Below are 72089 nucleotides of genomic sequence, written 5' to 3'. Positions count from 1 at the left end.
TTACTTCCTGCCTCACAGCGCCCGGTTCAGCCTGGCTCTGCCTCTGAGTCTGCCAAGAGTATGTTATGATCCTAGTTATCAGTCCAGCCCTCCTTCTCTGCATTCCTAAGCTACTGAATCGCATCAATAGTTTCCGTCATTGTCTAGCCTTTACGTCTCCATGTAAGAGAAATACTGCATTTAATGGTCATTTAATATTCTTCATCACGCACTACATGTAGAATAATGCATGCACTACTCTTAGAGTCCGTTAGCCTCTCCCCTCCTGACTCTTAGTTTATATCAACATGTTCTCTAAACATCAGATACTAGATACTGTTTAGGTACATGTCGCCCTGACTCTCCAGACTTCAGTCTCTACTCCTAGCACAGAGTTCGTAGCCCCCAGCTTCTCCTAGTAACACGTCATTGCCAGTTTACGCGCACCACTAGGTTAGAGGTCCCGGCTCCTTAGGTAGCCCCCTCCATGTTTCCGCCCCATTCATGACATATTCTGCTACGTTTGCATCACCTGTCTAGGTATACGCCCTGTTACACCCACTTTCACCCTTATCTTTCGCGCCTGCTACGCGTCACACCCTTTGCTCCACCCACTGCTCCGCCTATCATATGTACTGTAATGCAACTGTTTTACTATATATGCTTGTGTATTGTTATTAAATGCTAGCGCGCTCATCCCAGATCCAGCCCCGGCAGCTGCCGGGCCCTGCCATCCTATTCCTGTGCAGGTTGTCCTGTTCCGGTCCTTATGCTGTATTAAACCTGCAAAACTCCTACTACCTCGAATCTTGACTCTTATTTATTGAGCTATCTGTTATTGCTATGCCTAGTCAAACCTAGATCTGGTATTATTTATTTATATACCACACCATAAGCACAGAGCCATGGTACACATTTTCGTTTCCAATCCACCCATCAACCAGGTATTGAAATACATCCAGGTATGGTGCACTTCCCCACCTGGGGACAACAGTGCTGTTCAAAGAAAGACGAGAAAACAAAAGTATCGCTACACTGCAAAGTCTGTAAAGTGAGGCTAATGTGTTTGGATGTGAATAAAACCAATCTGGCCATTTTGCAACGACTCTGTCTTGCTCTGTTTAGTTATACATTTATTTTTCATATTTAAAACCTTGTATTTCTCTCCATCCTGAGGCTGCTCTTTGGAGTAGAAAAATGTTTGATAAAGGGCATTTTCCGCAAGGGTTTTTCTTTTTTGGATCAATTTCACAGGGAAGCAACTAAATGAAAGAAGGAAAGAGAGGTTGTGAACTGTTTCTTCAAGTCACAGTTTTCAGTAAGTGAGGAGCAAGACAGAAAGAGGGGGAATAATAGGAAGGGGGGAGGGGCAGCTGCCAGCACAGAAAGCAGAACCGGCCCCCTGTCCCAAAACCGGCCCCGACTCCATCCAGCCTACCGGGGGATAGCCTGGTGCCCGGACTTTCCAGTCAGGCTCTGTTACTAATTGCAATGAAAGCATTGAGGCATCATGACTTTCAGAGGAAGTGGAGTGGCTGAAGAGGATTTTAAGGAATTAAGAAATGTTCTGTGACTGTTTTTGCAGTTTTAAAACATGGCAGCCCCAGTGTAAGCTTTGAAAACTTGTTCATTTAGGGAGTGCTGAAAAGTGGTTCCCCAGACCACTTTATCCAAAACTAATTTTGCATTCACAATTGTTAGAAATTGTGTTTCTGGTTGACAGAGGTATGGACTCTTCCAAGTAGGAACCACCATCCAAGTCATGGTAAGTGAAGTACACACTAAAAGTCTACCTGTGCTCACCCTCTGGTAGATTGGCACAGAACCGTCAGGTTAAAGTGAAGAGGCAGTGTATAAAGTATTTGTGCTCACACACACAGTTGCACAATGAAAGTACCTAAAAAGTACTGCATGTTAGTTTAGAAAGATTAGTGAAACAAGACCAAAATGATAAAAATCCAAAGTACACAATTCAAGTTATGAATTTTGCAAGATAATATTAGAATGCAGTGCTTAGAAGTAAATAACTCCAGCTGTGGCTATCTGGTCGTACTTGGATGAGGCAAATCCAAATGTTTAGTTCAACTGCAATAGAGCACAGGTTGAAAGGAGTCATGCATACCCACTGACAGTACCTTTGATGTGTCAAAGCTTAGGGGTGATACATTGAATGAAGGAGGGGATGTGTAATTTCTGAAGTTGGGCAATGCAGTTGATGGCTCGATGTCAAAAGCGATGTGTGTCGGTCCGAGGTGTCGACGTTGAACCACTGAGCTGTGGGCGATTGGCACAAAGGCGCAAAGGGCCAGCAATGTGTCAGAATTGGGGACATGATGTAGCAGATTTCGCAATGTGGTGTCCAAGACTCATACAGCAGTGGTGATTTGGAGGCGCTGCATTGGCAAAGTTAGGGTTGCATTGTAAGTCAAGGTTGTTGCATTGTTAGTCAGTGTGCGGTGTCCACGGCTTTGATGCAGGCAGTGATGATGCGTCAATATCGCATAGAAAGATGCCAGATCCTGAATGACTTTTCAGTTTCAATGCGTTGGTTTCTTGGGTTGCAGCGCCAAACACTCACTTCCAAGGGCTCAGGAAAGGATTTGGCCCCACTACATAGAGCAGGACTTACAGCAAAGGAGCTCAGATGCTGCTAGCAATATGCAAGTGAAGTCTTTAATATGAGATTCAGAAACAGGAGGCAAGCCCAAAAAGCCGTTGGATTACCTTTAGAGATGCAGAATGTAGAGAGTCAAGTCCAGCCCTCTCACTCCAAGACAAGAAGCAGCAGGCAGCAGACCATCACAGCAAAGCAAACAGCAAAGTGGCAGCCCTCCTGGCAGGACAATAGCTCTTCTTCCTGGTTCTAAAAGTGTTCTGAGTATATGGTGTCTAAGGTCCAGTACTTATACCCATTTTAGCCTTTGAAGTTGTGACACTTCAAAGACCCAGCTTTTCCTGCCTGGCTCCAGGCGCACTACAGGGGGAGTGTGCAACTCTTTGTGTGGGGACAGGCACAACCTTACTCAGGTGAAATTGTCAGCATAGAAATATGCCAGTTTCCCGAACAACGCTTTAGTGTTGATGCACTCGCTCACTCCAGCTCAGGAAGACCCATCAGTCTGGTGATGGTCCATCAGGATATACAGGGTACACTTCAGCTCCCTTTATGTATGACTGTCTAGAGGGAATGCACAAAACTAAGCTGTTGTCCAACCCACACATGTATTCCAGAGACAGGCAGATGCACAGAATGATTAATGTAAGAAAATGCCAACTTTTTGAAAGTGCCATTTTAAGACCTGCAATTTAAAAAGCAACTTCACAAAAATATGTGTCTTTAAATTGTGAGTCCAGAGACACCAAATATACCTTTTCCATCATTCCCCAATTGGAAGCTACCATTGTGAAGTGTCACAAGGCAGCTCCAAAGGGCGATAGGTCTTGCTGCAGTAAAAAACAAATTCCTCAGTTGTTCACTACCAGGACATGTAAAACTCCAAAGTACATATCCTATGTTTTAAATGCACTGCACCCTGCCCATGGGGCTACCTGTGACCTTCAGTAGGGGTGACTTATAAGTACTAAAAGGGAAGGTTTGGCCCTGGCAAGTAGGTGAACTTGCCACGTCGAAATAGGAGTTTAAAACTGCACACACAGGCTCTGCAGTGGGTGGTCTGAGACACGTTTGAAGGACTACTCATGTGGGTGGGGCAATCAGTGCCGCAGGCCTACTAGTAGCATTAGATGTACAGAACCTGGGCACATATAGTGCACTGTACTAGGGACTTATCAGTAAGTCAAATATGTTGATGAAAGAAAAATCAAATCCCATTACATGTTAGACACATGACACATACACTTTAGCACTGGTTGGCAGTGAAAAAGTGCTCAGAGTCCTAAAGCCAGCAAAAACAAAGTTCAACACATAGTCAAAACAGGAGGTCAGAAAGCAAAAGTCAAGGGACACTGCCCAAAGATGTCAGGTCTAACAACAAAGTACCTTTATTTGCAAATGTATGACTATGTCTCTTTAAAGCTCAGAGATCACGATAAATGCATATTGTGAATGTGGGACTGTAGTTCTGTTCTCCCATGCAAACATTAATGCCAGCATTTGTACATTTTTTAAAGGACTTACAATGCTATTACTGTATCATTAAGATTCAGGAGCCAGGCAGTTTGTGACTTTTTGTGAAAAATACTTTTTGAAGGGCGTGGTCTATGAGGATTCCTTGCACAATAATGAGGAAGTTTGGTCACTGCACAATACAAAAACTGCACTGCAACAAGCATATTAACTCTTAGTAACTCTTAGCTTTTTTTCTTCTAACTATAATCCATTCTTGATCTCTGTCTATATGAACGCTGAACCGTAACCATTTAAGTTTATAAAATTCTGTTGATAAAGGTTTACTGGATTCTATTTGTCACCGACACCACAGTTCTCATGCAGACTTTGGAGGAAACTGAAAGTTCTCCGTTTCCCAGTGGAAACTCTAAATATTGAGTAGAGTCCACCAACGGAATTACATCAAAAATATTTTGCCTACGGCAGAGAAAAATCAGCCAGAAGTTTATACTCCAGAAAGGGATCCTGTTTATTTTCCCCCAAGCCTAAACGAGGCCCAATATCTTTTATTAACCAGTTCTAACCCTTGCAGAGAGACATTGCACACAGATTTCATCCTGCTTCTTTGGCTGGTAGTGCACATATTAGCAGATAGCATCACTGGCAAAGAAGTGAGATGCCACTTGTGTGCATGTTTTAGCATCTAATCAAGTATGTTAACCTTGGTCCTAGGCACGCACTTGAACACGGTCAGGAGCTGATGGTCTTTTTTAACGCCCATACAATCAAATGATGTAGCCATGATCACTGAACTTTGGTATGAGAGCATCATCAGGACACAGTTATCTGACAGATGTTGAAATATCTAAATATTTCAGATCCTACCATATTTTATTAAAGAGATGCTAGCACTGGCATCTATCCATATGCCACAGTGGTCCATGATTTCTACAGTAAATAGTCTTACAATCCCTTTGTAAATAATCTAGATTCCACCCATGCGAAGATAGTTGCTAATAAAAATAAAATGAGGCAGACCAAACACACAGGGTAAGTCTCTAATTTAAGCTGTAAATATTTATATATTCACACTTTTTAAAAGAGAGATTGTATTCTGTCTCTGCTCACTTAAAAGGAATATAATGTCTAAATATACCAAATATAAATAGGAATGTACCAACTCATGAATACATTTGATGACAGAACAAAAGAAACGGCGGATTTGCATAAGACAATCAGCACATCGTAAAATATCCCCTTGTTTTTATCAATCTCGTCCGTATTAATTGAATTACTCTCTTGGAGTGCAGAACTGATATTGTGCTCATCCACCTAAAGAACTAATCTATGATCATCTACCCACACCAGGTATGGCAGAAAATCAAATACATTTAGCAAAAAATACCAGTGCACATCCTCTTCTTAATAACTGTTATCCAATGGGCATCTAGCCACAAACATCTAATATATCCAATTTACGTCAGTCCGTAATTAAGGCACTCAAATTTCATCAATATTCAATATTCTTTTATTTTCTTGTCACAGCCAGCCGACGCGCGTTTCGCCCTTCCCGGGCTTTTTCAAGGGAAATGGTCGTTCAGTTGGACCCTCTGTATTTTCTGCATTGGTTTGTCACTATATGCTTGGCAATATTGTTCCTCCCGGCTTCTTATTTTCAAAACGTGAGGTTGCTGTAAGTCATTTTGTTATCGATCCCCATATGGCTATTGTAAGTTCAAAGGTTTGGTCTTGGAGCCTTGATAAGTTCCATCGCCATTACGCGTGTAAGGTTTCGGGAATGGTGCCTTCTTTCCGTGTCTCTCTTACCAAAAGAGAGACGCGGAAAGAAGGCACCATTCCAACTGAACGACATATATTAGATGTTTGTGGCTAGATGCCCATTGGATAACAGTTATTAAGAAGAGGATGTGCACTGGTATTTTTTGCTAAATGAATACATTTGATGGTAGGGGCCATATGCAATGGGTGTGGTTGTAGGCCATCTCTAATCCTTGTGGATACTTGAAGAATGCATCTTACTGTTGAGGACATTCTCATGAATAAAGATGCTCAGCCTAGACTTCAAAGTGAATGAATTAAGCACTTAAGCAATTCTACTGAGCACTCTGACTTATTTCTCCTTTACTAAAGTAGCATTAAGATCTATCTATCTATCTATCTATCTATCTATCTATCTATCTATCTATCTATCTATCTATCTATCTATCTATCTATCTATCTATCTATCTATCTATCTATCTATCTATCTATCTATCTATCTATCTATCTATCTATCTATCTATCTATCTATCTATCTATCTATCTATCTATCTGACACATCATCTACCTATCCATCCATCCATCTATCAATCCAGCTAAACCTTTGATAAAAAACATGTGTGGGCTTCTGTGCTGGTTTTGAAAACAGCCTGGTACCCAGGGGCATTTTGTTTTTTAAATGAAGGGCTCCTGAGGTTATGTGAGCCCTGGGGACCACCAATTTAATTTGACTTTATTGATTAAAAAGGAGGGGGACACATTGGGCTTCCTTCCATGGGCTCTCTAAGCCCAGGAAACCACCACCTCCTAAGGAAACATTGACTGGGGACCACTCAAACTCCCTCGAGACCCAGGGACCACCACCTCCCAGGGGACACAAAACACCTAATGGGGGACCTCTGAAACACCAACTCCCCAGGGCTAAATAGTTATTAGAAAATGGAAGAGGGGCTGCACTACCCACCTCCCGGGTCACACAGGGCTCCGGAGACCACCACCTCCCTGGGGCTGGCCCTGAAAAGTAAAGGAAGGGGGCCATACATGGCCATACAAGGCCCTGGGGACCACCACCCCACATGACCGGCTCCTGCTATGGCCTGGTGTACCCACCCGGGGACATAGCTGTTTGCTTTCGCTTATCGGGAGCAAGAGCAACCACTCCGGTTCCAGTGGGCCCTGTGCTCCTGTCCGCTGGAATCAGAAGTTTCATCTCTTTCCCTGCCCACAGGTATGCAGGCAGGGAAAAAGATAAAACAGATTGCTCCTGCATTGAGGGAGCTGCCTTACCAGCTGCTCCCTCCGTGCAGCAGCAATGCCGGCTACCGCAAGAGGTGGGAAACCGGCTGGGTCCATGGGGGCATTGAGGCTCCCTCCCGCGGTTAAAGGGAAAAAGAGAAGAAAGAGACAAAATAAAGGTCAGAAACTAGCAGAAAGAGGCAGAATAAAGGTCAGAAATTAGCAGAAAGTGGCAGAATAAAAGTCAGCAAAGAGCAGAAAGAGGCAGTTTGAATAAACAGCAACAAGCAGAAAGAGCAAAATAAAGGTGAGAAACAAACAAAAAGAGGCAGAATAAGGGTCAGCAACAAGCAGAAAGAGGAAAATATAGGTAAGAAACAAAAAAAAGAGGCAAAATAATGATCAGCTACAAGCAGAGAGGGACACAATATAGGTGAGAAACAAGCAGAAAGAGGCATACTAAAGGTCAGAAGGGAGCAGAAAGAGGCAGAATAAAGGTGAGAAATGAGCAGAAGAGGCAGGATAAAGGTCAGAAATGAGCAGAAAGATGGAAAAAAAAGGTGAGAAATGAGCAGAAAGAGTCAAAATAAAGATGAGAAATAAGCAGAGAGAGGCAAAATAAAAGTCAGAAACCAGCAGCAAGAGCCAAATAAAGGTGAGAAATGAGCAGGAAAAGGCTAAATAAAGGTCAGCAACGAGCAGAAAACTGCAGAATAAATGTCTGAAGGGAGCAGAAAGAGGCAAAATAAAGGTAAGAAATAAGCAGAAAAAAAGCAAAATAAAAGTCAGAAAACAGCAGCAAGAGGCAAAATAAAGATGAGAAATGAGCAGAAAAAGGCAAAATAAAGGTCAGCAATGAGCAGAAAGAGGCAGAATAAAGGTCAGAAGGGAGCAGAAAGAGGAAGAATAAACGTAAAAAACAAGCCGAAAGAGGCAAAAATAGAGGTCAGAAACGAGCAGTAGGAGGCAAAATAAAGGTGAGAAACAAGCAGAAAAAGGCAAACCAAAGGTCAGGAATGAGCAGAAAGATGAAAAATAAAGGTGAGAAATGAGCAGAAAGAGGCAGAATAAGGGTCAGAAATGAGCAGCAAGAGCCAAAATAAAGGTGAGAAACAAGCAGAAAGAGGCAAATCAAGGGTGAAAAACAAGCAAAAAGAGGCAAAATAAACATCAGCAAAAATAGGAAAGAGGCAAAATAAAGGTCAAAAGGGAGCAGATAGAGGCAGAATAAAGGTAAAAAATCAGCAACGAGAAGAAAGAGGCAAAATAAAGGTCAGCAACGAGCAGGAAAGGCGAAACAGAGGGCAGAAAAAAAAGCAGAAAAGGCAGAAAAGAAACAGAGCAATGGGGGGCAAAACAGAGAGCACTCACAAACCCACCCAGACCCACTCTCACACTCTCACACTGACTTACAGACCCACTCAGAGACTCACACCGTGGAATAAAAAGCCTTTTTAGGGGCTCACTAATGCAACGGTCCTTAAACCAACAAAGAAGAAATTGGCACAGAAGCTATAATATCAAGGAAATAGATTTATTATCCTCTCATGAGTGAGACTACGTCAATACGGTACCCTCAGGCCACCCACCATATGAGGTAGTCCGTGGAGTACAGAAACCATGGGCCTTTTATACTGTGATAGTTGCAGTGTAAGCATGGAGGTTCAAAAAGAGGCGGTACAAATGTACACATGAATAGATATTTCACTTATAAGGGCACATGAGAATCACTTGGTCAATAGAGTGGGAGGAGTAACAAAAACCCTTACATCAGTTGGAATAGCCTGACAGTTATACACTAAGACAGATGCATTCTAGCAGCTACAGGCCTTTCTGAGCATACATTGCTCTGGCTCAGTGCTGACGGAGTTAACTGTAACTGATGACTTAAGCAGAATAGAGAAGCAGGCAACAGTAAAGAGTGGAGAAGCACATGGCGAGTACATGGCTAACTAAAATGGTTGCCACAACTAAAATGGCTTCAGTTTATGCTAACGGTAATTTCTGCTAGTTTCCACAGATGGCCGTTTTAGCATTAGCTGAAGACATCTGCCATACAATAGAGGACATATGAAAATTGTCTTCCATATTAATTAACATCTACTGGCTAATGTCTTGATCAGTTACTGATTGGACATTTACTTTCAGCCCATTTTGTTTAACTGGTGTTCAAGAAGTGCAGGTGGAAATACATAGGGAACAGAGCATTGGGCCACATTGAATACATAGGCAGCAGAAACAAAACATTTAAATAAGTATACATAAAGCGGATAATATTTTCCAGCCCCAAGCTGAGAAAAGAGTCCATAAGCAGCCGGTCCAAGTCCATGTCCCTGAGTTCTAGTGGATTTCAGTGGCTATTTTATTTAGTTTGGAAATAGCCAACAGCATATGCCTGATGCTATGTCTAAATAAAAACATTTTATTGCACAAAAACAATCTTTGTGTTGGGGGACCAGGAGGACCAAATAGGCCATGGGAATTAGGACGAGGAGCCACAAAGGGCTGCTCCTCCTCAAAAATAGGACGGCCAAAGGGGTACATTGCTAAAAAGTACTTGAAGAATAGAAGCAGCTGTACAACCAGCCAAAGGGAAGCCTGTGTCCGTCTGAGCCTCACAGGCAGGCTCTTATTGTTTTCTCCCACGGTGAAGCTGCACAACTTGCAACTCAAAAAAACAATTACGGCCCAGTTTGAAGAAGAAAACCACGATCCTGCACAGTATCTCAGGCAGTGTACCAGTATTCTTCACTTTAATCTAACAGGCACCAAAGGCACAGCACCTCTACTCTGAACTTAAGTCCTTCCCTAACTCCTGTGTTGCTCCGCTGGTGCACTGCTCTTTAGTCAGAGCCAAATATTTTACCCAGTATGCCCAGGCACCTCTTGATCAACAAACAGAGGTGCAGACTTGCATTCACTTGGGTACCAGGACTCAGAGGCCTGATGTAGGAATATCTAAAGCAACCCTTGTTTCAAAGGAGGACACCTCAAGCAAAAGCCTCCTTGCTGTCCTTTTCGGTCTGTGACTCTCTCAGCTGGTCATCAAAAACTGGAGCCATGCAAAGAATTCTCAGTCCTGAGTTGTGACCCCGACTTTCAGCCAAAACAGTGGCAGGGGTACACACTTCACGTTGTGTTACTAGACCATGTGCTTCCAGCCTTCTACCTTCACTGTGGTCCTTGTTGCCAGCAACGCCTGTGCTGGTTCCCTTTACCTCGGCTCCAAACTGGATCAGCGCTGACTCCACAGTCTGGATCTGATGTTCGGGCCCTCTGGCAATGGGTGTAGGGCAGCAGATATCTATTGGTGGTCAGAAGAAAAGATCTTTAGAAAAAGCATACAAATAATCTATCAACAGAGAGTATACTCTATTTCAGAAAACTTCTTTAATCTTGGGGCGCCCCATACATTAGCAAGGCACCCAAGAACCACGTCATCTATCTGACAGTAAAAAAAATTAAAAAACACCCTGGACCTATTAGCGAGTATAAAAGGAACTTTTTGGTGAACTGACAAGAGTAAAATGTTACACGATTTGATTTGTTTCTCCCAATCCCAGGCAGCCAAGGAAGTCTACTTATGAACCTTCCACTACTTGTACAGGACTGCATACACTTCTAATATTATATTTCTCACGTAAAAACACCTACATTTTATGCTCAGGACCATGCTCTCATGTTATAGGCGGGGCGGGAAAATCTAAATACTGCTGATTTAACAGGGAGCCTTATTACATAAATAACTAACAAAACCTCAACATAGTGGGTACATGAATTTCTCCAGCAAAACCTACTGTGGCAAACAGAGTCCTATTAAGCAATATTTTCCTTCAAAATGTTTGCTGAGGATCACACAGGCGTCTTTCCTAACATTGTGAACCCTTGTGCATTCTACTTTTCATAATCTGGAAAATGTAATATCATTTTTAGAGAAAAAATTATATTCACCAGCTCTAATAAGGGCTGTCAGCTCAATTACACATGTGGCACAGCAAAAGGGGTTTACCCAATATAGTCACTGGGACCTGGGTGCTTAAATGGTACATATAGAAAGGGGTCCCAGTACATAGAAACTTTAGATCAGAAATATTGGAAAATAAACACAAAAATAAATGTATAGCATAGACACACTGGTTATTTAATCACAGTGTGTATTCAAGGTACAAAACATATGGCAAACAATCATTATGTCATCATCATAATAAAACAGTGCCCCAAATAGTGAGAGGGTAAGGAGGGGTGGGTAGTGCAGTGTGAGAAAAGTAGTGTGAAATTTCAGCACAATCTAAAAATGCAATATCAATTTTGAAGCTACGCAAAAATTCATAACTCAACCCAGGCTTCACCTTAGAGCCAGCTACAAGAGAGACATACAATGTTCGTATCTTATTCGGTTGAACAACATGCTGGAAACGCTTGTATGAATATCATGAATACTTAGTTGAACAAGCTGTTTAGAAGGTGGAAAATCAGTCAACGTTTCGACCCCAAAATAAATGGTAGGTAACCGTTGGGCCTTAGAATGGGGTCTTCATCAGGACATGGGCGGTGAGGCAGGGCAGGCAGCTCTAAGAAAGATAACTGGTAATAGGTAAACTAAGAAAATACAGCCTTAATCTGGAAATATCTGGAAAAGTCTGAGGGCATTTACCATGGTGAAGACATCAAAAGGTTGGGCCAGAGGGCTCCAATCCAGGCGGGGCGCAAAATAATCTAAAATTACAAAAGAATAAACTGGTATCTCGAAATCTGACTAAGGTACAAATCAGACAGAGTACCGGGGTCTCAATCAATAAATACTCACAGGAATCAAAACAAAACTGTCACCAGAGAACGTTAATTAATATGCTGGTTATAGATTGCCAAGCAGGTCAAATTGAATGCTATAAGAGACGGAGAAACAAAAACCAAAAGGCACCATCAATGGTTGTGATGCAGGGGGCGGAACAAGTTGTAGCTTGCTTGAGGTCCAAGGGACCTTGGAATACTCACAATGGGTGATAATCACTTCTAAGGAATTAGAAAAGCCGCTGCAACTGTCGGCATCAACTGAAAATAGAGAGGGCAAGGAAATTGGAAACGATCGCTACAGCCACAAATTCACCTTAGGACTTAACGGAATGCTGAAAAACGGGGCAAGCCCCTAGGTACAAAATACGCTATGTTGGTCGAAATATCTTTGGGGTGGACCGCTGTACGATGTATCCGTGACTGCGTACGCCGTGGAATGAGCAGTTACCGGCATTGCGGGCTACAGCGGTTTAAGAAGCCGCTGCCTGGGCGCATGCACGTTCTCTAACGCGTAATGCGTACGCGAAAAACATGGAAAAAAGACTTTGGCTAGAATGAATGTCTGCAACATGCCAGTGTAAGCGGTTGTAATTATGAAAAAAATTCAAAAATCGGTCATTGATTAAATCATCACAAGGAAGGTATGTATAACGTGCACCTCTTACAACATAAGGGTGAAGACGTTATTGAACAGTAATAGCCCATTAGTATTGGCAACACACGGGTAAACATTGTAAAGAAATCAATCATCTCTTCAATTACTTGAATGAAACCATTGAGGATGCGAAGAAAAGTTCGAGAGATATATATTGTCTCCAGTGGATGTTCAAAAACATATTGTGAGGGCACAACATGCATGATCAACAATTATAAATATATATGTTAATTCCACACTATTAGACGGTGTGTTTAAATGCAAATGCGTACCTCTCCGGCATGAGGGTAAAGGCGTTGTCACTTGGGTGAGCTAGGTGTATCATCACTTCTATGTGATACATTGTAAACGCGTACCTTTCTAGCATGAGGGTAAAGGCGTTATGGTGTAGGCGTACTTGTCATGGTAGGTCTATTCTGAGATGTAATCTACCGGTGATTTGAGAAAGATTGGAATACAGTCTCAGGCCTAGTAGTGGATATTCAGAGTCCAATTGCAAAAAGAAGAGGACCCCTGAAAAACTAGTATGAAGTACACCTAGACAGGGAAATACACTAATGTAAGCTTTCTAGGGCTACTTCAACTCAAACAACTCCTTTGCAATTGATTAAAGGAAAACATTAAAGTGACACTCTACAAAGATGCTGATGTTTAGAAAAATACATTTACTTTATTCATATGATATTCTGATTATAAATTTATAAAACATAATAAATTTACATACAGAGACAATAGCAATAATCGCACTATAATGGTAGAGACTTTCACATGCGCACAACGTACATACCACATTCATACTATCCTACATAGAACTCAATTCATACACAAATAATAACAAAATTATGACAAAATGTGCAAATTAGGATGATGTACAATCTATATAGATGAATTGATAAATCTTTTTTTTTTGGATTTTTTTGGGGGGGGGAAAGGGTACAGGTCTAACTCGATGCGCGTTTCGACTGAAACACAGTCTTCATCAGGAGTTTAAGATTATAAATGTTGTGCTGTATGGAAAGAAATTATATACATATAATCTTAGACATACAATAAACAGTGTCACTTTTTAGTTACTAAAAACAATTGATGCATAGACAAAGTGAAAATTAAAAAACTAGGTGAAGATTAAGAAACAACTGCGGCCTATCAGGAATTAAAACCTGTATGGTAATGTATCACAATTCCTTTAAAGGAGCTTGTGCCTTTAAACAATAAAAAAACATATATTTTATATATAGTAGGGAGAGTGATTAAATACATATTTTTCTAACGATGACCCTATATAACAGAGAAACAGAGACAAGACGGGGGGACACTGGGAGGGACAAGGGGAGGGAGGGGGGGAGAAAGGGTTGGGTATGGGACGGGGGTGGGTGGGTGGAAAAGAGGGGGGAGGGGGAGAAAAAAGAGAGGAGGGACAGAAAAAAGGGGGGAGAGAGAAAAGGGGCAAAAGGCGGAAAAAAGGGAAAGAGAAAAGGGCGGCAAAGGAGGCTGAAGGAGATGGAAAAAGAGGGGGATGGGGAAAGAACAAGGAAAGAAAAAAGACAGCATAGCAAAGAAGGAGAAAGAAAGAAGGGGAAAAAAACAAGGAAGGCAAAAAAGAAGAGGGGGAAGAAAAAGAGAAGAAGATGATAGTGGAAAGGAAAGTTGTTACAATTAGATTAAAATGTCCTCACCAAAAATTCTCAAGGAATTGTCTCCAATACTTGGAAGAAGGCAGCAGCTGAGTAATTTTCCATAAAGAACGTTTGTTCTGAATAATTAAATAAAAAGTAAATGGAAAGGAGATGATAAACTGAATAACAGGAGAAAGGGCCTAAACTGCTTAGTTTAAATGTGATGTCTATAAATAATTACGTAGAGAAAAGGAAGAATTCTTTGGAATTAGCTGGTCTCAGAAACCGCAGTGGCGAACACGTAGATGAAGATGATCGATGTTAAATAAATTCTGAAATATCAAATGTCCATGCAAAAATGATCCTATACATCCCAGCCTAGAGGAAAATATAATACAAAGAAATGGGGAGGGAAAAAGGGGGGATCACATTACATATAAACTGCCACTGCGTTAACGCTACCTTACACTAGAAGCAACCAAAATATGAGGTTAAAAGGATATTCTGAATTACCTTAATTAAGGTGAACCTAACTCGGGCCCGAGGAGGGCGCACAGCGACACACTGAGGTGGGTAACTAGGAGATTTTAAACACGACTGGGCGGTTCAAATGAACATGATGTAAACGAGCCACCAGTTGGGGAAGAACACAGAGCGATAGGCTGTAGAAAAAGGGGGAAGGAACAGAAGGTAAAGATGTGATGTAACACAGATGGATTTAAAGCATACCACGCGGCTTGCTCAATAACCTAAAGGGCTCTCCGCAAATAAACGGGGTCAAGGAAAATAGAGCGTCACTACTTGCCGTTTGAAGAACAAACGCGAATGCAAACATATGAAAAACGGCAAGAAGACCGATAGCTGGAACTTTCAATGTGCTGAACTACTATGTGTGTGTTTAAAATAAACACAAATTACTAAATATTAGTAAAGGGATAAGTGACTTCTTTAAAGTGTCTGCACAGAAATGCTTAAAAAAAGGCGGACCTTCTAATCACAAACTTACCGATAAGGATGAAAGCGAAGATAGTGTCTGGGACCAGGATGCTAAATGGCACGAACGGAACAGCTGCCCCGTGGAGTATCAAACGTTCTAAGCCACACCAGGGGTTTAAATGTTAGGAACAGGTCATGTGACATATCACATGATAAGGGAGGGGCGGAGCCAAACCCATACCTATGAAAAATAGCTAAAAGAAAATAGAAGAAATACTCAAAGAGATGACTCAGATGTTAAAACGACTAAACAGGTCTAGTGAAGGGAAAACCCAGAGTTTGTACCAAGAATGTGGATAATCACATATGTTAAAGAACTATTGACAGACCATCTTATCAAATCCAAGAAGCTGAATTCGCAGGTTAATAAAGATGATGGATTATTTCTATAATATCATCAGCCGATGAAATAGTGGTAGCCGGTGGAAACTAGAGTAGAGATTTTAACCAGAATGAAAAAGAGTAACCAACATATATGGCCAAAAGAATGTATATAGAAGATGTCATAAACGGATTAATTTAAGGTCAACATTTTCACCCTATGTGCAGTCAACCTACTTAAGCTCTATATTCTGTCAGTAGTTGTACCTTATCGCTTGAGCCCAAGGTATGTCACAGTTAAATCCATTAATATGGGATTTTAAAAAAAAATCCAAAACACCTCACGTCGTTTTCTAATTGGTTCTGCTAATTGCGCATTTTTAATTTAAATTTTCTCCAAGATGATCCATCTAATATCTTTTTCCTGATGGTTCTGCTCAGCAAAATGTTTAACCATTGGTGCCGAGAGTTTTTTTGTTTTAATGGCAGAGCGATGTTCTGTGAGGCGTGTGGAGAACTGTCTGGAAGTTTAACCAACGTAGCCCTTGTTACATGGGCAGAGTAACAAGTATACAACGTTGTCTGTTTAGCAGTTGGTGAACGTTCTCAATTTGATTTTGTTGTTGTTATACGTGAAGTTTTCAGAAACTATGGCTCCATCACATGCCCAACAGTGAGAGCATTTGTGATTCCCTGTGATGGTATGGTTACCCCTTAGGGAGTTTTGTACAAACGGGACATCTGTTCGCATCCTAGAGTGAACTACTGAATCTTAAGTTTGTTATTAGGATCTGAATTTGTGTTCAGGATATGCCATTGAGAGTTTATTGTCTGCCGAATTTTTTCATTCAGTGTAGAATGTCTGGTTATGCATCGCTATTGGGGGGCATTTTTCCTGTTGTTGGTTCTAAGAAGATGGTCCCGGTCGTAGAACCTCGCCCTCTTACCAGACACCAATGATACCCACGGTCTATGAACTTTTGTTTCATTACAATGGCTCTGGTGTCAAAGTCCAATAAGCTGGTACAGTTACGCCGAATGCATCAAAATTGGCCCATGGGTATGCTCTCACGTTGTCATCTAGGATGGTAGCTAGAAAAGTGTAGCAATGTATTTCTAGCTGTTGGTTTTGTATATAGATCCTCTTGTAGGGTGGAGTCAACTGCTTTAATTTCTATATCTAGAAATTCTATTCGTCCATCATCTATGTTGGCAGTAAAGCGCAAATTAGTGTCACATAGGTTAATCCATTGTAAGAACTCTTGGAGTTTGGTTTGGTCATCCTTCGATATAAATAGTATATCGTCGATATACCTAGACCATTCATGAATGGACTCAAAGAAGGGGGCTATTTCATTGTGGATATACTGGTGTTCAAAAAAAGCCATGTAGATATTCACAATGGTGGGGGCACAAGATGCCCCCATACTTACACCCTTCACTTGTTTATTGAGATCCCCATTGAACTCGAAAGTATTTTCATCGATTACAATTGTCAAAAGGTCAACTATAAACGGAACATTACATTCGATACTATAGGTGAGGATGAACCATTCCACTGCTGTGAATGCCTCAATCTGAGAGATGTTACTATACAATGATTCAATGTCCAAGGATACTAGAGTGTCAACGTGTTTATTGAAGTTTAGACCTGCAGTTTTTGAGATCATATACTTGGTGTCTCTTACATACGATGGTATTTTGGAGACATATGGACATAGCACTTTGTCGATGTATTTCGATATGTGCTCTGTAGTTGAACCTATAGTAGTGACATACGGGGTGATTCCACATTCAAATAATCGCTTTCCTGCTGGCATATTATGCCCTGTGCAACAGCATTATTGATAAGAGTACTGATTTTACGAAGGACTCTAGAGGTGGGGTCTAATTTGATCTTACGATAGTGTTCAGGATTCATAAGGAGAGCATTCATTTTGGGTATATAATTGTATGTATCAATAAGGACAATACCGCCCCTTTATCACAGCTTTTCAATGTGAGGTTACGTTGGTTTTTTAAGGTGTTCAGGGCGAATAGTTCTTCCTTGTCCAGATTCGGTGTAGGTTTAGGAATATATTCAATATTCCTCTCTAGTTTTTCCATAACTACTGACTCAAAGATGCCCACCTGTGGACCAACTTGGTCCAAACTTGGAGTAAACATTGAGTTTGGGCGGAGGCCTGTAGAGTTATCCTCAAGGGTGTTTTGAGGAGGTCTATTTTCAAAGAACTTTTTTAAATGGATCTTTCTAAAAAAGGAATGTAGGTCCTGGAAAGTCTCGAAAATGTCTGCCTTTGCAGAGGGAACAAATGATAATCCTTTAGATAGATCGTACAGCGGTCCACCCCAAAGGTATTTCGACCAACATAGCGTATTTCGAACCTAGGGGCTTGCCCCGTTTTTAAGCATTCCGTTAAGTCCTAAGGTGAATTCGTGGCTGTAGCGATCAATTACAATTTCCTTGCCCTCTCTATTTTAAGTTGATGCCGACCGTTGCAGCGGCTATCCTAATTCGTTAGAAGTGATTATCACTCAATGTGAGTATTCCGAGGCCCCTTGCACCTCAAGCAAGCTACAACTTGTTCCGCCCCCTGCATCACAACCATTGATGGTGCCTTTTGTTTTTTGTTTCTCCGTCTCTGATAGCATTCAATTTGACCTGCTTGGCAATCGATAACCACCCTATTAATTAACATTATCTGGTGACAGTTTTGTTTTGATTCCAGTGAGTATTTATTGATTGAGACCCCGGTACTCTGTCTGATTTGTACCTTAGTGAGATTTCGAGATAACAGTTTATTCTTTGTAATTTAAGATTATTTTGCGCCACGTCTGGATTGGAGCCCTCCGGCCCAACCTTTTGGTGTCTTCCCCATGGTAAATGCCCTTGGGCTTTTCACGATATTTCCAGATTAAGGCAGTATTTTCTCATTTTCTTAGTTTACCTATTACCCTTTATCTTTCTTAGAGTTGCCTGCCCCGCCACACCCCCCACGTCCTGATGAAGACCCCGTTCTAAGGCCCAACGGTTACCTACCATTTATTTTGGGGTCGAAACGTCGACTGATTTTCCACCTTCTCAACAGCTTGCGCAACTAACTAATCATGATATTCATACAAGCGTTTCCAGCATGTTGTTCAACCAAATAAGATACAAACATTGTATGTCCTCTCTTGTAGCTGGTTCTAAGGTGAAGCCAGGGTTGAGTTATATATTTCTGCATAGCTTCAAAATTGATTTTGCATTTTTAGATTGTGCTGAAATTTCACACTACTTTTCTCACACTGCACTACCCACCCCTCTTACCCTCTCACTACTTGGGGCACTGTTTTATTATGATGATGACACAATGATTCTTTGCGCTATGTTTTGTACCTTGAACACACACTGTGATTATATAACAAGTGTGTCTATGCTATAAATGTATTTTTGTGTTTATTTTCCAATATTTCTGATCTAAAGTTTCTATGTCCTGGGACCCCTTTATATACGTACAGCTCAATTACACAGACTAACTAATAAGAGGCTAGTAATACCCTTGCAAAACAGTATATAGCATAAGAATAACATAAACAATAATGGTGTTATCACCTGAGAATTTTACAACAAAAACTACCCACATATAGTTCCCCTTAAAGGTCAAATAAGGGAACCTCAATTCAGACTACTCATCCTTTCATAATTTCATCAGACAGGATGGGCAGTAACATGGTGTCTTTTTTTAATTAAATTTATTAATCTTAACAATTTTTAAACAGTATTACTGAATAGCTAATTAGACATCTCATGGCGGTTCCTAGACAGCTCAGACAGGCTCAAGAGAGAGTGAGAAAAAGAGAGAGAGAGAGAGAGATAAATCAAGAAAGATGACAATGTGTTGCTTAATTTTAAATACACTTAATTTGCCCATGAGCTAGTCTCCTTCCCCATTCGACAGTAGGTAACCAAAACAGGTGACCCCCTGTCGTCATAGGAGCAAAATGTACATTACCTGTAGTGTTTTACCCTGCAATATTAGAATCAGGAAATTTAATTAATACAAAGAACTTCGTTTATTAAACTACTCTTCAACATTACAAGCTTTCATAGTGTAATGTAGAAATCACATACTGTCACAACGGCTCCCTGCGTTGACATTTTACGTTCAGTAGTGCTGGTCAGTTCTAAATACAGAACTTGGCCTTTGACCCTAAAACCTGTTGTCCCCTGTCTAAGCAAGGATATTCCATGTGGTCTTTTCAATTCAAAGTAACTCTGGAGAAGCACAGCTGAAAAGCAGTCCTGTTCCGTGCCTGTGTGCTGATAATTTTAAAGGTAGGATGCACTTTTGCCGTCTTATTTTTGTCTTTATTCCTGTGAAATGTGCATTCTAGCACCTAAAATCTTACTCAAAAAATTTCAGTTTTCTGAATACCATAGTGTGCCCAGAATTCTTGTGCATTAAGGTAAAAGACTGCAAAAAGGCTTGCAATGTAATTTACATGTTTGTACAGTTACTTGTTGCTTAAATTGTAAGTGCATTTCAAACTGTAGCCAGTAGGCCATACCAGGAATCATATTTTAAGATTGTCCCTAAGATTCAGTAATATTGTCATTGATAGAGAAACTAATATTCACCTTTTTAATTTGGTTCAACAACATATTTTAACTAGTTGGAGTGTAGCTTGGGAGCCATGTGTTATTTACTCAGCTGTGTTTCACAACCAGCAGGCGTCAACCTCTACGATTTTTCAGGAGAAAAACCCTTTGCTGTATTCTAATGTCCTCAAAAGTTTGTAAACCATTGATTACCTCTGTCTGTTCTGACGAACAGCTTCCTTTGGACAGACAGCTTTGAACAGCTGTTTAAAAGCTCTTTTTTCTAGTGCTGGGAATGAGCACGTTTCAGTCTATTTAAAACCCAGGCATTCCAAGCCAGTCTATCGTTCTGCAATGTGAAACAGAGGCGCTTTTATTTTAGCAGCAACTAATTACTCAGATAATGTGAATACCTTTTAATATTTATAATGTATCTAAGGATAATGCTGTAACATTTTGATTTGAGTCCTAGTTGTGTAAGCACACAAATTTGTTTTATTTTCTCTTTCTATGAGGCCTATTTTTTCCCTATTGAGTGTTAATTCTAATGTTTCTTTACCATTGTGGCAATATTCACACATCTATACTTTGTAACTGTTTTACTTTTAATGGTAGCGTACAGCTATTTAGCATATGTTATATAACTCATTCCTTAAATTTTAAAGTGTAATTCTTTCAAAGACATTTGCAGAACACAATGACGACAACAAACCAAATTGAGCTAATTCCAGACATTTTCAAGAAGGGGTCTACTCACTCTTGTTGAGGCAAGCCATTCTTACACAAAGAAATACGGTCACTACTCACTCAAGTCAAGTCAAGTCAAACAAGCTTTATTCGGATCATACAAAATGTCCACAAAAGCATACTATACAAAAATTCTAAAATCCATTTATAGTTAAAAAGGAAACACATCTAAATTAAAAAACATCAGGAGACGCCAATCCATCGCATAGATTAAATGAGCACAACGCTAAAAAGGTGCGCTAACATTACTCATAATTCAATCTTTCTAAGTGAACAAGTTAATTCCTTTGTTTCATTGCCATCATTATATAACAAATAACTGTGTTACATACTGACATTTTTTCCAAGTTCCGCAGATGATTAAAAGCAGTTTTATAGGAAAACAGGCTGTTAATTTAAAAAATGGGATGGAGATACATTTTTCTAATTTCTGTATAAAACTTACAAAACAATAAAAAGTGAAGGGTACTTTGTTTAGACCTGCCATCACACGGACAATTCGGCATGATGGTGCACCACTTACTCCTTTTTGGAAATGCAAATAAGAAATGTAAAGTGCGCAGTCTTAATCTGATTAGGTAGAATCTATGTTGTACATTGGTTACAAAAACGAGCTATTGTTGTAAACCCGTAACCATGGGACCCTCAAGGTAAGAAGTAACTGTTTTCTTAGAATGTAAGGCCTTGTGTCTACGGGCGGCCCTTACACTCAGGAGACTCCTTTTTAATTCAGCCTTACTAGGGTGTTGTGCATCTCCCGCTAAAAAATCATTTACAGTTAAACTACAATCCTCCAGAAGATTGGCAATATAGCTTCACCAGGGTATTGTTTTACAACCATCTTGAGACAAACAATCTAAGATAATATCCCTCGTAAAATGAGTTTCTTCCCTAACCCAGATACGATATCACAAATTTAATGCGGCCATACTAATTAAACCATATATGTACGGAGTTCCAGTTTCCCTGTGCACTATAATTGAGGGTGTAGCAACAGGGACAGCTAGCAAGCTTCTTAAGAAGTTGTTTTCAAGGATTTGTAATGACAAGGTATCGATCTGACCCCATAGGGCCCCCCGTAACAACTCCCTGTAATGCACTTCGCTCCGTACAATTTAAGAATCTTCCGGACAGGTTTATTACCAATTTTTTGGGAGAATCTAAAAATGGCCTCCACTATTTTCACGAATTTCAACTTACATAGGGTTAGGTGTTTATTGCAATTACCCTTACTATTAAAAAGGATTCCTAAGTAAGACAATGTAACGGTTCTCTCTATCAATGTCCCGTTGATAAAATGGGATTTTGTTTTAATATTCTTTTTACCACAGGACATTACCAACGTCTGACTCAGGTTAATTTTGAAATGTTTCTCCTTTATAAAAATAGTAAAATTATCCATCAGGGTCTGTAAGCGGTTTGCTGTTCTAGAAATCAGGACAGCATCATCGGCCTACAGTAATGGGGTGTGGCCTGCTTACTAATCATTGGGTCATCTACCCCACTGTTCTGTAATAAAATGTCAACACCATTTATATAAAGTGAAAGCAGTAGGGCGGCAAGAATACTGCCCTGTCTTACTCCACGGGTGGTTTTAAAGTGCTTCGTGTATTCCCCATGTATTCCGTAGCGTATCCTTGCGGACAGCTGAGCATAGATCTGAGATAGGAAACTAACAATATCATCTAGGGCGCCCATCCCACACAGTGTCTCCCATAGCTTTGAGTGGTTCACCAAGTCAAAAACGCTTGATAAATCCACAAAGCAAAGATGGAGGGAGCCCTCCCTCCCAAGGGTATATTTTCCTATTATTAGATCCAGATTCAGGCACTGCTCAATTGTACCAACACCACTTCTAAAGTCATACTGTGCATTTGATAAAATATTATTTTCATTTGACCATTGCTCTAACCTGGCCAGCAATATTCGGCCCATGACTTTAGACATTGAGTCAAGCAAAGATATTGGGCGATAGCAACTAGCGCTACTTCTATCACCCTTTTTAAAAATGGGGACTATCAGGCTCTCCGCCCATGTAACCGGTATCACCCCGTCAGTTGTTGCATTGAAGAATCAAAACAAAACAAGTACCCTAAGGTCCATATTGTGCTTAAATACATCAATTGGGACTCGGTCGGGGCCTGCGGCCTTACCACTGGAGCTATTCTTAAGGCTGCTCTAATTTCATTTTAAGTTATGCGCCCTACGTTAGTTTTATTTATGGGTATTACAATGTTGTCCTGGATGTTTACAAATACCCTGTTTGGACTCATTAAAAATTGCTTCGAAGTGGGTTAACCATTCCTCGGGGGTCACTACTGTATCAATCTTTACTGATTACACCCTTTTAAAGAAAGGTTGACCCAGAGTTTTCCAAAAAAGGACCGAATCTTTGGGCTCGGCTGCTTTAATTAGATTCTCCCACGCATTTTCCCTTATCTCCGTTTTTCTCTGTTTAAGGGCGTCTTTAGATAGTTTTCGTTGCGTGCTAATCACCTCCCTATTACGTGGGATCATTTTTAGTGCCGACTTTAATTCTCTAGTTAATCTAGAACAAAGGTTTTCAAACCATCTTGGGTAATTTGATATAGTTTTCTTACTTTTCCTTCGTAAGTTATCTGAAATTACAGTAGAAATAGATTGAAAGGCCTTAACAATATCAAAGCTACTTGTGGAATCATCCAAACAAGTACCAATATGATCTTTTATTTTTAATAAGATTATGTTTGTAAATACTTCTGGGTCCACGCCTGCCCATTTAATTGAGATCCCATTTTCCCCATGTGTTTTATGCCCACATCTTGTGTACCTGCTTGTAGTTTTTTCTAGGGGGAGTTCTTAAGCTTATTAATACTGGGTGGTGATCGCTCAGTAGGCTTGGGGAAACAAAGCATTCTAATATTAAGGTCCTTAAATTTATTGAAGTGATAAAATGATCGATACATGAGGATGACCTTACTCCTTCAAATGTATAGATATTGGGCCCAATTCACAGAACGAACTTAAGACAAAATCCTAAACTTACTACCATTTTGGTATTCACAGAAGGCACTTACTCATTTTTGTATTCACAGAAGGCACTTACTCATTTCGGTATTCACAGAAGTTAGGAGTCTTAACTTTAAGACTCCTAAATGCTTTCTGTGAATACCGAAAGTCTTAAAATTAGGATTTTTCTCAATTTAGTAGTAGTAAAGTTAGGACTCCTAACTTTAGGACTCCTAAATGCCTTCTGTGAATACCGAAAGTCCTAAAATTAGGATTTTTCTCAACTTTACTACTACTAAACTGCGAAAAATCCTAATTGTAAGACTTTCAGTATTCACAAAAGGCATTTAGGAGTCCTAAAGTTAGGACTCCTAACTTCTGTGAATACTGAAATGAGTAAGTGTCTTCTGTGAATACCAAAATGAGTAAGTGCCTTCTGTGAATACGAAAATGGTAGTAAGTTTAGGATTTTGTCTTAAGTTAGTTCTGTGAATCGGGCCCTTAATCTCTATCTCCCCCTCTACTTCCTTTTAAAATCTTCTCTGTAATTTCCAGATTATGCTTGGACATAACAAAATTAATATTTTCACCATAGTTGTTATGTGGGAAATGTGCAGAAGCACTACCTAGTTCTTCTTTGTAACCACATTGAATTCCCGCTATACGATTACATGGTTCTAAATTAAAATCCCCCGCCCAAATTAGGAAGCAGTCCCGACCTACATTCTTCATGAAGTCCCTCAACTCGTTATCCAAAGATATGATGACCTCATGTCTCGAAGCATTAAAACTGTTATTGTAAAAATGTATAACGATTATATCCTGTATTCCTTCTACGAAAAAAAATAGAAACTGAAAGTTCGGCGACTTGGTGTAATAATTTTTTAGAGTCAACCTAGAAGACAGTGAAATAAGTGCTGCTAAACCACCACTGGCCCTACCTGCCTTTGATGGAGTAGCATTAGTTGTAATAGTCTTAAAACCGTTTACAAAGAAAGCATCCGTAAGCCATGTCTCCTGTATTAAAACCACGTCACAATGCTCAAAAGTTTTATACCACTACTCACTCATACAAGTACTTCACAAGCATCACCACCGGTGCCAGTCCACAAACCACATAGACATTCCAAAAAAAACAATCAATCCACAAATCAACACTTAGGACAAAAGCAAGAGACAGCCCACAGACTGTACTCAGACTAAACCATTTGTAAATACCAATTGTAAGTCATATTTACAAACAAAAGGGCTCTAAAAAAATAGTACAGACATTACACCAAGACAAGTAGACTGCTGAAAAGACTGTGCCATGTTCAAAAAGACAGACTCAAGCCCCAGACCTTTTCCAAAATACACCAAATTACCAATTGAACTGATGGAACACTCAAAAGCGCTCCATATCACCATTTACGAATTTTACTAAAGTAAAGTAAAGTAAAGTCCACATTTGTAAAGCGCACAATCACCCGTAAGGGTCTCTAGGCGCTGGGGGCCGTCGTGAAGATTAATACGAGCTATTGCCCAGAGTCACATGGTGCTGGGCTAATCTGCCGCCAGAGACGGGGATCGAACCGTGATCCTCAGATTCCAGCGTCAGTCGCCCTGGCCGCGGCGCCACACCTCTCCCCTACTAAGTGCGTAGATCAGAACCCTCCTTAGGGCATTTGTTCCACAGTTTCATACATTATGGAAGAAATACCATATTTAATGTAGATGAACCTATTTAGGTATCCCCTCTAGGGAAGTCAGCTGAGTACTTTCTAAATCCATACTGGTACCATCAAAATGCAACACATTCTACGAAGTGTGCTAGGAGTAGGCATGCCAAAAATATTACAATGCGATGTAATATAATCAAAGCATATTTATCCTGAGAAATATCCAAAAGTAGGGAAAAATCTCCTCATTACCTGCCTTTATTTGCTGCAGCAACCAAACAAACAAACCAAAATCTTGGTCAAGTCATTCTAAAACAAGATTGTTCCATCGCGACCTTACCAAACAAAAGTCTCCAGCTTCAACTGCCTAGTTCTGAGTGACCTAACGGTTGTTTTGAAATACTCACGCCAAAGAAGATCTAAGTCGGGACCGGCCATCACCTAGAGGGTCAGATCGGGAAAACCAGAGACCACATCGGTCTGCAAAGACAAAGGGTCTTCTCATGCAGGGTACCTTCCTCAGTCGATTCCTACCTTCCGTCATGCCTGCACTCTCAGATGGTCGAATCTCCGATGAATCTCACGTTCAGGGGTCAATTTGTGGAATAAAAAGCCATTTTAGGGGCTCACTGATGCACCGGTCCTTAAACCAACAAAGAAAAAATTGGCACGGAAGCTGTAATATCAAGGACATAAATGTATTAACCTCTCATGAGGGAGACTACGTCAATACGGTACCCTCAGGCCACTGTATGAGGCAGTTCATGAAGTACAGAAACCATGGGCCTTTTATACTGTGATAGTTGCAGTGTAAGCATGGAGCTTCAAAAAGAGGCGGTACAAGTGTACACATGAATAGCTATTTCACTTATAAGGGTACATGAGAATCATTTAGTCAACAGAGTGGGCGGAGTAACCCTTACATCAGTTGGAATAGCCTAACAGTTATACACTAAGACAGATGCATTCTAGCAGCTGCGGCCTTTCTGAGCATACATTGCTCTGGCTCAGTGCTGAAGGAGTAACTGTAACTGATGACTCAAGCAGAATAGAAAAGCAGGCAACAGTGAAGAGGGGAGAAGCACATGGTGAGCACATGGCTAACTAAAATGGCTGCCACAAACAAAATGCTTCAGCTTATGCTAACGGTAATTTCTGCTAGTTTCCACAACACACCCACTTATAGACTTATTGAGACACTCATGCACTCACTCACACACTCACTGTCAAAGGTTAGTAGTTACATTTAGGAAATAAAATTCAAATAAGCCAGAGAAATTCACTCCAAAAACCAAAGTTTAAAGGGATGTTATAGTTAGGAAACTACATTAAAAAAAATATAGAAATTCACGGAAAACACTAAGGCTACAGGGACGTTATAGTTTGGAAATAGATTTTTTTTTAAATTAGAAATTCACTGAAGAAACTAAAGGTTATAAGAATGATATAGTTAGGCTCTGATTTCACTCATACAAAACCAGTGAAATTCAGCAGTTATATATAGCTGAGCTAACTAAAACTTACGCCCACAATGCACTGCTTATGGCTGTCTGAATGGGTCTGTGAGTGCAGTGACAGTGTATGAGTGGTTCTGTGAGTAGGTGCATCAGTGCCTAAGTCTGTTTGTGAGTGAGTGTGAGAGTGTCTAGGCACATCTGTAAGTGGGTGCATGAGTGTCTGCGTGGGTCTATGAGTATGTGTGAGAGTGTCTGAGTAGGACAACAAGTGGATGTCTGAGTACGTCAGTGAGTGGGTGTGTGAGTAGGTCTGTCAGTGGGTGTGTGAGTGTGAAAGTGGGTATATAATTGTCTGTGTGGGTGTGTCAGTTGCTGTGCCAGTGACTGGGCCACAATGTTCATAGTTTTGCACAAACATCTACTCAAGTGTAGTACTTTCTACTGGTTAATCACTAAGTACCATCTCCTTGGGTAAATGTCCCATACGTATTCTATAACTACAGCTGCATAATAGAGCACAAGGAAATGTCACCAGTGATCTAGAGGGCATTTTGGCAATGTAATTGTTCCTTGTGAATCTTTATCCAGAAACCTGTGATAGCATGAATCTTCCTATTGAGAAGGTGGCAATAGTATAAAGAGCTAAATCTCCACAAAACAAGGGTCCATCTTCTTAACTATATGAAGTAAGTGCCCCACAGCCCTTTCACTATTTAAATTTGGCCATGCCCCAGGGAGATGGTGGGCCCCAGGGCAGATTATGACCTAGGAGGGGGCTAAGAAGACCCCTTCCCCCTCTCTTCAAGTTCCTGCACCCTAGGAGTTGGTGGTCCCTAGGGCAACTTATAACTAAAGAGTGGCCCACTTCCTATTTTTCAATCAAGCCCCGGGAAGGTGGTGGTTCTTGGCTTCATAAAAGTTCAATGGAGTGAGGCCAAGGGCCCGCCCTTCTCTTATTTTATTGATCACCTGGCACAAGGGAGGTGCTGTTCCCCGGTGCCCATAGCGTCAATGGAGGTCGCATGTGCCCCGCCCCATAATATATATACTAAATAAGCCCACAGGACCCAGTCCACATGGGTAATGTAATAGAAGCAGGCATTAGAGACCTTACATATTCTTTTATTTATTTTTTGCTACATATTCACTGATCTCTGCATTTTCACAGCATGACCATGTCATGAATGATGTAATATGTGATGTTATCAGCAGTGCATTACGGGGGCACTAGTTGTAGTTAGCTCACCTAACTATAACAGACACATTTCTCTGGTTTTGTATGAGTGAAATGTCCAACAGTGAATTTCAAAGGTTTTTTTAAATGCTAATTTCTAACTATAACGTCCCTGAAACCTATGTTTTTTGAGTGAATTTTAAAGGTTTTTAAATGCTAATTTCTAACTATGATTCAGAAAAGGGGGTGGTGATGAACAGAGTGCCTGAATTAAGCAGACCACTCTTACCCAGTCCAAAGATCAGGGCTTGATCCATCACCGTTTTTTAGCTCACTGCACCATCCCAGCTCAGAACTTGGCTATATGCAAATTAGTCTGTTCCTGTCCCAGTGCATGATGGGAACAGGGCAAACCAAACTACCAAGCCAATTCTTGTACTGGGAAGGAAGCAAGCTTCCGGGGACCGGTTTCTGCCATTTCAGGCGTCGTTGGCCCGGCTTGCTTGAATCCTGATGGTGCAATGAGCAAGGGACTCACATCTGAGTATACCCTTCCACGCTTATGGTGGCAAATGATTCAGAAAAGGGGGTGGTGATGAACAGAGTGCCTGAATTAAGCAGACCACTCTTACCCAGTCCAAAGATCAGGGCTTGATCCATCACCGTTTTTTAGCTCACTGCACCATCCCAGCCCAGAACTTGGCTGTATGCAAATTAGTCTGTTCCTGTCCCAGTGCATGATGGGAACAGGGCAAACCAAACTACCAAGCCAATTCTTGTACTGGGAAGGAAACAAGCTTCCGGGGACCGGTTTCTGCCATTTCAGGCGTCGTCGGCCCGGCTTGCTTGAATCCTGATGGTGCAATGAGCAAGGGACTCACATCTGAGTATACCCTTCCACGCTTATGGTGGACAAAATGATTCAGAAAAGGGGGTGGTGATGAACAGAGTGCCTGAATTAAGCAGACCACTCTTACCCAGTCCAAAGATCAGGGCTTGATCCATCACCATTTTTTAGCTCACTGCACCATCCCAGCTCAGAACTTGGCTATATGCAAATTAGTCTGTTCCTGTCCCAGTGCATGATGGGAACAGGGCAAACCAAACTACCAAGCCAATTCTTGTACTGGGAAGGAAACAAGCTTCCGGGGACCGGTTTCTGCCATTTCAGGCGTCGTCGGCCCGGCTTGCTTGAATCCTGATGGTGCAATGAGCAAGGGACTCACATCTGAGTATACCCTTCCACGGTTATGGTGGACAAAATGATTCAGAAAAGGGGGTGGTGATGAACAGAGTGCCTGAATTAAGCAGACCACTCTTACCCAGTCCAAAGATCAGGGCTTGATCCATCGCCGTTTTTTAGCTCACTGCACCATCCCAGCTCAGAACTTGGCTATATGCAAATTAGTCTGTTCCTGTCCCAGTGCATGATGGGAACAGGGCAAACCAAACTACCAAGCCAATTCTTGTACTGGGAAGGAAACATGCTTCCGGGGACCGGTTTCTGCCATTTCAGGCGTCGTCGGCCCGGCTTGCTTGAATCCTGATGGTGCAATGAGCAAGGGACTCACATCTGAGTATACCCTTCCACGCTTATGGTGGACAAAATGATTCAGAAAAGGGGGTGGTGATGAACAGAGTGCCTGAATTAAGCAGACCACTTTTACCCAGTCCAAAGATCAGGGCTTGATCCATCATTTTGTCCATCATAAGCGTGGAAGGGTATACTCAGACATGAGTCCCTTGCTCACTGCTCCATCAGGATTCAAGCAAGCCGGGCCGACGACGCCTGAAATGGCAGAAACCGGTCCCCGGAAGCTTGTCTCCTTTCTGGTGAAGAATTGGCTTGGTAGTTTGGTCTGCCCTGTTCCCATGATGCACTGGGCCAGGGACAGACTAATTTGCATATAGCCAGGTTCTGAGCTGGGATGGGGCAGTGAGCTAAATAACGGTGATGGATCAACCCCTGATCTTTGGACTGGGTAAGAGTGGTCTGCTTTATTCAGACACTCTGTTCATCACCACCCCCTTTTCTGAATCATTTTGTCCACCATAAGCGTGGAAGGGTATACTCAGACATGAGTCCCTTGCTCACTGCTCCATCAGGATTCAAGCAAACCGGGCCGACGACGCCTGAAATGGCAGAAACCGGTCCCCGGAAGCTTGTCTCCTTTCTGGTGAAGAATTGGCTTGGTAGTTTGGTCTGCCCTGTTCCCATGATGCACTGGGCCAGGGACAGACTAATTTGCATATAGCCAGGTTCTGAGCTGGGATGGGGCAGTGAGCTAAATAACGGTGATGGATCAACCCCTGATCTTTGGACTGGGTAAGAGTGGTCTGCTTTATTCAGACACTCTGTTCATCACCACCCCCTTTTCTAAATCATTTTGTCCACCATAAGCGTGGAAGGGTATACTCAAACATGAGTCCCTTGCTCACTGCTCCATCAGGATTCAAGCAAGCCGGGCCGACGACGCCTGAAATGGCAGAAACCGGTCCCCGGAAGCTTGTCTCCTTTCTGGTGAAGAATTGGCTTGGTAGTTTGGTCTGCCCTGTTCCCATGATGCACTGGGCCAGGGACAGACTAATTTGCATACAGCCAGGTTCTGAGCTGGGATGGGGCAGTGAGCTAAATAACGGTGATGGATCAAGCCCTGATCTTTGGACTGGGTAAGAGTGGTCTGCTTTATTCAGACACTCTGTTCATCACCACCCCCTTTTCTGAATCAATTTCTAACTATAACATCCCTGAAACCTATGATTTTTAGTGAATTTCAAAGGTCTTTTAAGTGCTAATTTCTAACTATAACATTCCTGAAACCTAAGGTTTTAGTCAGTAAATTTCAAAGGTCTTTTTTAAATGAAAATGTCTAACTATAACGTCCCTGAAACCTGTGTTTTTTCAGTGAATTCCAAAGGTTTTTTATATGCTAACTTCTAACTATAACGTCCCTGAAACCTACATTTGTTTCAGTGAATTTGTTTTTTTTTTAAATGCTAATTTCTAACTTTGCCTACATAGGTAGGATATGTGCAGAAAGAGGAAGAAAGGTACAGAAAGAAGCAAGAAATGTGTGGAAAGATCCATTAGAGGTGCAGACAGAGGCCTTGTTGCAAAGTCATCCTGTGCCCTGGGCACCCCCCAACTTTTTGCTGACTGCTACTGGTGGCAACTAAATCTGACTGACCCTGGGCTCTGCGTAACAATGCTTGGAGCCAGTGCAATGCTGAAAGACACTTAGAATACAGTGAAAACACCTACATACATTAGTGTACACTATATGTTGGGGTACCCCTGTGGTTGCCATGACCTCCCCTGTACGACCTTAGTACATAATAGGGCAGGGAATTAAAACTACCTCTAAGTCCCTAGCATATAATAGGGCATGGCAATATAGAGGCCAGCAGCCCTTTTCTGCACTTATATGTGAACTGCTGAGCCTGAAGTCAGTTTAAAATCAACCTAATTTGTGAAGAAAGAGGCAATAGAGGTGCAGAACAAAGCATAAGAAGTATAGAAAAAAGCAATAGAAGTGCATAAAGAACCAACAGAGGTGCAGAAAGAGGCAAGCGGGGTGCAGAAAGAGGCAAGAACAGTGCAGAAAGAACCAAGAGACATGCAGGAAAAAGGAAGAAGGGTGTAGAAAGAGGCATGAGGGGTGCAGAAAGAAGCAAGAGAGGTGTAGAAAGAAACAAGAGAAGTGCAGACTTTTTGCAACAGAGGTACAGAAAGAGGCAAGTGGGGTGCAGAAAGAGGCAAGAGAAGTGCAGAAGGAAGCAACAAAGAAGCAGAAAGAGGCAAGAAAAGTGCAGAAAGAGGCAAGAGAGTTGTAGAAACAGGCAAAGGAGGTACACAAAGAGGGAACAGGGATGGGCACAGAAGGCAAGAGAGGTATATAAAGAACCAACAGATGTGCAGAAAGAGGCAAGAGGGGTGCAGTGCAGAAATGTGTAAGAGATTAGCAGATAGAAGCAGGAGCAGTTCAGAAAGAACCAAGAGAGGTGCAGAAAGAGGCAAGAGAAGTGCAGAGAAAAGCAAAAGAGGTGCAGAAAGAGCCAACAAAGGTAAAAAAAGAAGAGGCACATGGTGCAGAAAGGGATAGGAAAGGTACACAAAGAGGCAAGAAGGGTACAGAAAGAAGCAGGAGGGGTGCAGAAAGAAGGAATAGAACTACAGAAAGAAGCAACAGAGATGCTGAAAGAGGCACAAAGGATGCAGAAAGAGGCAATAGAACTGCAGAAAGAAGTAACAGAGGTACAGAGAGAGGCAAGAGTGGTGCAGAGAGAGGGAAGAGAGGTGTAGAAGGAGGCAAGAGAGTTGCACAAAGAGGGAAGAGGGATACAGAAACAGGCAAAAGGAGTGAAGAAAGAAGCACATGAGGTACAGAAAGAGGCAAGAGAGGTACAGAAAGGGGCACGAGAGGTGTGGAAACAGGCAAGAGAAGTATTGAAAGAGACAAGAGAGGTGCAGAAGGAGGCAAGAGAGCTGAAGAAAGAGGCAAGAGAACTGCGGAAAGAGGCAAAGAGTTGCAAAAATAGGCAAACAGGGTGCAGAAAGGGGCAACAGGTGGGCAGCCTGAGGCAAGAGAGGTACAGAAAGAGGGAAGAGGGGTGCAGAAAAAGGCAAGAGAAGTGCAGAAAGAAGAAACAGGGGTGCAGAAAGGGGCAAGAAAAGTGAAGAAAGAGGCAAGAGAGGTGAAGTAAGAGGGAACACGGGTGCAGAAAGAGGCAAGAGGGGTACAGGGAAAAGCAAGTGAGGTGCAAAAAGAGGCAACAGAGGTACAGAAAGAGGCAAGAGAGGGACAACAAGTATAATAGTTAAGCAGAAAGAGGCAAAAGAAGGACAGAAAAAAGAAAGGTGTAGAAAGAAGCAACAGAAATGCAAAAAGTGGCAAGAGAGGTGCGGAAAGAAGCAAGAGTGGTTTGCACACCACCAGTACCAATTTAACACCCACATTTAGCAATAAGTAACAGGTGACCATTCTAGGTTTGCAAAGGGCCTTCCACCATGATGTAATACTTGTTGCTGAATTTTTGGTAGTTTGAGCAGTTTGAGCTAGAAACAAGTTTTTTTCAAATCTGCAGATTATGCATTAGATGATGGATTATGTGGCAAATGCACAAAATATATAATTGTGCAAAAGTCAGTGCAGCCAAACAGTCACATAATTCTAGTGGCCCTGCTGATACCTCTGACTAAGTCCAGAAGTGCTCCTCATTAGTTCCTTTTTGTCTGATTCAGTTTATGGTTTATCTTCTATGGAAACAAGGAAGACTAAACCTGAGGTTACCACTTCCCAACAAAGCCTACTGTCATGTATCATTTTAGGACCCTATTGTAAGTTTCCCGATTCATGCCCTTATGTAGGTATAAATCCCCATATCCTTATATAGGCATAGAAATCATAACCATATTTAGGCATAGCTCATGCAGTCCAAATACGGCAGGGCTACTTCCACTAGTTCCGAAAATCCACAACGATTTCTTGGAAAAACTCAGCTTCAGCAGCTAGGGACTTCCCCTTGCTTGAATAATGATTTGTCCAAGAACTCATGGAGTTTTCAAAGAACTGAGATTTTTTGATGACGTTATTATGTCCAATTGTACGTCAAAGTTGGCATCTTCACGGTATAAATATGCCCACACTCACCCGAGCAAACACACGGTGGTTTGGAGCAGTTCGACTATCTACTTGCCCGACGCGCCCTGCTACAGCAAGTGCAGAAGGAAGCGGACCCTCCAGCAGACGCACTGAGAGAGACGCTGTCTTTTCTCCTGCCGAGAAATCCAGCTCCAGTGTTTCCAGGCTACCCTTGCGGGTTGTGGAAATCAAGTCCTGAGCCTGACCTTCTTCATTCTAAATTAAGGTACGGAGTTGATTAGAGCGCTCTGCATCTTTTTAATTATTAAGACTTTCTTTGCTTTTAAAATCACTGCGCTGCGACCCTTACCTTGCCAGCGCATTAGCTCCGCCGTCACCGCCTCCATAGTCCTCGGTCCACCACCAAGCCTTTGGATTGCTGTGGAGGGACAAGGGAGGAGATTCGGGGCCCCGGAAGTGATTCACTACTTCCGGGCTCATCTGCCTATCCGACCCCCCTATCAGACGCGCTCATTGGCTGCTTAACACCTATTTAACAAGATGATATACAAGTCGCGCAGCGGACGAGCGCAGCGGGCGTGCCGGCGGCGCACCGAAGGCGCGCCAAAGGCAAGCCCGTCTGCGCCCGTCCGCGCACGGACGGGACCTAGGGCCCCTTCCCCTGTGCGTTTTAATTTCACTTACACCTTTGTTGAACTAATGAACCTTCGGGGACCTTGGACTATCAGCGGTGAACTTTGTGAAAGCCTTGCCACCACTGGAATCTTATCTTCGTCTCCTTACACTCCCCCTGCTCTCCTGGATGGTTCTCATAATTCTCCTATCACAACAACACACCCTGCCTCGATCCCTTCCAAACTTTCTATTTTTTATCTAAACACCCGTTCATTAGCCAAACATCAGGTCGAGATTTTCCATCTACTCGACACCCTCCACCCAGACATCCTGTTCCTTTCTGAAACCTGGCTATCATCGGAGTCTACACCAGATATTCTGGCTGCCCTCCCTGATAACTATTATATCCTCCAGGCCAATCGACCAGACAGGAAGACGGGGGGAGGAGTTGCTGCCATCATTGCTCACTTACATATTTTCACCTCCCTCACTATCCCTGACACTCTGCGGGCTGAGATTCTTGCTGTCACTCTGCACTCCAAAAATTTTCAATTGGCTTGTGTTCTCTGTTACCGCCCTCCCAATCCTTCCCTAAATTTTGTGAAATTTTTTAGTAATCTTGTTGCTGAGCTGGCAATTAATCATGCCAAGCTCCTCATTCTGGGGGACTTTAATTATTGGCCATATGATCCCCTTGAGAGCCCCTGCTCTAGACAGTTTAGGGATCTGCTTTCTGGGCTAAACTTCTCAGAACTTGTCACAGTAGCGACACATATTAAAGGACATACCCTGGACCAGGCCTGGAGCCTCAACTTAGACATTTTTGAGCTTCAGGTTTACCCTTGTGCCTGGTCTGACCACTATTCTGTCTCATTTTCTATCAGCCTGCCGGCCATTATATCTACTCACTCGGCTGCCCCCGTTTTGATCCGAGATTGGAAGCACGTAGACATTCCTTCCATCTGTTCCAATCTCACTTCCACCCTCTCAGCATTTCCAGATCTCTTGGACACCCAATGTCCGCCACATGTTCAAGCTGACGCTCTCTCTTCCTGGCTGACCCAGGCGAGAGATACTTTTTCCCCCCTTAGGATTTTAAAAAATGAGCGACCCCACGACGCCCAACTTTGGTTCACCAAAGACCTCGGGGACAGGAAGCTCGCTCTGCGCCAATTGGAGCGCAAGTGGAGGCTCCACTATTGCCCCCTTAAGAAAACCCTGTTCCTGAAGGCCTTACAGGACTATAAGTCAGCAATCATGGCGGCTAAATCAGCACATTTTTCGGCGAAAATTCTTGGGGCCAGTTGCAAATCTAAAACCATTTTCTTCATTGTGGATGAGCTGGTCAAACCTGACCGCATCATCACTAAATCTCCCCCATCGCAATTTCTCTGTGACGCTCTTAACAGTTATTTTATTGATAAAATTGCAACAATTAAATCCAGTATTCCGGTTGCTACCATTACACCACACCTCCCCACAGCTGCCCCTTATCACTCGTGCTATTTGGCATTCCCTACTCTTACTGAGGACATCTTCTTCTCTCTTTTAGGGAAGGTGAAATCGGGCTCGCCTCAGGATTGTTGCCCTCCTGATATCAGTCGTGAGATCTATCACAATATCCCCACACCCCCTTTAGCCCTCCTGAACAATTCCCTTTCCTCCGGAGTGGTTCCCCTTTCCTTTAAAACGGCGGTGGTCTGACCAATTTTGAAAAAACCTGGTTCCGATCCCGACATTCCTTCCAACTTTCGTCCAATTTCCCTCCTTCCCTACCTGGGTAAAGTTTTGGAAGCCTATGTGGGTAGCTGCTTGAGCAACTTTATTGAATCCTCTCACTTCCTTGACCCCCATCAGGCCGTCTTCAGACCCCAGCATTCCACCGAGTCTATCGCCTTGGCCGCTAACGAGGACTTAAGAAGGGGGGCGGACCAGAACATCTCTCAGGCTTTGGTGCTCCTGGATTTTTCGGCGGCGTTCGACACGGTTGATCACTCCATCTTACTTGAACGTGTCGAGCACGCCGGCATCCAGGGGCTACCACTGAAGTGGATCGCCTCCTTTCTTCAGGATCATACCCAAGCTGTGTCCCTTCCACCTTTCTCCTCAGTGAAAAAACATCTTACCTGTGGAGTCCCGCAGGGCTCCTCGCTCTCACCACTTCTTTTTAATCTTTATATTCGCCCCCTCATCTCGGAGCTTCAACAGAAATCGGTCACCATTTTCAACTACGCGGATGACCTTCAGATCATCTTCAGTATTGATTCTTCTCCGTCCTCTATACAACATGTCCACTCTGTAATGAATTTTATAAGCTCCTGGATGAATCATAATCAACTCAAACTTAATCCCGACAAAACGGAGTTAGTTCTCACTGGTCCACACGACAATCCCTGGAGTTCGCTCTTCTGGCCTTGCTCACTTGGTCCCTCTCCATCCCCGGTTGACACTGTCAGGAGCTTAGGGGTTACTATCTCCAAAGATCTTTCAATGAGGGTTCAAATTAAGACTGTGGTTTCCACTTGCTTTTATCATCTGCGTCGCATACGGAAAATCAGCAGATTCCTCACCCATGAAGCTCTTGTTCAGGTCACCCTGGGATTGGTCATCTCGCGAATTGATTATGCAAACTCACTATTCGTGGGTATCCCAGCATATCAAGTAAAAGATCTCCAACTTATTCAGAACCAGGCAGCCAGGTTGGTCTATGGATTGCCCAAATCCACTCACACGAAGCCCCTGTTAAAGAGCCTTCATTGGCTCCCAGTGGCCCAGCGCAGCCTTTTCAAACTTGGCTGCTTGATTCACAAAGCTCTTTCCTCTCTGGGACCCGCATTCATCTCTTCCCTCTTACATCGACATGTTCCTCAGCGTGACCTCCGTTCATCCACTCACAATCTCCTCACTGCCTGCTCCTTTAGGGGGAAAAAGCATGGAGTATTGCAGTTTTCCTCACAGGCCCCTCTCTTTTAGAACTCCCTCCCCCTTGCACTGCGTCTTCTCCCCTCTCATGCTCATTTTAGAATATCCTTGAAAACCTGGCTCTTCTCGTCTGCATTCAACTGAGTTCCCCAGACCAGGCTTAGACAGCTAGCCCATCCTAGCGCCAAGATACCGTAGGTGAACGTGCGCTTAATAAATACCATTTACCATACCATACCATGCCCTTAGAGAATTCTTGGGCAGATTCTTGGCAAAAGAATACTACATTTATGCTACACCTCACTTACTTCCTCCCTCATACTAAGCTTAGGTTAGGTACACCGGGGTATGCATATTTTAGAAGCATCAGTTGAGTACTTTTAGCCTCTGTTATTTATGTATGTATTTACATATGCTTTAGGAACATACAATGATCTTACAGTATTATTTTATTCTACTATTTATACTGTATGCATTATATTTTACAAAACAGTGTTACGATTGTAGCAGTTCATTTCTTATGCTTGAGAAAGAAGTCTGTTCAATAAAACCTTTTATTGAAAACGCCCGTCTTTCTACTTTCTCTGCACATCTAGTCAAACAAATCATGCAAGATTGACTGAGTGAAATATCTATCTATTGTTTCCGCGACTCTGAAGATACGATTTATCTTGGGGAAACAAAGTTGTCATGTTTATGCGGTTGTCATAGACTAATCCCTTCTTGTGAATTCGAGAAAGTTTCTAGTGACCTCTGAGCTAGCTGGCACACATAATTAAGTCTAGTATATTCAATAGAGACCTAGTCGACCTCAGTCCTACGTCTAATCTATGGGATATATTATTCCAATGCCCAGAGCCTATTGGGAATATAGGAACTACACTCCACTACCATACCACATAATTACTCTCCATACTACATAATCCCACTATACATAATTTCTGTGCACTAAATACCACATACTTTCTATCCACATAATTTCCCTGCACAACATACCATATAATTTCACTACACACAACGTACATCCACTCCACTCCCAAATCTTTTGTAAAAAATGCTTACATTTACAACGCCAGTAGTTCTAACTCTGGCAAAGGCGAGACCTATTACATTGCAAATGCTTCTTTAACTAGCAGTTGCATTTGCAGAGTGGTGGAGAAAGGGGACTGGGCCTTTGACCATAAGAGGAGCAAGCACAAGCGCGAGAGCCTGCCATCAAGCAGGTCTTTGAGCCCGCCGGTCACCCAGCGGAAGCCATACTTTGGCACTATTCAGTTGCAGGTACAACTGACCTGTGATTTAGAAGAAGGGTGAGTTATTTACCTACCCTGAAAGGGTGCTTACAAAATTAGCAACCTATTAATTCTTACTAGGTTCAGAAGAAAGCCCTCCAACCCCTCCTTAAATGGGGCTGAAACGTGTGGACCTGACCTTTTGCTAGTACCACATGGTGCTAAAGAACAGTAGCATTTATATATACGCACCACCATTCTTTTACCCTTGCCACCTCTTCTTCTGAATAAAGTGTGTTTAGGAGGGAGAGGGAAGCAATTTTAACTCCCTTCATTTTCATTTTTTGTTACCTAGGGCCCCATTAGGATGTCGGGCAGATCGCCATCACCACGGTGCCTACCACGTTGTGCATTGGAGTGCGCGACGTGCATTTTTAGCATTGCGGCGGGCAGTGCATTCAGCACCGCCCGCCGCAATGTTAAAAATGCGGGATGCGCCCGAAAGTTTGGCGGGCGCATCCTAATGGCTCCCACAGGACCGCCGCCCTTATGGCGGGTGGTCCCGTTTTACGTCGGTATGGCAGGCGTACAAAGTTCACCCGCCATCCTAATGGGCCCCCTAGTCTCTGATCACTACTGTCAAAACCAGTGAGTCAACCTCTAGGTGGAGGGCAGCATTTTACAAAAAAACCTGATGATTATGCTCTCACGTTCTAAGAGAAGCGGAGAATCAAGATATACTGCTCTGAACGCCCCTGTACCTGAATGAGGGTTTTTAAAGTTGGTTACCATACCTGACCCTGGGATTACAGGTCCAAGTGATCCATTCTCCCATTGATTATTTACCTTGTATAGGAAGCTGAATGAATCACAGCTTATTCCTCCCTCCTTTGATTACACAAAATGTATAGCCAGACAATGTAGGAATCCAATGGATGACATCACTAATCTTCCCCATGTAATTGTCTTTACCAGTGTCATTGTTAGCTTAACTAACACCACAGTCAGGGCCTGGCAGTAGCACCACATCCATCTAGTTAATCCTTGTACCAGAACACAAGTAATGTTCAGACTCAAACCATTCTAGACTGTTGTGCTGGTTTTAAGCAAGGTACCCATGTGTTTTGCCAAGTCCTACTGGTCTGTAACGATCACTCAATTGTATGATTGATAATAAACTGTGGTCACACAGAAAGTGCACACTGGTTATAATCAGCAGTCCTCGGACTGGTGCCAGAATAATAAATAAAGGGGCATATTACCTAGCAATAGCGATAATTATCGCTATTGCTCGGTTAGAGACAAAATTTTACCGCTGAGCTGCGGCGATTTTTATCGCAGATAAACCTTGGTATTACCAAGGTTTTTCGCAAATGCGATAAAAAACGGCCGCAATGCATGAATATCGCTGAAAAGTCAGCGATATTCATGCATTACCGAGCTAATGCTCTTAGCCATGTTATCCACCTCCCATTGGATAACATGTCTAAGAACTGCTTAGGGCAGGTGTTAGCTTTTGGAGATATTCGCGCTTAGCGCGAATATCTCCAAAAGTTGGTAATAGGAGATAGCGATGTTAGCGACTGTTTCCAGTCGCTAACATCTTGGCACGCCCACTTTGCATGTCATTAGTGATGAATATCACTGACATGCAAAGTGGGGCCCAAGATGGTCGCTATCTCCTACTAGCTGTCGCTAACTGGTGTTAGCGACAGCTAGGAAATAGGGAGATCATTTTATCTCCGCTTTCTTGGCATTTAAAGCCAAAAAAGCGGAGATAAACCCCCTTGATAATATGCCCCAAAGTGTCATAGAAAAGACCCATCCGCACCATGGTTTTCCCAAGAACTAAAATCTTTCCAACAGAAATGTAGATTCCAAGAGCACAGGTGGAGATAAGAGTATTGCACGGAAGAATGGATTAAATGTAAAAAGTTCCTTGTAGAGTATAAGGACCTAATTATAGCAGCTAAGTCTAAATACTTCAGCCAAAGATACCACCAGGGAGCTATTCAAAATTGTTAAGTCGCTGGCGAACTGAAGTAATGGCAGTACTTTCAAACGTTACCAAATACTCAGCAAAAAGCTAGCAAAAATTCAGACCAAAGTTAGTACTATCTTTCAAGAATTCAATCTTACCCTTATGTATAGGAGGGGCTCTGAGCCCTGCAGAGGGGCTGGACTCACAACAATCCAATGAGGGCCTAGACACCCATAAAGTTTAAAGCTTCACCCTATTCACTAAAGACAAATTGACTAACCTTAGTAATTCCATCAATTCTGGGGCTCCCTCAGACCCCTGTTACCACCAGGTCTTTAATGTGATATCCAGTTCAGTTTGTGGTCCACTTATGGAGTTACTAAACAAGATACTGACCACAGGACAGTTTCAGGCCGTATGGAAAATGGCCTCTATTCTGCCTCAGGTGAAAAACCCCTCTTTGGACCCAAAAGATGCCTCTGAGAAACTGAAAACGGTAGTTGACAGGGTGGCAAAGCAGTACTGGTTTTATTAGATCTATCTGCCAATTTTGATACATTCCACCATTCAGTCTTTATAAATCTTATCTAATCACTCAGTTTTAGAAAACTCAGCATTGGCCCTGCAAAGCTTGTTCTTAAGTGAAAGGCAATAGCAAGTGAAGATGGGAGATTCCAGTTCCGCTCCCTTCTCCCTCCCTAGTGTAGTGTGGTGCCTCAGGGGTCTTCTCTTAGCCCTACGTTTTTCAATATCTATGTTATCCCTCTGGTTAATCTCATTCACAGCTATGGACTCGCAGTCTTCTCCACCGCTGATGCAACACACAAAATGTGGTGTCTATATCATCTTATACCAAAGAGGAGGCAGAAAATGTCTGTAGCTGCATGTCTCACAATGGAAACTGGATGCAAAGAAACTGCTTGAAGCTAAATTCAGAGAAAAAAAAGGTCTTGCTTTTTGGAAATAAGTGCACCTTCTGTAAATCGTCATGGTGGTCCTCTGACCGAGACCCTCTTGCATTGCAGGGTAAAAAAAAGAGAAACCCAGGTGTCATCTTTGATACCAAACTATGCTTCTCAGAGCAAATAAACCAGAAGATCTTTCCATTAATTCCCCAGGACCTACAAAAGACAGTGATGATGGTGCTCATCATCTCGAAGATTGACTACTATAATGTCCTGTACTTGTGCACTCATAAACAGCTGGTTAAATAACATTAATCTTTACAGAATACTAGCTTCTAGAATACTTTTAAAAATTCTCAAGTTAACACCCATCTCTCAATCATCGCATGGTTTGCACTGGCTCCCTGTCAGGAAGAGGATCAGTTTCAAGGCACTGTGTCTGATCTATAAGCCCTTCATTGGCACACTTTCAGAAATTGTTCTCTTGGTACACTCTCAGCAGATACCTTAGATCCAGCTCAGCTGCATTGGTAACTGTCCACAGAATAAATAAAGCAAGATGAAGTGGAAGGATGATTTCCTTCTGTGCGGGGAAACTCCCAACCCAACCTCTTGCAGTTTAGGAAGCAGTTGAAGGCCTGGCTTTTTACTGAATCATCTTATTGAATTTAGTGCCTTGCTCCTACTTTGCTGTTTTTCTTACGTCAATCCACCAGTGCTAAGATACCCGTGGGTAATCGTGCAATTTACATTACATTACAAAGTTTTCCAAATAAATACTGCAGTTTATGGTGTAGTCATAGTCTAATACATAATATACTTTCAAAAATCCACATTTTTGTTGTACATACAACAAGGATAACCAACTTCCACTATCATGTCAACAAAGAGTTCTCTGAAAACACCTGAGAAGTTTAGACGAGGTAATGCAAGATTTCTAGGCACATGCAGATTAAATATGCCTTGTTGGTTCCTGATCTTGAATCAACAATTTTGCTAAATGTAAATATGTTTTCTTACTGCCTCTTTCACTTATATGCTCAAGGTTAAGGGTTTTCTATTGTAGTTGTTATGTTTGAATTTGCAAACTACCTACATAGCAAATATGGAACTGGCTACACTACAATTGTTTCACCGATGCAGTAGTGGTCCAGTTGTATTTTAGATGATTTCTTTTACAGCAGAGACAAACATCATCATTTTGCTCAACCATGGCATACTCTGGCTAATGTGATATTGGGATCCTCAAGTGACTATAGGACACATCAGGCATTATCCAATAACAGTAACTGAGTGGTTGTGATAAACCTCACCCTCAAATGACATTCTGTGACTATTTGTGGAGTGATGTACAGCACTGCATTCCTCATGTAGCCGTCCCATCAAAAACGACACAGAATTGTAGTAAGTGTAGGAAGTGAATGCTGGGAAGTTTAGCTGGTAATGTGTAAATATATGGAACAAATGCACTACATGTAGAGCTTTGTATGCTGTCCAAGTGCAGAGAACGTGCTAGCTGGTTCATATGGGAAACACAACCCATTTTTTTTTTTAGAAAAGCTCAGATGCAATCACAAATTGGGCTACCACAAGGTGGAGAACTTGTGCAGAGAAAGGGGAATGCAAGACATATGCAATGAAATTTACAACAGCAATCACATTTGTGGTATTATTGGTTATCACTAAGTCCAGTTTCACCTGTTGACTGCTATTTACCAACTAGTTCATTTTCTTCAATAGGTCACTTCCTTCATGGACTCTTAAATCAAAGTAATGAATACTCTAAGCAGATTGTTCGTGAGCAGCCTGCTTCTGCCTGTATCTAGAACACCTGTTGTTGTGGTCAATCCTGTGGTGATCTTTGTTTCACAATGGATCCTTCCTCCTTTTCAACAATAGCCTGATTGTTCGATCCAAGTGCACATGTGCCAGGAAAGTAACTACAACTCTGAAACCCTAATCACGATTAGATCCCTTAAACACTGTTGCTTTATGCAGGGGCATCACAAATGGTCCATTGGCAATTGTATTGCTAGCTTAGCATACACCAGACATATTTGATCGTTTTTCCTTTGATATCGCTGACATTGCATTGCTGTACATCACAATTAGCCATTTGAGAGTTACCATTAGCTTGCCCAGCTGTGCCACTAGTGCTAGCCTTTGTTCTTTGTGGGATGTATTGTATTTCTCTCACACCTCAGGGTATGGTGGTACATTTGTGCCTTCTTCAATATGTGTGTTATTTTCCAACAAATGTAAGGGGTTGTTTCCCATAAAGTAAAAGAGAGATACATTAACCTTGCGTTTTTTTCAAGTTTCCTACACAATGTTTGATATTACCATGCGCAGGTGGAAATATCTATTTTTAATTTCAGTTGTATTGTTCTCTGATGGACATGAGTAGGATGAACAAAATCTCCTACACCATTGCATAACGTATATTTATTTTGGTGGTATTAGCATTGGCACGGGAGTTGTTAGAGTAGAGATTGATCTCTCTATGAAACTGTCCCTGGGGCTATGCCTTCTAGCTTCATCTTGTACATTTGTTGAGGTTGCCACTCACATGTACGTATTCAACATTCCCTTCTCTGGGGATGGGATCACTAGCAGATCTGTTAAGGAATTCTTGCTATGCTATCATAGGGGAGTGAAAATACTCTTGTCATCCTCATCTTAAACGTCTCTTTAGAAGGACAGGGAGGAGTGGGATGTGAGATACCAGTCTGGAGCAAATTTGCAAGTCCATTGATTTTTAAAATATAACAATTCTCTCTGACCTTCTCACCTAGGAGGTTCCGGGCCTGCCCCAGGTTCTGTGAACATATCTTTCTCAGCCATGTCTACACGTATACACATACCACTGTACAGCAAGTGTTAACACAGAATGATGTGTTACCTTACAACTATGACCTTTAGACATGTACATTTTGAATAAACTACAATACAGTGTCTGATGCAGTGCTGTTTATTAAATTTAAATTGATGATCCATTCCTACCACTAAAGTCTTAAAGATTTTATAAAGTTCGGAAGCGAAGCTCTTTTTTTTGTTCATAGTCAATCCCAATGACCTTTTCTATACCTTTGTAAATGTCTCATTCTTTTGGTTATAAACTAGATTTACAAATACGGTAAATTAAGGGTTGCACAGTATGCACATACACATCACACATGATTTTGAGTACTAACCTAATTCACAAACCTACACGTTTAGAAGCAGAGATTCAAATGTACCGATGATAGGTCTATATGTGTATCTGATTCACAAATGAATTTCCCAAAGAAGGTAATGCTAGGGGAAACTGTGTTCTTTTGAATTCTCAGCATTTATAACAATCAGACATTCTGCCCACAACAGAAAGTGGGTCTCCCTTAAGTGATCTTGACTCTTTGGTCAGACATGATTGAGTAAACCAAGGATTATCTCAACAGAGGGTGAGTGGTTTGAGTCTAGATACAGACAACAATATACAACTGTTATCAAATACCATGCCAAAGTTTTGTCTTCAGTGATGTCTTATATATATATAAATATATATTAAAAAAGCAAAATGTGATTCGCAGGATTCATGAGACATGATAGCTAAATATATGTTGCACCAAACCACACACATCAAGCCAGCTGAGCTGGCAAAGCCCCTTTGGGTCCACTTGCAAGGTCCCAGGACTAGGGTGGCACTACTTGGGGGCAAGACTCAGAGCAGACTAAGTCCAGGTGGTGGGTTCAACATGAAATGAAATTAAATGAAAAGGGATTTGTAAATTGCTCTTAACCCGCAGGTATCAAGGTGCTGCATCTTAAGAATTCCAAAACCCTATCCAGGATCCCACGGCGAGATATGTAAGACAGAAAAAGAATATAGCTCTAAACTACAATAAATAGCAAAAAAAAGTGAAAAGGATGGAACAACTAATCCAATACATCTAGAAAGTCCAAACCTAGGATGTGAAGTCAGGTGTTTAAATGTTTTTAAAAGGAGACAAAGGAATTAGTCTCAGTGATGGAGTTGGGCAAGATATTCCATACTGTAGCAGTTGCCACAGAGAAAGAACAAGTACCCCATCTTGCCTTTGAAAATTTAGGAATTACAACTTTCCTGCCCGAGGCTGATGTCAATTGCCTGGTTGGCTTGTAGCAATGAAAGGCAGACCCAATTTCCAATGCTCTTTTATCATGAAGCACAAGATGCACTGTACTAAGCGCCTTGAATATTACACTCTTCCTAATTGACAGCCAGTACAGATTCTGAAGACATTCTTTCATGAAAATATGTTTTAGGATGTTGAGTATGAGCAGCGCAGCACATTTTGCACCGCCTGAAGTTAGACTTACAAGAGAGTAACTATTGATATTCAGATACAATAGTCAAGACTTGAGGTGATTAACGCAATAGCCACTGCTTTAAGAAGTTCATAGGGAAAGATCTTCTTGAGGACATGAATAATCAGAAAGCAGTGCGATTTAACTGCAGATTTAAATTAAGAGTGGTATCAAATAGTATACTAAGGTTTTTAACAGAATCCACAGGGGACCAAACAGAATGCTGGGCTCCAAAGCCCATCACTTTGGTCTTGTCAACATTAGACTTAAGGAAATTCTCCTCCATCCAGTGGATCACCTCAGCCATACAGCATTTAAAATTCTCAACTGTTTCTGAAAGATTATCAGTGAAAGGCACAATAATTTGAGTATCGTCGGCGTATGACAAAACCTGGAAGCCAAAAGATCTCACTAACGCTACCAATGCAGTGACACAAAAGTAGAAAATAGTGGGGCTTAACTTGAAGACCTGCGGTTCTCCACTAGGGAAGCTGAAGGCCTTAGCCCTAAACTGATCGCAGCTAACAATCTGATGTCTCTCACCCAGAACAGAGTGAAGCAATTCCATTGCCTTGTTGTCCCCCTACTTGCTGTAGATGGAAAGATGGTATCAAAAGCTGCTGACAAGTCCAGTAGGACTAAGACAGCAGTACCCCTGGTCCACATGTATTCTCTTTGCATTAGTGATGACAGTGAGAGCTGACTCTGTATTATGACCACTTCTGAAGCTGTCTTGGGAAGGGTCCAGAAGGTCATGATCAGTTATAAACTTCACTAGTATGTTATTTAGGTATTTCTCAAGTATTTTCGCAGTGGTGGGAAGAAGAGAGCTCGGGCAGTAATTCTATAATTCATTAGGGTGTACGTTTGGCTTTTTAGGGAGTGGGATAATGCTGGCCTTCTGCCATACCTCAGGAAAAACCCCACATCATAAAATGTGATTGAGAATGTTTTCCAAAAACTGAGCCACAGTATCAGGAATCAACTGCAGAACTTTCAGCTAGCAGAGGTAATTGGAAAACGTAATTTAATCCCCATAAGGATTTCTATGACCTGAAGAGCTGACATTGAAGGAAACAACAAGTTCTGAGGTGCACCACCAGAAATATCTTGGCCGAAACCATACTCCACATGGGTCTTGACCGAGTTAAATTCAGCATAAATGCCTGAGATTATTAACCATTAAAAATGGATCGAGACTGTCACAGAAAGCTTATGAAGCATTGATCTCTGTCTTCCTAGGGGAATTAGATAACTTCTTAACTTTTTTTAAACGTTCCCTAGCAGAATTTTAGCTAGAATGATTTCAACTGTATAATAGGCAGATTCAGCTATAAAAAATCGCAGCCATGTATATGACAGGAAGGGCTTTATGCTCTTCCTTCTCCTTAATATCTAGTTTAGTTTGCCACTGTCTCTCCTGCCTATGGCAAAGCTGCCTCAGTACTCCTAGTTCCTGCTAGAACCATGGGCAGACTCTTTTCTCTTGACTGTAGCCTGTTCTGTCCCTCAGACTTCTGATCAGGATGCTAGCCACCTGGCCTTTGGAGTCATTCTCGTGGTCCTGGGTTCAAGATGCAGGTCCAACCTTTCACTCAGGCAGCAGGGCTGATTCAAAGGCCATGAGCAGAAAGGAAGTGCAACACACATGGTCGACACGAGGCAGCGCGTGGCAGACAAAATGGCTGCCATGAATACAAAATGGATGCCACCAAATGTCAAGTTATCGGTCAAAACTCGATGTCTTTTGCTAACGCTCAACTCAATTGACGTCAAAATACAATAGACGACCCTTTTAGCATTAGCTAAAGACATAAGCTCTTCTAGGATAATCTATGCATTCATCTCGTATATCTATGCACATTATATTGGTTACTTCTTTGTCCACCATTGTTGCGCTTTTACGGCATTTCGTCTGGACGGTATACAGGCAGTTGCACATAGAACACAGCATTGGACCACAGTGTATACATAGGCAACAGGTGAAAATCAATGCAATTGCAACACACAGGATAGTCAATAGTTTCCAACCCCAAGCAGAGATCAGAGCCCAAAACCATCCCGCAAATCTCCAGGTACCATTCTTCTCATGAATATCAGAAGCTATTTTATGCACTTTAAGAATTGATTCATAAACGGAAGGCGAATTATCAGGTATATACACACAACAACTACTTCCGATGATTTTACATGTTCCTCCTCTATCAGCTAACATGACATGCAGAACCATACGGTTCTGAAGAGTTACAATTCTAGCGACTTGTAGTTCCTCAGTAATGTTACCAAGTGCTACAGCAGTTTCATTGGTGACAACTTCTACTACTCTAGTTAATCGTCGTATTTTCCTGCTGTTTAAGGCAGCACCTACAAACGGGAACAGACCTAAATAAAAATCAACATATTGCTGCAGACTAGTATCTGTTTGATCAATGTCATCAATTCGAATTGTTCGCTTATATCGATTCATAGAAATATTTTGAAACAGTTTAAAATCTCGGTGATAAGAAGCAGGTGCAAGGAAAACAGGTGGCAATAGGAAAGATACATAACAGACACCAGACCACCCTACAGGCAATCTATGATATCCATTATTTCCACATACTAAATATGTATTATGTGAAGCCAAAAATGTACTATCGTTTATTCCATCCATATTTAATACAATAACACATTCACTGGTCCCTACTGGAATTCGTCCAGTACTTTGCACGCATAAATTTGCTCTGGTTCGTGTTACAGTAATCACAGATTCATTGTTTGTAGTAGAGTCTCTCGTATGGGTGAAGACATAGGGTGTAGAGGCATTGTCCGGTCGATATTCTTCCCACTCCCATAAAGTTCCATTCGCTTGAGGATAACCATGTTCATCTTGATAACACTCTTTATTCAAGCGAAAAAGAAGTCCACCTACAGTAGGTTTTCTGTTCGAAAAGAGAAGCGTGTACCAAGCTCGACAAGAACCATTATGCGAAAAAGGAAGTGGAATAAAAGGTGTTCCACCTTTCTTCTGATGTGCTGGAAGCATACCACAAATCCAGCAGTTCGTAGTATTTGTGGCATCATGAGTATGGTGCAGCATTTGGACAAAGGTATTATTCAAATAAGATTCTCGATGTTTGTGCTCATGATTGGGAAGAGTGAAATGCTGATGCTCTTCCGGAGTCGTAGTAGTAGGAACCATAAGAAATGTTCGAGCAGGGCTCTCTATCCCGATCGACCAGGTAATTACTGCAAGGACTATTAAAACAATAAAAACACTCAATACTCCCAAAATTCTTTTCTTAGTAGTATTCATAGTCTCAAAAGTCTTCTTCAAACTAAAAAACAGAAAAAATAAAAAATAGTCAATGAGCTCTTTACCCTGGGTAGACGTTGGTTTCTTCGCCACAGGTCAAGACAGGTCTCACTACACTACGCAGGGATGATACCCCTCCCTTGTCATATCGGCTCTCCTTTTCCACTACCCAGAGCGGTTGCTCAACCAGTCTCGCAACAAAAACCTTCAAATCTTTCTTTTTTATCTCAAATCATAGCGTGCTGCTCCAGAAGTCGTGTGGTCCGGGAAGAACTCCGCAGGTGATACAGCAGGGCCTTTCTCCATAGTTAGGATATCTCGGTGATCAGTCAAAACAGCAGGTTCCACCAAGGTCGACAATACCTTGCGGCAGTGGGTACTATGGACCCAATTACGTTTGTTGGTTATCCGGACTGCAGTCCTCGTAGCAAGAAGAACTTGCTCTGGGCCACGCCACCTTGGCTCCAAGCTGTTCGACCTCTCGAATGATTTCACCATTATGAAGTCGCCGGGACGGAGTCCATGGCCCTCACCTTGGGATTTGTCCGGGACGCTTCTCGAACCTGTTGATGAATAGAAACCAAGCTGTCAGTTAATTGTGCCAAATAGTCATTCATTAAAACACAAGGTACATCATACACAGATCTTGGCTTCGGAACTCCCCAGACATTCATCGGCCGTCAAAACACCACCTCGTACGGGGTAAGACCAGTTCGAGAATGTGGTACTGATCTGATGGACAACAATGCCAACGGCAACGCATCTGGCCATGTCAACTTTGTGGAGGCTTGAATCTTTGCAATTTTGAGCTTGAGAGTGCCATTGTACCTCTACACCAATCCTGCAGATTGTGGATGGAACACAGCATGGAATTTCTGCTTGATGCCTAATCCCTTCAGGACATACTTAATAACCTCCCCAACAAAATGAGGTCCGTTATCATTCCACAAAAGTCTGCAAACACCAAACCTCGGGAAGAACTCCTTCAGTAGCACTTTAGCAGTAGTAATAGCCGTATTATCTTTCGTGGGTATGCCTCAATCCATTTACTGAAGGCACAAACCACCACTAGGACATACTTCAAATTATTACACCGCTCAAACTGAATGTAGTCCATTTGCAGGACTTCAAAAGGTGCAGTTGGTGTTACAAAACCTCCAGATGGAACTTGCGTCCCCTTTCCAGGATTATATTGCAAGCAAATCAAGCAGGATTGCACTACTCTCTTAGCTGTGTTAGCAATCTCAGGATGCTCCCAAACTTGCGTAAGCATTTTCGTCATAGCAAGAGCTCCAACATGTGCCACACCATGTGCCATCTGAACCATGGGTTGCACGAAAGCTATAGGCAGCTTCCATCGATCCATTTGCTTGTTTCTCCAGCAACCTTCATCATCTAACTCTCCTTCTTTAGACCATTGTTCACGTTCTTTATCAGAAGCTGTCTTCTGTATCTCTCGCACTTCCTGCCTAGCATCGTACCATCTTTCAGCTTGTGACTTCACTACATACATAGAAGTGGTATTTCTCTGCATGGCAGTCTCACGAGCTATACGATCTACAAAAGCATTCCCTTGACCAATCTTGTCTGTGATTTTCTTGTGTGCACTGCACTTCACTATAGCAATTTTCTTCGGCAATGACAATGCAGTCAGGAGATTGTGCACTAAATCTCCATGCATTATCTGCATTCCATGAGACGTAAGAAAGCCTCTTTCCTTCCAGAGTAGGCCAAAATCGTGCGCTACTCCAAAAGCATAGCGGCTATCTGTGTAAATGTTCACACACAAACCAGCGCTGAGCTCACACGCTCGCGTCAGTGCTATCAGCTCAGCTGCTTGAGCCGATTTCTGTGGTATGCGAGCTGTCTCCACTATTGTCTCAAGTGTGGTGATTGCATATGCGGCTGAGGTCGTACCATCCGGTAATTTCAAACAAGACCCATCAACCCACAATTCACCATCTACACCTGGAAGGGGCGTATCTTGTAAATCAATGCGGCCCTTTGTCTGTTCTTCAGTCAGAAAAATACAATCATGCGTTTCTTGTGACTGAGGCTGAGTCACCGGATATGGCAATAAAGTAGCTGGGTTCAAAGTTGCACATCTCTTTAATGTAATGTGGGGAGCTAACAGTGTCAATTCGTATCCTGTAAGACGAGCGCTAGTCAAGTGCTGCGTCTTTGTCTGATTCAAAAGGGCATCAAGAGCATGTAGTACTAACACTAACATTTTATGTGACAAAACTATTCCCTCACTCTGTCGAATAGATACCGCTGTTGCTGCAACTGAACGAAAGCATCCAGGTAATGCTCTAGCAACAGGGTCAAGAACTGCAGAAAAGTATGCATACGGGCGTTGCTTATCGCCGTGTAACTGGACCAACACTGATAATGCACATTCATCTTTCTCGTGTACGTAAAGTGTGAAAATCTTTGTATAATCTGGTGTGCCTAAAACTGGTGCTGAACAAAGAGCTTGACGTAACTGTTGGAAAGCATTTTCACATTCATCTGTCCATGGGAGGGGTACAGGGGTATCTTTCGTCAAAAGTACTAACAAGGGCTTAACAATGTGTGAAAATCCCAAGATCCACTGTCTACAAAAGGAAGTAAGACCCAAAAATGCACGTACTCCTTTCTGTGTGGTAGGAACTGGCGTATCTAATATGGCTTGTATGCGATCTGATGTCAATGCACATCCCTCCTTAGACAAAAGGTGACCTAAGTAGGTTACCTTTGGTCTACAATATTGCAGCTTCTTTCGAGAGACTTTGTGATGATGTAAAGCAAGAAAAGAAAGCAAAGACAAAGTACATGTTTCACACTGCTCCGGGGTATCGGCTGCCAACAAGATGTCGTCGACATATTGTATGAGAGCCACAACTTTGGTCAATACAAAGGAATCAAGTTCCCTTTTCAATGCTTGACTGTAAATACTCGGACTTTCAGTGTAACCTTGAGGAACTCTACAAAATCGATACGATCGATTATTCAAAGTGAAACCGAACAAATATCGGCTATCAGAATGAATAGGGATCGAGAAGAAAGCATTCTTCAAATCGATTACAGTAAACGTGGTAGCAGTCGGAGGGACTAAAGTAAGAAGTGTGGTAATGTCTGAAACCACAGGGTATTGTGGTATCACTATCTTATTCACCTCCCTCAAATCAATAATGAACCTGTAAATTCGTGTATGTGAGTCTTTCTTCAAAATCGGAAGAATCGGGCTGTTGCAAACATTGTATGGGACCTCCTCAACAACCCCAACTTGTATCAAATCATGAACAATTCGTATGAGTGCTTCCTCTCCCTCCTGTGAAATGCGATATTGTGGCAAACGAGGTAACACAGCTCCCTCCTTGACACTAATCTGAATCGGAGGGATAACCATCTGACCCACATGGGTGTCTGAGGTAGCCTATAAAGATGCAGGAAGTGAAGCCAATGCAGCATCTTCTTTAATCAAACAGATTCTATCAGATTCAATGTAATTATCATTTAGAATGACACGCACCCCTTCAGGAAAACATTGTATTGTAGCTCTAAAGTGTTTTAACATATCATGGCCAAAAATATTATCTGGAGTTTTCGGGGAAAGTAAAAACGGACATGGAGCATCAAATTTATCAACAGAAAATAAAAGTGGCTGAGACAATTGGCTAAGGGAAGGTGTTCCATCGAAACCTATCGAAGTAATAGTTGTGCCAGACAGGGGAGCCCTCGGAACCAATTGTTTAGACAAAGCGCTACGTGTAGCTCCTGTATCGACCAGAAACCGATCAGTAGAGCCCAAAACATGTGCTGTAACATAGGGACCCGTCTGATCTACTGGAACTTCAACTGATTCCTTACCCCATCCTAGGCAATCCTATGCATGAGCATAATTGTACAGATCAGGGTGAACATAATCAGATACTTGACATTGATTCCGCTTATCAAATGTGTTCTGTCTTTGTTGTGGACGTGAATTCGCATCAGATCTGACTCGATCATTCGTATTACCACGAGGCACCAAGAAACCTGAACCAGGTCTTCCTTGGCCCCGCTCCCGAGCTTCTTGTTGAGCATAAAGCACCGGGCAGTCTCGCGCCCAATGGCCGTACTGTTTGCAATATACACATTGATTCGGAGCTATGTCTGAACGGCCAGAAGAAGTATTGGAAGATGGTCGGCCACTTCTATCATAATTTCTGTTGAGGCCCCGATCGTATCCTCTAGAAGGCGGGCCATACACTTGAGCCAACATAACCTTCGTTTTTAACTCTTTTGACTTCTTGTCCTCAGTCCCCTTCGCCTCCGCTTCCTGGCGCTCGTAATACTGAGCCATCGTCAACACAGAGGCCGGAGAGGACGTAGTCCAAGAACTCTCACTAGCTTTTAACCGACTCGCTATACTGGGTAACAAATTCGAAACATATTTATCTACAAACAGATGTCTGCCGGTATCGTCAGTAAGAGACTGACCACTAAAATCGTGAAAGGCTTCCTCAAAGCGAGTAAAGAAATCAGAAACCGATTCATCTGTCTTTTGTTTACAGGATGCTAAAACAGTCCAATCAATCTTTTTAGGGGGAATGACCGTTTTGAGTTTAGTTAAAATGGCTGCAGGAAGATCTAGTATCAGTCTATGTGGTTTTTGGGCGGGCTCTCTATCCGCATCTATGCGCTCTATCTCTTTCCATTCGACTCCAAGAACAGCGCGATCATCGATTTTACGAACGGTCCTCCACATATCTGGGGGTAAAATAAGACCGAAAAACAAATCTATATCACATAAAGTCATAACACAAGAATTCAAAGCACCCTCAACCTCTTCATAAAAGGCAGCTGGATTTTTACGCGGATCAGTTAACGCATTTTTAAGTGCCATTACATCTGCTCTATTCCAGGGAGTGTAAACCCAATTATAAATGAAATAGCCCTTTGCATCGGCAGAATATTTATCATCATTATCACCCGCTCCTTTAGGAGGGATATACAAAGGCGCGGCTTCCCGCATGGGTTTCATGACAACTGGTATCATCTTATCTGTCACGAAGATAGGACGTTGCGTCTCTCCAGGCGGATTGGTCTGTGGAACAGCGTTCGCAGCCTTCTCTGCTCCTTCAGATGCCTCGCCTCGTCTCGTATTTTAACCAGTCGTCTAATGAAATCGGGTGCCTGAGAAAAAACAAGAAGACCATCACGTATTTGTTTATGATCATTTGCAATATCGACAGGTTCTAAAACGTCGGAATATTTCCGAAACATCTCAACTACTTCATCAGCAAATGAGGCAGTGAAATACATTTGTTCTTTCTCTGTCCAATTCTGTATATTAGCGGAAAGATCGGCAGCAGAATGTGCGCTACGCAATGCTTTACGGGCAGCTTGTCTGATTTCAGCCGATCGTTCTACAGACAGTAAAGATCGGGAATCCCGCGTTTTCTGTCGTTCCGCGTCAGAATCCTCGTCATCCCCGGACGGAGCAGACGAAGCGATATACGGAGGTGGAGGTCGATCTAATAACAAAAAATCATCTTGTGGTTTATTAAGGACAGGATAGAGAGGCTGATGGACAGGATATTGGCCAGATATCTGTAACCTTCGTTCTTTTTCCTCTCGTTCCTATATTTCTTTTGTTTCTTTCGTAACTCCAGCGCTTTCTCATACACAGTCTTTCGTTGTTCTTTCTCAATCAACGCTTGCTCACATTTCTCCTGCTGTCGTACTTCTTTCTCCCACATTCGCAAACTCTCAAACATATCACGTCTAGACTTTCGCTCAAACAAACAGCGCTCCACATATTCAACCTTTCGCGCATCAAACAACCCATGCAATGGCCAACGTAACTCAGGATCCTTTTTTGTGTATTTGTGCCACAATGTGCTGTACATTATGGCAGAAAGACCAAACTTCACATACATATCTCGATTAGGAGTCCCCTCGGGGGGAGCCGGCTGTGATTCTTCAAGTCGTAAACTGGCGCCACCAAACAAGCAGCACATCTTACGAAGTGCGCGGCAAACAGGCATGCTTCAAAAATAGTGCAAGATATACACTACCATAGGTAAAGAGCGCTTAAGGTACTTTCTTAGTACGACGCGCTATACATAGAAAGGGCGGAGAAAGCTCAGTGCATCGCCTGCCTATATGAATTGCAATCCATATATTGCTAAACATAGGACCCAAAATCAAACCAAAGTAGACAAGTCTATCCAAATACAAAGTGCTCGGGCAAGCGTTCCTAAAACTGCCTTACCAATACAAGAGCTTCCAAATGCCAAAACCTACAACAAAGCGACTCTTACCAATTGTAGGCTGTCCAGATTCCAACTGCCAAGTTTCAAGTTCGACCAAACAGTCACTGCACGGCAGACCAGCAGAAGAGATCTCAGTCGAGGACCGGCGCCACCTGGATGGTCGGATCGGAAAGTAAGGAAGGAACACCTCGGATACCAAGAAACGGGTCTTATCTGGTAGCGATCGCGACCTCAGCGAAGTTCCGAAACTTCATCGCGACCAATCCTTCAGGCATCCGAGTCGCCGATGAGCCCCACGTGCCGGGCGCCAATTTGTCGTACAGGCCTCAGCCTGGCCCGCTAGTGCAAGGGGTTCGCGCACAAAGTCCTCAGACCCAAAGGAAAAAGTTGGCACGGAAACTGGAATTGCAAAACATAGAATTTATTACACTTCATGAAGTGGTGCTAAAGTTCAGACAGTACCCTTCGGCACTATGAGAAGTAGCACACAGGGCACCCGGACACATGGTTTATTTATACCCACACAGGGGCTCAAGAGAAGGCGGTACAAGCACAAAAGCACATTTTATGTCCATACAAGGTAATATCGAGAGGCAGAATCGATCAGTGGGAGGAGTTAACAGTCGTGGGGTCTCGGCTAACACATTCCAATCTAGGGCTAACCATTAGCAGATGTGGACCCTAACGGTCAGTGGCAAAACACAGAGATGCTATTATTAGACTGTTGCCGGGCAGATTCAAAGGCCATGAGCAGAGAGGAAGGACAACACACATGGTCGACACGAGGCAGCGTGTGGCAGACAAAATGGCTGCCATGAATACAAAATGGATGCCACCAAATGTCAAGTTATCGGTCAAAACTCGATGTCTTTTGCTAACACTCAACTCAATCGACGTCAAAATACAACAGGGCAACAGGAAGCAGGGCAGCAGAGTAGCAGTCCTTCTTGCAGAGCGACAAAGCAGTCCTTCTGAGTCTTCCTGAGGTCTAGAGGTATACTGAAAAGTGGGATCTGAGGGTCCAATATTTACACCTTGTGCCCACTTTGAACTAGAAGGTTATGAAGGTTTTCACCCCAGAGGTGTTTAGAATTTCCTGCCTCCCTGCCTTTGACCATTTGTTACACTGTCTTGTAGCAATACACAAAGACCAACTGTTGGCCACACCTACTAATTTGACCCAGGATACAAGCTGCAGATACAAATGGTTAGGCAAGAACATGCCAACTTTTCAAAGTAATATATTCTGAATTGTGACTTAAAATCCAACAAAACAATGATGGATTTAACCCAGATCTATTGAATGGGGTGAATGTTTGATTTTGTTCTGCATTCTGTCCATCATGTGTGTGTCTTTTACTTAAAATCCAGCTTTGCCATTAAAGAGGGATTTAGAGTACCATTCTTTAGAGACCAAACCCAGCATTCCTACCTGCTCCCAATTGAACGTTTTTGGGTATTTGTTGTATTAAGTTAACCCAATGTAATCCTAAACCAAATTTGGCAATTTTTCACTACCCGCCCATACATTACTTAAAAGTACATGCCCCTGAGCCGGCCTAACAAGAGGTTTATCTCAACAGATTGAAATGACAATGTGCACACAGGCTGCAAAGGCAGGCCTGAGACTTTTAAAGGACTATTTGAGTGGGTGGCACAATAAGTGCTGCAGGCCCTAGTAGCACTTCATTTGCAGCCCCAGGGTATATGTTGTACCATTTTACCTGGGGCAAATAAGTGGAGTAAATGTGCTGATTGGGTGTAAGCCAATGGTACCATGTTAAAAGAAGATAGCACAATCACTTTAGCACTGGTTAGCAGTGATAAAGCGCAGAGTCCTAAAAGCCAACGAAAACTGGTTTAGGAAAAAAAGGAGGGTAAAGGCAAAAAGTTTGAGGATGTCCTAGTAGAAAGGGCTAAGTCCAACAACAGGCAACATTTGTGTTTTAGACAGTAGCATGCAGTTACACTTTGAACTGCAAGACGCTGACTTTGATTGTTTCAGAGGAGTATGTGCTTTTGTTTGCATCCCATAAAATATTACTGTCAGGGCTTTCGAGTTTATCAGGTGTCATAAATAAAACCTAATCGGAGTTTTGGGGGGACTAATGTGGAGTTTGGTGCTTTGCTTACCACTCGAAAATCCACATGTCATGGTAAATACCGTACTGTTTTTCCCTGTTAAATTCCAGTACGTTTGACAGGCCGAAATTTAAAAAAGAGTTGGGCATTTAAGGCACTGAGTAATTATGGAGTGTGATAATTACCGCACGCCATATTTAGGATTCGGGCCATTGCACAAACAGGTGTTGGACTGTCTAAGTTTTATACTGAAAACAAAGTAAAATGAAAAAGTCTTCTGTCGATGCTCAGGCTGCACCTTTCGAAACGCATATGTCTTACGCTAGAGCTAATATACAGATTAATGATAGTTGATAAATCTTAGCCTGTCTGTGTAGTAAAACCGAGCAACCAAAGCTGTGCTGTAAATGATACCTAAAGTAACAAGCATTTGCAATGCAATAGGTCTCGCATTAGGAAAGTTTGAGCTATTGGTCTTGTAAATGACAATATTTTTATTTATGTGTTGGTTTTGAAAATAGCTAAATTAATAGCTTTGTCATTTACAATGCCAATAGTTATAACTTTCACAAATGTGACACCTATAGGATTTGTAATGCAACATGTTTTGTATTTACATGACTTAGATGTATTGATATTACAAATAACAATGGCTTTTAATTTTTGTAAACAATTAATACTTAAATAAAAGTGATTGTAATTTATAATGGCAATAGCTTAAACTTTTGTAAATAACTTTTGTGAAGATTATGTTCAGTGTATTTTATTGTGACGAAAATCCAAGAACAGAAGTGAAATATTAACATCTTTTTGTGACATTTGTAATAAAGCTTGAAACATTGAGAGAACCTATTTGAACCAGTTGTTGTTTAATGGTTGCACAGATTGATGCTGTGGCGGGGCGGAGTGATGTTGTGGTGGCGCTGAGTGATGCTGGGGTGGTGCTGAGTGGTGCTGTGGGGGGGCTGAGTTGTGCTGTGGTGGTGCTAAGTGGTGCTGTGGTGGTGCTGAGTGGTGCTGTGGTGGTGCTCAGTGATGCTGTGGTGGTGCTGAGTGGTGCTGTGGTGGTGCTGAGTGGTGCTGTGGTGGTGCTGAGTGATAATGTGGTGGTGCTGAGTGGTGCTGTGGTGGTGCTGAGTGGTAATGAGTGATGCTGTGGTGGTGCTGAGTGATGCTGTGCTGGCGCTGAGTGATGCTGTGGTGGCGCTGAGTGATGCTGTGGTGGCGCTGAGTGCTGTGGTGGTGCTGAACTGGTGCTGAGTGGTGCTGTGGTGGTGCTGGGTGGTGCTGTGGTGGTGCTGAATCATGCTGTGGTGGTGCTGCTGAGTGGTACTGTGGTGGTGCTGCTGAGTGATGTTGTGGTGGTGCTGAGTGGTGCTGTGGTGGTGCTGAGTGATAATGTGGTGGTGCTGAGTGATAATGTGGTTGTGCTGAGTGGTGCTGTGGTGGTGCTGAGTGATGCTGTGGTGGTGCTGAGTGATGCTGTGAGGGAGGGCTATAGATAAATAGAGCGAGGGCGGTAGAGTGAGTGAGGGCGGTAGAGTGAGTGAGAGCGGTAGAGTGAGTGAGGGGGTGTGAGGGTGAGGGGGTAGTGAGGGTGAGGGGGTGAGTGAGGGGGTGTGAGGGTGGGTGGGGTGTGAGGATGGGTGAGGTGTGAGGGTGAGGGGGTGTGAGGTTGAGGGGGTATGAGGGTGAGGGTGTGTGAGGGTGTGAGGGTGAGGGTGTGTGAGTGAGAGTGTGTGGGTGAGTGAGGGTGTGTGAGGGTGAGGAGGGTGAGGGGGTGAGGGTGAGTGAGGGTCAGTGAGGGTGTGTGAGGGTGAGCGGGTGAGAGGGTGTGTGAGGTTGAGGGGGTACGTGAGGGTGAGGGGGTGGGGGAGGGTCAGGGGTGCGAGGGTGTGTGAGGGTGAGGGGTTGTGAGGGAGTGTGAGGGGATGTGAGGGTGAGAGGGGGTGTGAGGATGAGGGGGTGTGAGGATGAGGGGGTGTGAGGATGAAGGGGTGTGTGGATGAGGGGGTGTGAGGGTGAGGGGGTGTGAGGGTGAGGGGGTTTGAGGATGAGGGTGTGTGAGGATGAGGGGGTGTGAGAGTGAGGGGGTGTGAGGGTGAGGGGGGGTGAGAGTGAGGGGGTGTGAGGGTGAGGAGGTGTCTGGGGGTGAGGGTGTGTGAGGGGTTGTGAGGGTGAGGGGATGTGAGGGTGAGGGGATGTGGGGGTGAGGGGGTGTGTGAGGGTGAAGGGGTGGGTGTGAGGGTGTGTGAGGGTGAGATAGAAAAAATCCAGGCTGTAGATACCATGCGTAGCAAATGGTAAATGTAGCGAGTATTATCTACGATATGGGGAACAACCGTGAGTTCTAAGAAACCTGCTCTGAAAGCTGTCACTCGTAAGGGATGTCTCAAAAAGTGAAATCTGAACAGACACTCTGTATTGAAAGATTAGCTGAAAGGCATGGAAAAGCGGTGCCTGCAGTAATGTGTAAATAAACATAATATTCTAAAAACAACGGAAAAAGTGTGACCACTGGTTACATGGGTGTGGCATCCGGGGCAGTAGGAAAGGCTTTAGTGCATTGTCATCCTGATAAAGTTGATGGATGCATCAGAAAGAATGGGCAAATGGCATAACAATGTGAAGTCTAAACTAAGAGACCACGGCGCTGATGGTCCCCCCTTTCGTCATTTTCAGCGGCTATGGAAGACCTCGGTGCTCTGCCTGTTCATCCTGCTAAGGTTTCCCATGTGCTACTATCTTTCGGGGTCCCCAGAGCGGCTGTGGAAGAGGTGTGCTGGCACTTGCACGTCGCATCAGTCCTGGTAGGGGCGGGCAAGTTAGAGCAGCAGGGAGGCGCCTGGCAGAGAAATGGCAGCAGAAGCGCTCACCAGGACGCTTGCAATACGGAAGGCTACCAAATTGCCTATTCTCCGGGGGAGTGCGCTAAATAACATTAAATACCTTTACAAGGTGACATTTCCTTTACATGGTGACATTTCCTTTTGATGTTCCCCACTAAACTAATTAACGGAAGTACTGTAAAGGGTTTGTGGGTGAGACGCAATGGAAACTCTTATCAGCCACATCTCTGCAGCTTTAGAATGTCTTGAAGACCACCTCTGCCCAGCTGCCGCTTGTGCGTTAATTAAACTCGTGAGTGGCGAAAGCAGCTTTCTAAAACAAAGCAGCCTTTCTAATTCTGCCCACGTTTAAAACAAGGAAAACTCGGCCGTACACATTTGCAATTCCGTTTTTTACGGATATTAAGCCTTTCATGTATTATTCCTGCGCAAACACCATGGAACTTTGTGAACAATATTTCCACTGCAACGCTAATAAAGATTATTTAAAGCAAAACATAGAAACCGAATGAATATGTCGAAGAGCGCCTAGAGGTGGATGGGCTATAAAATGTGCACTACTATTAATCTGAACTAACATAAAAATCAATTCACAAAACATCAGGGGCTATATTATCAAAACCTGCACCAGTGCACGAGTTTGCGGTGTAGTACCTGTGTTCGTTTTTGAGCCTGTGCCCATGATGTTTTGGGATCTGTTTTTTAAATTTTTTTATTTAGATATATTTTATTTTTTCGCCTTGGACACATGGTCGCAATTAAGTTTGGGAAAACACGTTTTTAGCAGGTATTTCAAGCGTTCTAATAATGCGCACATCGTGCAAGAGGCCCTTGAAGAAACACGCAGCTTGCATGCGCACATGCGCCATTGATACACAATGAATGACCCTTTCTCAATGCGAGTTCCACATTTGTTGACAACAATGTGTAAAATTAGCAGCACCAGTCACACAATGTATCTGATGAACTACGTAGATTGCACTTGTACCATAGCAGTTTGTAGCAACATTTTCAGAATCAGATGAGAAAGGCAAATGTTTTTTTGTATCATTGTTAACACACTTTACGAATTGAATAAACATTAAGCACAGCAGTGGGAAAGCGTCCAGACATACTGATAAAGCAAATCTACCCCGCTGCGGCAAGCAGTAATGGCCAGAGCGAAAGCAGATGGAAAGGGAGACAAGGTGAAGAGAAGACAAGCATGAAAACAAGACGGAGGGCATTGCTGTGGGGGGGGAGGAGAAATGCGACACGGCCGCAGCAGGGGGCGGAGCGGGGAGAGCGGCGATGAGGGAGAGTGAATAGTGTGAAGCAGCAGGGGCCTTTGAAGTGAAGCTAAGCTTCACTTCAAAGGTGTGGGAGGAGTGCAGCTGAGGCAGAGCGCACGCTGGGGAAGCTTGTGGGGCGGAATGGAAGAGCTGCTGGGGAACAGATGGCTGGCGATTTGATGCTGTGCACGCGCATTTTAGGTCAATGCGCTTGCGCATTGACCTAAAAGCGCACCGGCACAGCATCAAATCGCCAGTCTAGGTAAAGTCTGTTTAAGCCCCTATAGTCTCGCTCCGCTCAATGCGCATGCGCATTGAGAGGCGAGACCTAAAAATGGCACCCAGGGGTGCTAAACAACATTTCGCCTCAAAAGGTTAAAGTGTCATTGAGAAATGCTATTCAAGAACTAGGCCTGTAGAAAGTGAGCCGCCTCAGTCTTCGCTGTCTACAGCATCTTTGGTGCAGCCCTGTGCACAAGAAACATGATGGCAGGCTGTAACAATGTCTTTACTTGTAAGAGGGTGGCTACTTAAAGCAACTTCTCTTCAGGTAGGGATTAATATGCTGGAGAGTCACCGAGAATCAGTGTAAAGGAAAAACTATACACATCGCAAACTGCCATGGACTTGATCCAAAATGTGAAGAGCATTTCAGGCAACCAATGACTGTAGGGAGCTGACCAAGATGGACTGACTCAGGCATGTACACAACAAAAGGTCAATTACTTTAGAAATACTCTTGTCAGACCCATATTGCTTTTCTAGTGGCCTACAAAAGGCTATTTACCCAGGCAGTTCCACAACATAGAATCTTTCAAACACGAATTATGCAAAATTCATACCTTTTTATTAAAAGATTTTGTCATGTATATACAACATTTTCAAATTTTTTTGTAAAATATATTTTGTTACTTTTCTTAAGAGATCAGTCTGTGCAGACATGTACAATTAATTACAAATATCAATTTAGTAGAAAACATTTCGTATTTCACAAAAACAAAGTGAAATTATTTACAGAAAAAATATTCCAAAAGAACATTCCAAAAGAACTTGAAAAGATCACTTTATGGCTTCATGCATATAACCCCACAAACAATCATCAAGGAGTCCCTCTCACCAATCAGTACACTTTCACACAAGCAATACACCCGCACACAGATGACAATCCTAGGGAAACTTCTGCTTCTTCATATGACATTCACAGTTGGTAATTCTGTGGATTTATTCAACCTTAGAAATGTCCACTCATGTGTTGTCTTTGGAAGATTTCCTCCATTTGGTCGGTCAACGTACGTTTCGGTGGATAAGCATTACAGACACCTTCATCAGGACCACACTTGGTAAGTAGCAATTCCAAAAGGTGGGCGGGGATTCTCTGTGGAATAATAAGAAAATACAATTGTTTTCCAATTGTACAATACCTGAAGAAACTACCCAAGGCGTACTAAGTCAAAAGTACTATCGATTTAGATGAATGGCATCCTTTGGTGCAAAAACATTACAAGTTCTCTCAATTGAAATCAAAAAAGTGATAACCGAGTTGTGAATTTATAACTATATTCACCATGAGGGACCCTTAAGAGTGCTTCTAACGTGTAGGGTTAGTGAAACAGTGAAGTTTAGAAAAAAAGTTAATTTCCTTTTAATTCCGAAAGACTCTGGCTTTGGATAGTGGCAATTGGTGTACCCCTAGGACATCGTGTACACAACATCTGGAGTCATTGCAGGCACTAAATCAGGAGTCAATACTGCACAGGTAAATGCTCTATTGAATTGCACCTGAAATGACTACATCACAGTAAGATTAGTTTGCAGGTAAAATAGTGTAAGTATAAAAGGCTAAACATATTTTTCACTTTTTATGCTCGTGGATGGATGGATAAATAGATAGATAGATAGATAGATAGATAGATAGATAGATAGATAGATAGATAGATAGATAGATAGATAGATAGATAGATAGATAGATAGATAGATAGATAGATAGATAGATAGATGGATGGATGGATGAATGGAGGGATGGATGGATGAATGGATGGATGGATGGATGGATGGATGGATGGATGGATGGATGGATGGCACAGTTCATTCCGTTTGTACTAATTGTACATAAAATGTGCCTACATGCTCCCATTTTAAATATTTTAGACCAGTTCACAAATGCCTGTAAGAGTACATAAAAGAGTACTATAGGATTACTAGTTTATGTACTCCTGAGGCTTTTGTGAATATCTCCTGGCGTTTCCAGCTTTTCTTTTCTTTGAGCAATCATGTCCAGAATGTTTGCCTAGAAATCGCAATGTGACAAAATACAATTCGATTTCTTTGGCTGCTTTCGATAAAATGTACTAAAATTGCTTCCTTTATAATATCTGATCTGTTAGGCTTCTCCTCCAACTCTGGGAGACAGTGCATTGAAGAGGGTGACAGGAAATTGAGATTTAGGGAACCGCACTAAAGTTCTATAAGTACTGACAAAAATACAACGTTTACGCCTACTACCGTTGGAAGCATTTCACACAGATTTTCCATAATTGGGTCCGTTGGCAACCCCTGTTAGCAAACATTTGGAAAAGTAACGACTTTCCCTTAAGTTGTGCCAACATCAAAAGTTTGAATTTACCTCTGTTAAATTCATAGATATTCCTTTAATGAGTTTAAAAAACGTGAAAGATTTGTATACCAGATTTCATTCTAAAATAACAGGCTCTGTTTTAGAAGAAGAGTGAAAAACTAAATTGCCAAGACTTGTTAATATATAGCACAATAAAATGCTTGGAAGGAATTATAGAAAAGAAAGACTGCTTTGAATGTGTGCCCAGCGGGGGATGTCTTTTTTAACGTAGCACATTTTTATACGCAACCATCACGATTTCTTTCAAAGAAAATCATTTCTGAACATGTGTCAATTGCATAAAAGCAACCTGCAATGCAAAGCAAATTGAATCCGCTCTGTTGCCTGCAATTATTTTTGGCCTAGGTTTTGTAATGCAGTCACTGTTGGAAAGTTTCTCATAAGTTTTGTCGCCAGACAGTGCTTGTGTTGAAAGGTCTACCAGGAAAGGATAATATTCAACCAGACAGCTTTTTAGCGTTTAGCGGTTCATTCAAATTAAAACTGCGTAAACCGATAAAGAAGCATTGCGACAGTTTTACCTCATAACACACAGAACTAATTCTCACTTTGTTCCACGAGTTCCATTCTTTTTCATCTACAACATCCGAGGTTAGATTCGTGGAACTACTTTGCATTAAGAAAGAGAGCCTAGCACCAAGAGGTAGATTTATCAAGCAGCTGCGTCACCCTTGTACCATGCAATGGGACGCAAGGGCGACGCAACTACTATGTAAGATTTATCAAGCCACACAAGCCACCTTGCATGACCCTGCATGACTTGATAGTACCACAATGCAGCCAAAGTCACTGAGCTGCGTTACTCTGCACCATGAAGGCGTTCCACGGGTGGAGCATGGGTTTTCCAGCACTTTCACACTCATTCACAGATTTACCATTAGTGGTAGACCTGGAAATGTGTCAAAATGCTACGCCTCCCCAGGGAAGGCTTAACCAGGGGTATTATCATTGTTTCTCCTTGTTTGTTTCGTCTTCCGTGTGTGCTGAATTCAGCAGCACACAAAGAAAGAGGAAAATGACTCTCAGGAATGTTTTTGTGCAGGAAGGTATGCCTTCCAGCACAAACACAATGCTGCATATAATTCAGGCCACCTTGCACTATGGTGAAGGGTGCCTGCATTGGCACTAGGTAGCCAAAGGGATTCTGCGCAAGTGATGGACAGTGCACCATATCATGTTAAACACTGTGCATTCCTGCCACTTCCCTATCCCGCAGTGCAGCACAGCAAGGGGGCTTGCTGTGTGAAATAGTGGTAAATATGCCCCCAAGGGTATGGCTTTGCAAATCAAAATCATGGGCCCGGGTGCTGAGTGAATTATAAAACACAACAATAATCAGGGTTCATAGTGCCCCTCAGTTCTTTGCACTCTGTACAAAGAAGTGCAAGTGTTTTTTTAGTATTGTATTTATGCACATTGTTTATATTGTAATTGGTCATTTGGGGCCAGATGTACAACCCTTTTTTGCGGCTGCAAATGGGAGATCCTCCTGTTTGAGACCGCAAAAAAGGATGATGGCATGTACAAATGCTATTTTGCGAGTCACTGACTCGCAAAATAGCATTTGTGACTCCCGCTATTAGGAAGGGGCGTCCCTTTCTGATAACAAGTCAACATGCCATTTACAATTGTTTTGCAACCACATTTGCGGCCGCAAAAACCACTCGCAAACGGGAAGGGGTCCCCTGGTCCACTGCCTGCCATTAAAAAAATTAAACTGAAAAGCTTCTTTTTTCTTTTTAAATGCATCCCGTTTTTTAAGGAAAACGGGCTGCATTTAAATTAAAAGACTGCTCTTTTTAAAAGCAGTTCCAGACATGGTGGTCTGCTGACTCCAGCAGGCCACCATCCCTGGGAGTGCTAGTCTTTTCTAATGGGGTCCCAAATTGCGACAGCCTCGTCAATATTCATGAGGCATGCAATTTGTGACCCCATTAGGAATCACTAACAGTGTCTGAGACACCGTTATACATACCAATTTACGAGTGGCAAATTGCGAGTTGCAAATGCAACGCAATTTGCGAGTCGTTAATTGGAGGGTCGTACTTCTGGCCCAAAATGCTGTCCTCATTCATTCTGTCTCATGCTGCTTTATGGGGATTCTAAGTTTGAAACTCTGGGGAAGGTTTTTGGCAGGTGAATATGACGAGACGGCTTGTGGAGTTTTGCTGTTTGATGGGCTCCTGTACAACTGTATTTACTTGTAATTAATAAACTTACCTGCTTTGACCGTACCACAGCATGTCCAGACTCATCATTCCGAACCTCAACAATTTGATGACGAGCTGGTGGGACACTGCCTTGCTGGATCTTCTATGCATTTCGTTGTGGTCATAGATGAGCGGCACCGACATTGGAGTCCTCATTTATGGACTAAAAGTGGTTCAGTCCAGCAGAGTGGGCGGGATTGGAGGTCAACGTTTAGAGGTTGCGGTTTCACATTTTCAGTTGGGCACATGGTTATTTCTGTGGAGCCTGAACAAACAGAAGTGGACACCGAGTGGGTGAGGCTTCGATGACGGGCAGGTCAGTCAATTTACAAATGCACATTTTATGTCAGTCCCTGTTCTGTGAAGTTGGAAGATGGACAATAGCGTTTTAAACATAGTCAAATTCCACTTCATGAGTTTCAGAATAAAATTATTGCCAACAAAGTGGAAGAATCAAACTTGGTATTGCATGAATGGAATTATATATGTCTTCTGATAACTTGTCTGTACCACAGGACCAATCTTTGGTTGATGGAGTTCCAGATGATTCTCTCTCGTCTCATGAACCTGTCCCAATTGCTGATAATTTATTTAATCCAATGATGCTGTCACATAATGTGGTCATGTGAGTAAAAAATCTGGTTATCTGAAATAATGTTAAAAGTAATCCAATTGTATTTTATTTTATTACATTATTATTTATTTTTTATTAATATATTTTTTTATTATTATTATTATTATATATATATATATTTTTGTCAACAGAGGGAACTTTTTGTAGCCTGAATGTGCTTTGTTTAGTATTGTATTGATGCACATTGTTTTCATTGTCTTTAGCAATATAGTGCTATCCTCATTCATTCTCTCTTCTACTAGTTTATGGGGATTCTAAATTGGAATCTCCGGGGAGAGTTTTGGCAGTTGGAGATGATGAGACGGCTTTCGCAGGTTAGTTGTTTGATGGGCTCCTATATAAGTGTATTTGCTTGTAGTTGATAAACTTATCTGTTCTGGATGAACCACAGCTTGTCCGGAATCATCATAACACACCTCAACAATCAAAAAACAGCAGGGTTACACTTGGATGCATTGTTGCTTGAAGAGGAGGTTCTTCAGTTCTTTCCTGACAAACAGAACGAAAGGAGATTTCCAGATTAAAGTGCTGAAATGGTTAATTAATTTCAACAGAAGATGTTTGGTGGGGATTTGCAAAGGCTGCATTAACTTCTCTCTATAACAAGAACATCCAGATATCTAGCCTGCAGTTCTCCAACTGTTGCTCTCAACACTGTTTCTAAAGAACACATTCTTAGTTCTATGTTTCACAACCAAAACAAAAACCGACAAGTATTAGGAACGAGGGTATAAAATAATCACAGACCTCTAGACAAATGCTGAAACCATTACATAGGACACCACTGAGAGGGCCAGGCCCTTTAGATCTAGAGACACACTCCAATGGTTATTTTTCGCAGCAAAAAAGTGTAATGGGGAGAAAAGTCGTTAACAGATAGTTAATTAGCCAATAATTCTCTTTGATACATAATAACCCAGTGACAAGTAAGTACGGTAAGTTAGTTTAGTACACAGCCAAAAAATACCTGGAAACAGAGATACCTAAACACGAGGGTATAGAAATGCAAAGGAATTAGCACGAAGCCAAATATATGCTTTCAGTTTAGACGATGCAACATGAAAAAGACTATAAATTCCAGAAGTAGGATACAGTAAATCAGGATGCATGAGTCCAAATTTCCCTGCATCGAGGGCTGGTGGGTGAAAGTATTACATCTATGCTATCTCTAACACTAAGATGACATTCCTATGTTACTGGGTAAGCAATTTAAGTCAAGAGGATTTTAAGATGTCAGTGTTGGAGTCTTCCCAAGGCTTCTGTCCACTGTCAAAATGGGTCAGGCAGCCCAAAGCCACCATCGCAAACAAAGAGCTCATTCTGGGATGCTCACTCTCTGAAGGCAAGAAAGAAGTGGAGCTCTTTTCCTAGTTTGAACAATCATTTATCCACAGGTAGAACTCCCGATGTACACTTCGCACACACCGTCCATTCTGGGTACATTCCTGAGCGTACTTTTCCAAGGTATCGCCCATGTACCTTCCTCGTAACAATTTTTCCTTGGCTTCCAGGCTTTCTCCCATGTGAATCCCAAATGGCCTTACTTTATCAACTCATCACACAATTGTAACTTCTTCTCTCCTTGCCTAACTAGTTAAATAAAGACATTATTGTACGTAAAAGAACACTTCCTCACCTGCGATACAAACATGAGAAAGAACAGCTTCCACAGCAAACATGAAATTCACTTATTAATTCTAAAGCAAGAGTTGTCAGGGACTTGCACTTCAGGTCTACGATTTCAGCTAACATAAGAATGCATCACATAAACTTCATGAATTTACATGATCATTAATACATTTCCGACTAATGCCTTTACCTATGTCTGAAATGTCACATTAATAAACACTTTTAGTACATATGTATTTGTCAGTTTCAGGACACATGTTCTTCATGTTAACGTTTTCGGCTAGATATATTAATTTCCTATGTAAATTCTGCATGCTACTTGTCGATAACCTAAAATACGTCACACAGTTACGTCGATATATTTCACAATTCTAATACTTCACGTTAATAGAATTGCAAGATTATATGCGGGCACTCTACACATGCTAATACTGCACCCTTCAAATGAAATGAGATTTCTGCACCATCAGTTCCCGCCTCTGAGGACGTTGTCATCATAAAACCCTTCAAAACACAACTGCAGAGTGAACCAATCTAAACAAATGTCTTAGATAATCTTCTCTGTCTGAACTCCTCCATTTGTTTCAAATTCTCTTAGTGACTGTCCTGCAGTCTTTCCAACCATCGCTCTCTTTCCCTTAAGGAGTTCTTCATTTGCCACACTTTTTACCACTTAGACGCCCTTATTATTCCAACCAGGACAATGATAAAGATTACAACAATCATTATCGGTTTCAAGATGTAGCCAAAAATTCCACTTTCCAGATTTGCAAACCAACTTCCAACTGCACCAAATCCCTTCACAGTTTTATCCTAAACTGCTTCAGCTGCCACGTCCTGTATTTCACGACATATATCAGTGATGTGGAGAAGTGTGGATCACTGGTTAGAGGAGGCAGAACCTGAAGCAGAGGTCAGACCAGGGACCAGGGTTCAATTCCCGACGCGGCAGGGTCTTGAGCCCAAATGTCCACGGGCTCGATAATTCTCGCTTCGGTGCCTACTCGAATCACGGGTTCACACTCTGCAACTCTGGGCAATAGCTTGCTTAATCTCCACTACGGTTCCCCCGCGGCGGGATGCCTGGCTTTCAACTTGGGGATGCCCAGTAGGGGTTCTCTCACAGGGAAAAAGCCAGGGCGGGTTCCCAAAGCAAGCGCCTTGAGACCTTTCGGTGATAAGGCGCTATAGAACCTTTGACATTTGACATTGACATCTATTAGGGATATAAGTACAACACTGTTGGACCTTCAGCATCTGACACACTCCGCATTGTTTTGCAAGTAACACATATAAAGCAAGTTGGTTCTGCATCACCATCGCCCTTAACAAGAACATCTCTCCATCTATGACTAGCAAAGACTGAGCTGTGTTAACAGATAACTTACCCACTAAAGTAGACAGCATTCTAATCTTGATGTCATTAAACACCACCCCTAAACTAGGTATCACCACTCCAAATATATCTCCCACAACCTCTCCAGCAGTCAGTCCATGTTACTCCCTGCTGACTTTCCTTCAGATCTCTCCAAATCATCCACATGGTATATTTTCGGAAACACAACTGCCAAATAACAAGTACTGTACCCTTTGCTCGGTAGTCAACAAACGCATTCTTCCTGCACACAAAATATACTCCTGGTACCATTCAAACTGACTCTAACAAAACCATCTTCCAAGGACCACTACTAAAGAAGATATGATCACACACAATTTGTCCCACAAATAGTGTATCGTAATGTCTCACAGCTTGACGAATGCAAAGCTTGCCTTGTTATTGCCAATCTAAAGCTACAGGACCTGAACTTCCTTTAGCCTTGTGAGCTAACTCCTCCTTGGTCCAATCAGAACCCTTGTCCTTATTGTCAACCTTTCTGACAATTCCCCAACGTCTATCTTCTTCTTGATCTATGAATTTCTTTTCTATGTCTGTTAGTATGCATGTTAGGTGATGTCTATGCGCATAAGCAGGTTCTAGTGTCATTGTTGGTGAGAAGCAATTTTAAATTCTTTGTATTCTTTTATAATAATCCTATTTATTCAGGTGTTTAAATACAGGTATTTTTGACAGTACCATGTCATAATTTGAAAAGTAATACTCGTAATGGCATTTTCCATAAACCATACCAAGGAGTAGACTACAGATAATAATATAAGTCAAGGGTAAGTATTGATATCATATTCCCTCCTCAACTGAAGCAGATAATTGCAAGCACACGTAGAAACCTCTAACTTCCATAGTGTCAACATACTCATACAGCAATTAGCATAAGTATTCAACATATAATCACTCTTGGATAGATCTACATGAAGAAAGTGACTAGTTTGTTCTACTAAGCCTTTCTCAGATCCTAGTGTATCCTTCTTTGAGACAGCAGTGGTAGGTGCGGATGTCATGTGTACTCCCACCCCGTCCTGCTTGTGCTCAGGTGAACTTAAAATTGACTCTATCACAACTATAGTTATTACTACAACTATCACTACAATGAGTGCACCTACAATACATTTGTAACTGCAACACAAATTTCCAGACTCCATTTTAGAGTAGATCAGATCACAGTTCAAAAGAGCATCAACACACAGAGAGTGTCTTTTCTCCACCTCTACCCACATATAACAATGTTCTTCAGCAACCTTCTTTTTGAAATCTTGAAAAGTTCCTTTCAACAGTCTCTGGTTACAGTATTTATATAACTTGGAAGACTTCCCTAACCCTCTTTCTGCTTCATCTTCTTCGTCTTCTAGATAGATATCCCTAAATGTATTCTCCTTCTGCTTGGGCATTGGTTACCTTCTTCAAATAAATAGTTTACAGTTCATAGTTCAATTTACAACCCTTTATCAGCTCAGAGCCAATCTCCTCAATGACTTGTTGTAACAGTTCAGCTCTCAATGCTGCAATCCCTTGAGAAGACTGTGGTGCTCAGAAGCTTGAGATTTCAATGTCTTCCAGAATCAGAGACCATAAGCCACTTATCCGTGATGGAAAAGGCACAGTCAACAACAGAAGTGCAGTGGCTTCAATCCCAGGATCTCTTAGCAAGATCTCGACAATCAGCACCACAATCTCAGACCTCCAGCATTTGTAACCAGATAAGTCTACTCGGGAGAGGAATACCTCTGGCAAGGCACTCAAGTTATCCCAGACCTTCTTGCACTTCCTGAACTTTGCTCAATCTCACTTAGAATGGACTCTGAAGATCAATGTGTTGGTGCAATTTCTCTTTCAGATGCAAGTCTCAAGTTCCTTCTTTTCTTTCTCACAGGGCAGGTTTCACCAGCAACATCTTTCTTTCTTAACTGCACACAAACGCTTGTCACACCAGTCTCTTCCACTGAGTCAGACTCTCTGTCACACGCAACGTTACTGTCTCCCTCAGAGCTTATACCAGGGTCTTGTGTAGCTTGACCCTCCTCAGATTGATCTGTTGTGTATCCAGCCTCTTCAGGTACAGCTACAGCTTTTCTTGTATCCTCTCATGACTCCTCTGTAACATCTGGAAGTACTTCTGAGAGAGGACCTGTTTCATCGTAGGGACCCGAGACTCGTCAGGTGTGGGAGGCATGGACTTAATTCAGCACTCCACCATACTTCACAGCAGTTGTA

The sequence above is a fragment of the Lissotriton helveticus genome, chromosome 8, assembly GCF_964261635.1.
Source record: "Lissotriton helveticus chromosome 8, aLisHel1.1, whole genome shotgun sequence".
In the NCBI taxonomy this organism is placed as follows: domain Eukaryota; kingdom Metazoa; phylum Chordata; class Amphibia; order Caudata; family Salamandridae; genus Lissotriton; species Lissotriton helveticus.
The sequence above is the reverse complement of the archived record's forward strand: the minus strand, read 5'-3'. Positions refer to the sequence as shown.